Here is a 72,089-nt window from a genome sequence, read left to right as displayed (position 1 = left end):
CTTTTCTTTTCAATGTAGTGGTATTTTTACATCCTAGAAAGTAGACCGCGCTATCATACCATTATAGACGGCATCGATCAACTGACTCAAGATTGATATTGAGACAGAAAAATCCAACGTAAGGCACACATTTCAAAAGACACAAGAAGGGGGATACAGGCGATCTTTGGCAAGCCCTGAAAAACCTAGAAAAGGTTATAAATACTGATGAATGGAAGAAGTACATGGACCTTTGGATGGATTCAAAAGTTGTTACTCGTGTTGCAAAAAATGTACATAACAGAAAAATGATGAAGTACAATACTACTCAGGGCTCGAAATCATTTTCCGCCAATCGTTACGAAAGAGCGAGTAAGAGAAGTTTTGAAAAATTATTTAATTGTCTAACAATTTTAAATTTATTTTGTCAGAAAAATTCATAAACTAAACACTTACCGAGTGTCATTGAAAGCTGAAAAGATTTCCATTGGAATAAGGATAGGAAAGACTTCGTCAACAAGAAGGCTACAAAAGAATAGACACATATATTAATTTATTATTTAACTTCATAATATTATACTTTATTTTTGTTACAGTAAAAGATGCAAGCATATTATATAAGACATACGACCTCTATCAATGAAGAATTGATTGTAAAATAGGAATTCGGTGAATGACATGGCCATGAGAGAGGATGCAGGTGCATATTGAAAGGGATGCCTAGCAGTAATTAGTCTCAGGCCCGTATTACACACAGATCACCCTACCTCAGCAACCCTCGCACTCACAGGACTACAATTAAATGTTTGAGAAAATTGTATTATTCACGCTGACTTATGTGCAAGACTCCAGGGTTTACACCCAAACAAACTCTATTCCCACCTAACCCTAAAGGCAAGTGCTTATGAAAGAATTGATGCTGATGTTGAATGTAAGCCAGCCACATCCATAGGCACTGCTTTGCCCCAACATATAAATGAGTATTGTTTAGGCCAAAGTTTTACATGATGATGTGGCATATGAAAATGACTCAAGATATCATTAGGTATTAAACTCATCCATGCTAGACGGTTTTCATGCATTGGTCGTTCCTGTTTAAGAGCACTAGAAAGAGTTGCTGTTGTCACAAGACGAAGAATATCATTTTCATGTCACTGCTCGAAAGGTGTCTGATCAAAAGTAAGGATCTGGTCGATTTAGTGATACAACTTGCTCTAAGGGAGTTCCTACTCGAAGGATGATGTACTCAACCGTAGTGATCTGAATCTTATGGGATATTTATGTAACCGATATTCAAATGTATCTTTTATATCCTTTTATTGTATATTCAGTTGTAACATGCACACATTATGCATGTAGGGAATATTACATGCTTGTAAGGCCCATGGCGCACTAAGAGACTCTATAAATAAAGATCTCTCAGAGTCATTTGTTTTCATGCGCATTTTGCATACAAAATCCCTATTGAATTCTATTCTCTCTCTGGCTTAGGAAACTCAGTTAAATCTTGTTCTTCTGATCTTGAGTCTAAGACCTTTTTTATTAATAAAAGTGCAAGTGGACGTAGGTCATTACCAATTCTTGGGGTCGAACCACTATAAATTATTTGTGTCGTTTTACTTGAATTCAGCTCATTTATTACTTACTGTCGTTCAATTTGACTCAGCGTCGTTGACCAAAACGCTGGTCATGTTTTCATTGAAGAACTGACTCAAGGAAATTTCAATTCACCAATTTAAAACAATGCCTATTACCACAGGAAGCCAAAGCCAGGAACCCTAGGAGGAAACAAAACCACTAGACCAAGCAGTCTGTTCCGTCCTCTACATTCTGGCCAGCAGGTCCCCCTGACTGGGAAAATGCATCCACGAGGAGCCTGGGTCATGATGAGCCCCACATGGATTTGGGGGAAGATCTCAACCCTGACATTGAGCAACTGAAGGAAGTCAAGGGAAAAATGCATTAGCAGTTTATTGCCATACATGAGAATCAGGCAGCAGCCCAAGAGGTTGTAGTTGAAGCCCTGAACAAACAAAGACAAGACTTTCAGTCTTGGATGGATCAGTGGCAACGAGCCCTTAAAGCTCGAAAAGAAGAAGTTGATCATTGTAATAGTGAAAGAGCAAGGTTACTGAAATCTGTTTTACAGTAAAACCGAGCTATGGGAACTCAACCAGTGAATCTCAACCCTGAGGACACTAGTCGAGTGAACGCTGAGACTCAAGGCCAGCTAGTCGAGCCCCATAACCCACTCAACCCACAACGTCTCGAGATCTAGTAGTTCCTCCTGGGCCGACTCGGACCAATCGCTCCAACAGAGAGTATCGACCTGTACGACCAAACTAGATGCCTTAAGATGAATAGGTTTCACCTAATTGTGGTTGCGAGCAATGCCATAACAGGAAAGTCTCTGGATATAGGAGACATGCTAATGAACAACCCAGGCACTCAGCCTTGCGAGGGAATCCTCGTAACTAGCAAAACCAATTTGCTGGACAACAATTCCAAGGAGAAAATCATCCTTGCCCACAAAATACGTGTGTTGGTCAACCATTCCGAAAACCAGGGAATGGGCAACCATAAAGTCAGAATCGAGGACAACAACCTCGATGAAACCCATTAAGGGATCATAACCATGGTCATCCTCCAAGGAGATATCAAAGTAGAAATGACCAAGGGGTAAACAGTAGTTATCGAACACCCTACCTGGATGGATATGATGATGATGATGAAGGAGACAGTAGACACTACCAACCTCAAGACAATCAATACTATAATGATTGCAACAATGAGGGGTAACATAAAGGAATTTTTTTCCTCCAAGGCCACCTAGGCCCTTGAACATTCCTGCTCACAAAAATGTGCATCCTGAAGGTTTGTTTGTCTTACTAAGGCAGCCCGAGAAACCCAATTGTCCTGCTAGACCACCTCCTGGTGCCCCTCAAGCAGAAAGCCAAAATGATGGAGGGTGACCTAGAGGAAACAACATTTTTAATAGACTAGGAAACTGAGGACATGACTTACGGATTGAATGTTGTAGGACCTGTTGCACCAGTAATCTTGCCAGCAATTCCCGTTGTTGTTCCAGCAGCTGCACCTTTGGTCGCTCCAGCAATTCAGGCACAGTTAGATGCCTTAACTCAGATGGTTCGGGAGTTAACAGCCCCAAAACCCACTGACATTGATTTGGAGATAATGAAAGACTCTCCTTTCTCCGATCGAATTAATACCTTGACAATTCCTCCATAGTTCAAGATGCCAACTTCGAAGATGTGCATTGGAAAGGAAGATCCAATATCCCACGTGAACAACTTTGAGATTCAAACAGATCCCTAGGGAGTTCATGATGATGTGTGATGCAAGATTTTTCATGCTACATTGGCTGACTCTGCTCAACAATGGTTATTCAAATTGGAGCCGGGAACCATTATTTCCTGGGATGGATTTGTGAGACTCATCAACTCACAATTCCTCCCTGCTTGAACTCTATCAGCCGAGCTCAATGACCTTGTTGACTTTAAAAAAAGACCCAACGAGCCTTTTAAAGACTACGTGCAACGATTTATGCAAGAAGTTGCTCTTTCCAAAACAGTTATCTATGATGGAAAGATGATAGCCATCATGACTGGAATAAAAGTTAAATGAAAACTATGGCCTGATCTAAGAAGAAATATTATCTACTCGTCCAACAAGTTTCTCGAACGAGCAGACGAGTTCAAAGGTATTAGCTGTAAAATCCCAAATTTTCTAATCAGGCTTAGTGCCTTCATTAGTGTGTCAGGAGGGCATAAATGAATATTATGTGTATTTATATGATTATATGCATGATTATATGAATTATGTGAGTTATATTATGATATTACCAATGTTGCATGTTTAAGTGTATTAAGCATGCATGTGGGCCCGCTTCTTATTAGAATGGTATTTTTGTAAATTTGACCTGTTGAGGGTGTATTTGTAAATATATGTGTTTTATGATTTAGACCATATTATTATGTGGATATATTTAAATTATTCGGCATGAGATAACCCTAGCGAGCAAATTAGCGGTTTAGTCACAATGATGATTAAATACCAGGCACGGGGTGAGCCTAAGGGTATTTTGGTAATTTAGTACATTGACGGGATTTTTTGCGTAATGGGAAGTTATTTGGTTATCATTTGGGGATATTGGATTTAATTGGGAAACATGGTGTTAATTAAGGATTAGTCAGAAATTGTGGCAAAAGATCATTTTGCGCTTGAGGGAATTAAAGAGCTAAGGTTTGGAAAAGGGGAATTTTGGTCATTTCATGCCCATAGATTAGCTTAGTCAAACCAAACCTTCATAATGAGGAAATCAGATGACACTAGAACACATTCTCTTTCTCTTTCTCTCTCTCTCTCTCTCATTTTCTCCCCCCCCCCCCCCCCCCCCCTTCTTAGTTTGGTTAAGTTATTTGAATTTTGGAGGAGATTACTTGAAATTGGAGGCTTAAAGCTGGGAATTGGAGTAAAGTGCAACTTAGGGTCAAATTGCTCAGCTGAGGTAAGGAATTATACTTTGTTTCGGGTGAATTTTTATTCTGGTTTTAGTGTTCTTGAGTTTTGAATGCAAGGATTGAATTTTGAGTTATGGTGAGGTTTTGGCTTGGTTTTTAATGATAATATGCTGCTTATAATGTGTTGTGTTGAGTTTAGGACTCAATTCCAGGTTTGGTGAGGTTTGGGGAATGATTTTAGGGGTATTGGTTTGGAGGAAATAACTGGAAAATGCTAGAGTTCTGGGTTCACGGGGTTGCGTCACGACGCTGTTCTTGGAGCGCCACAACCCACATGAACTCATAGGCACTGGGTTCTTATGAACTACCTTGGCGCCTGGTAGGCTTTGCCGTGGCACGTGCCCTGTGCCTTTGTGGTTTGGGGCTCTCTACCTAGAGGTGTGTCACAGCCCTTTAGGGGCAGGCCACAACTCTAGTAGGGGAAAGTGGCCAAATGAGGTTTTGAGTTGCGGGGACTCAAACCTAAGGGCTCAGGAAGGATTCTACTACCCAGTTTAGTAGAATTCGAGGTACCAGAGGCTAGGACTCGGTCCGGAAGCCTTTATTTGCCCGTTATTGACGGTTATTCGGTATTATGGCTGTGACTAGGGTTCACCGATTAGCTCAAGAGGAAAGGGTCGTGCTCAAGGGTGTGGTGTGTGTCTTGTTAAGGACCTAAGGTAAGAAAATTGCACCTAGTCTGTGGTCAGGGGTTGAGCCTGGACATTGAACATTGTTATAACTGTGATTGAGATGTTTTATAAAACATGTTTGATTGTATTGAGCATATCTGTGATAAATGATTATTACTTGTCTGTATTATCTTATTGAAAGGCTTGGCTTATGAGTCAAGGGCGACAATAGCGCGTTGAGCACAGGCTGAAAGGCTTGACTTATAAGTCAAGGGCGGCAATAGTGCGTTGAGCGTAGGCCGGTATGGTTAGGCCTATCCAGGAGCGTAACATATGCTTGAACGACCTAATGGTTGCTTGGAAAACAAAGCTCTGGGTGCACTTGTCTAGCCCTATGACTAGTTATTAATAAATAGGGCTACAAGCCCCGATATGACTCTATAGTCACTTAGCTAGGTTGTATGCATGCATGAGTATGGTTATTACTGCTAGGTGTGCTATATAAGATTCTAAAATCTATCATTAACTACTTATAGGCATGTCTATGTTTTCTTGCTAAGCCTTGGCTCACGGGTGCTATGTAGTGCAGGTAAGGGAAAAGGGAAGCTGGACCATCCATGAGTTGGAGAGCTTCAGTGGCGACGTATACATATGCAACCTGCTCGACCGTCACGGTCGGGGACTCAAGGAGGAACTAGGGTTAAACCCTAATTTTTCTGCATAGGCCAGCACATTTTGTATTAATCTTTTGAGTTGTAAATAACATTTAAATGTGTATTTTTGGGATCCCATGTACGAACTTAAACTTTTTATTGAAAGTAAAGATTCCTTTGACCAAATTTTTTAACCATAATCTGTTAATTTTTTAACCATGTCCAAATGACTTGATTATCAAGTCTAGCACTATTTAAAATACACAATGTAATAGTCGTGGCTATCCAAGGTGTTAGCCTTATTGTAATTAGTCATGCTTTCAATATCTACAAGGATAACTTCAAACCTGTTCAGCAGAGAAAGAGGTTGCTCGACAAAGAAAGATCCAAGGCCATAAAAGAAGAAGTCAAGAGACTAAAAGAAGATGGGTTTATATGAGAAGATTTTTATCCTGAATGGATTGTTAACCCAGTTCTCGTACATAAACCAAATGGCAAATGGAGGACCTGTTGAATAAAGCCTGTCCAAAAGACTGTTTTTTTTTTGCCTAGGATCGACCAACTTGTTGATGTTACTGCCAGACACGAAGTACTTAAATTTATGGATGCCTACTCTAGGTATAACCAAATTAGCATGCACCCTTCTGATGAGGAGCATACTAGCTTTAGAACCGACATAGGCTTATACTGTTACAAAGTAATGTCTTTCAGTCTAAAAAATGCTGGTGCGGTGTATCAACGATTAGTCAATATGATGTTCAGGAATCAAATAGAAAATAACATGGAAGTCTATGTCGATGAAATGCTTGTTAAATCTAAAAAGGTTGGGGGGCACGTCCAAGACTTAGCCGAGTGCTTCGGCATTTTAAAACATTGCAACATGAAGCATGTTGACCGCGTTTTGGCCAACGACGTGAGAACGTCAAAAACGATAAAACCTTCAAGGGAAAATAAACGACACAGATGATTTATAGTGGTTCAGCCCCAATGTGATGGTCATAGCCTAATCTACTTAGAGTTATGATTATATATCTACACTCAAGATCTGATGAACCTGAGTCAACTGAGTTTCTTCAATGTAGATTCAAAGAATACAGAAATTCACTCAAATACATGTACTTTCTCTCTTTAGAAAATTCAGATCAAAAGTTCAAAATTCCAAAAGTCCCCTTTATGATGCCATAAGCCTTGTATTTATAGGCTTAGGATCGCACAGATGATATCCCCCATCATCGGGATATTTTATTATTCACATTTTATTTAAATTACAACAATATTCAAAATGTAACAGTACACTAAATTTGTGGGATAAATGAGAGATTCCCGCTCATGCCAAGGCCGATTCTTGTTGAAGTCGTTTATGGGAATCTTGACGTAGTCCTGCTCTATCTATTTCATCCATATCACCTTCAGTCTGGTCGACCACACCTTTACTAGGCAGTCATGCACTTGACTGGGCAGACATGCACTTAGCTGGGCAGACATGCACTTAGCTGGTCGGACATGCACTTAGCTGGTCGGACATGGCCATGACCGATCAGCCCAGTTCATGCCTCGGCAGGCAAAGTCATGCCTCGGCAGACAAGGTCATTCCTGGGCAGACAAGCACTTGAGTGGTCGGATAAGGACAAGCACGTGACTGGTCGGACAAGGTCATGCCTGGTCGGTAATGGCACTTCTCAAACCAGTCTAAATTCTTCAATGGCCTACTGGGCTACTCCTAAGCCAGGTCACCCATCCATTCCTTGCCACTTGTCATTTTTATTGCCACATCATCATTTTCAAATTTTGGGGATAACATTTGCCCCCAAGTTTATTATATGATATCTCACATAATAAAAAATTTTCTCCACAGCTGACGGCACTAAATAAAAAAAATAACTGTTCATCTTCCCGCCATGCAGCAAACCACAACTCCACAGACCACGATCACTGCAAATAACTCCTCACAATCGTGGGGAGAAAAAATATCCCAGGAATCTCAAGGGTCCAAAAATAAGTGGTAACTCCCACTTTTTTCCTTTAAATAGATCCCTACACTTACACATTCCCACACACACAAGAAAATTAAATTTCAAAAACCCTTCCTCTTCTTTTTTCTCCCTTGGCCGAAACCCCTTGGTCTTCTCTTCTTCCTTTGGTGGCCGAAACTCACAAGGGTCTTCAAGAGGAAGCTTCATTCTTCAAGCATTCTCCAAGGGCTCTTCAATATTGGGTAAGTCTTCTCCTCCATGCTCTCATATTGTTCCATGAAAAATACATGTAGTGGCCGAAACTCCATGGGCATTTTTTCTTGAATTTTGTCTATGAATCTTGGAGATATAGTATGTATGATGGCTGTTTTGATGATGTTTGTACTATGGGTAACCCAACATTATCTTCAATTTCATAAGAATTTCAAGAAAAATAGGTCAATTTAACCTAAATCAGGATTATGGGTTTTTGATGGCATTGGTGGTTTCAAGAACATTGATAAACTTTTCAATTTCTCTATTTTGATCTTGTGATTGTGTGTTTTGGGTGAAAAAATATGTTTGTGTTACGGATTTTAGGCTTGTGTTTTCAGCTCAAGGAATATAGTGAGATTTGGGTATGAAAAATGGGGTATGGTAAGGGACATGGCCGTTCGGCCATTGTTTTTTTTTCTTGTAAACATGTGGTCCGATCGGACCATGGGCTGTGGCTCGGACTGGACCATTTGAACCCCTCGGCCTTAGGCTAACTCCTCGGACACGTTGCCTCTTCTCGGACAAGGGTGTCCGACCAGATACATGCTTTGGGGCTCCTCGGATATGCTCGGCTCGGACGCACACGGCTAGGCACGGTCCGCTCGGACCAGGCCTTTGTCACTCCTCGGACGCAGGGCACGCATCTGCTCGGGCATACACTGCTTCTCTTCGGATGCTCGGTACTCGGACACTAGATGTCCGGTCGGACATACTTGGGCGTTGGGCGTTGGCTCCTCGGACGCATCTCCTCGGCCAGGGACGCTGGCTCCTCGGACGCATCCCCTTGGGCGTCTAGGCATCTGATCGGATGCACCAGCCCAACTCCTTAGCACTAGGCACACCTTTCGGACCAAGCATGGCATGCTCCGTGCCATATGCACTTTAAGCATTTTTAGGCATTTTTAAACATTTTTAGGCACTTTCAAACACTAAAATGATTTTTTCCCATGCATGCTATATTTTTACTACTTAGATAAATTTTTTCTAAGTAGAAAAATAAATTTTGTTCTTGTTGGAATTTATCTATATGGTTACTCACCTCCCCATTTTTTTAATTTTTGTAGATGACTCGCTTTGACTATAGGGGAGGTGACAACCACACGGACTCCGATACATCTATCCCGCAGTCAATCGAGACCCCTCAAAGCAGCGATTCCTCATCACAGTCTTCCACCAGTCGCATTTCTGAGGAACGCCTCCGCCACTTCAAGCAGATCCTTCCCCGTTCAACTTTGTACTTTCTCCACTAAGAGCAGTTTCTTCAGGAAGCTGCACAGTCGACCATGAGGGTGAAGAAATCCAATAGACTCCCCCAGGACCAAGATCCAGAAGTTGCCCGCAGAGCGGTGCAATAGGTGGTAGAACGCAGTGAGGCCCACACTGCAACTTCTTGGAGACCACCTCTTCAAGTGTCAAAATCAAGTAATACTCGGAGACGAATCACCCAAGAGTTTGCCACCGAGGTCCAGCAATTGGCCGTCCAAAAACCACGGAAGGCAGGAGAAGAAACACCTTCCTGGTTCACTGCCCAGCCTACAAAACTCAATCCCGGGATGTTCGACAGACACATCCAAGCTTTGGGTTTGAGTGGGGTGAACGTGATATGTCCGCGCCCTCACCAGAGAGCCAACAGGCCCGGAGGACCATTCTGTGCCTGGTCCAGGCACCATATCCACACAGGAGCGACACTTCCGCTACACCCCTATTTCTGGTCTATAGCGGATTATTTCAATGTCTCCCCTTTCTAGATCGCACCGAATGGGATTCAAGCATTGTCTGCGCTGTATATTCTCTATTCTCTACAAGGCTGGGACGAGCCTACTCCTCATGAGGTACATTACTTGTTCGACTTCAGGACTAACCCAAGCCATAAGAACACGGGTTTTTTCCACCTCTTTCACAGGCAAAAGGGGGTTAAATACCTTTGTGGTATCGCACACAAGTCGAACCCCGAGAAATACTACACAGAGTATTTCCTCACATCAGACATCAAAGCCAACAACTTGGCTTTTACACATGCGGGTCCGTTCAAGCAACCCTTGCCTACTCAAGAGATGTTCAAGCGAGCAAAGGTGTTGGCTAACATGTGAACTGAGAATAAGGACGTGAAAATTTTGGTTACCGTGGACAACCTTCAGATGGTGGGACTACTACTGTGTGACCAAAACATTACAGTGGAGAGTACAACTAAGGAGAATAATGCGACCGATCAGTCCAACGCTGGGACTGAGGTGGTGACTGACCAGTTTTCTCCTGGACCATCTCTGCACTCCCGTAGACCAGGTGATCTGGTCATTAGGGAGCCTCAGCCTGAGTATCAGTGCAGTCCTGCTATTCCTACCCAGCTTGGGAAGGGAAAGGCCATCCAGCCTCAGAGGGCCTCAGCTCATCATCTGTCGAAGAGGACGACTTCCTCGATCAGATCCTCAACTCAGGTCTAGTAGTCATAACAATATGTTTGATAGCTTGGTGATTTGAGACTAATAAAACTGTAGTAGTAATATACTTATCTACATTTTATTACATTTTTTTTTTAACGAATCTTGTGTTTTCCTCTTTTGCAGATCGAGAGATGTTCAGGCACTTCATCGCTCCTCCTGCCCCGAAGAGGAAGTCTGGCGAAGGAAATCGTTCTACTCCCCCGAGCAAGGTCCCGAGGACAGTGCCACCAAGCCAAGGGAGACAACCTGAGGGATTAGTTACGATCCCGCAGTTGACCCCTTCCTCGCTTCCTCCATCAACGAGCCTAACTCCCCCTCGTCCGATTGGCCTGAGCGAGGCACTACGTACTGCTAGTACCATTGGGAGGGGGGTAGTTGATCAGACCCTCCACGACGCTTCAACGATTCAAGGCTTTGAATCCTTCCCTCAGCTCAGTGTTGATGTCGTCTTAGAGAGAGGGATCACTCAGTTGGCAAATGTGAGTGCTCTACCACAAGATAGTTTGTTACTTATGTTCATACTTTGTAGTAACCTTTTGTTTTTCATGCAGACGCTCATGACCATCTGTCATGCCCAGCACCGATCAGTCGACTACAAGGAGTTGATCAAGGTCTTAAATGATCAACTAGTGGAGGCTCGAGCTAAGGTGGATGCTTCTCAATCCAAGTTGGAGCGGTCAGAGAAGACTGTGGCTGTGCAAAAGGAGTTTCTTAAAGGGTTGGCTGATGGGAATGATCAACTAACCTAAGCCAACAAGTCACTGACTGATCGGCTAGACAGACTGACTCGTGAGAACGAGGGGTTAGCTCGCGAGAACGAGGGACTAATTCGCGAGAATGAGGAGCTGAAGCAGGAGAAGGAAGCTGTTCTGACTTGCTACGAGGAGACCTGCTGCAACTATTTTTATCAGGTGTGGAAGCTAAACAAGCCTCTCAACCTCGACTTTCTCACCGAGGAGATTAAGGCAAAGAAGCTCGCCAATTATGAGGCCAGGGCTGCCGAGCAAGCTGCTAATCCTACCGGCACTACATCTGCTTCCCCTACGCTATCATTCCGACCGGAAGGAGCAGTTGATGCCGAGGAGGGGGTTGATCAACCTACTAGAGCCGCCCAGTGATCCCTTATCCTACCAGAGAAGCTTCTGCCCGACCAGACAAGTTGTTGTCCTACCAGCCTTCTATCATACCTTATTTTGTTTCTTGTTATATAGTTTTGCTCGTATGATCAAGCGGTTTGGAATTTGCACTTTACTTTTCTTTTTTAGCTAACTTGAAACATTTAAGTCTTTTTACACTTAAAACATTACAAGTTTATTGTGAATAGTAAAGTCTCTGTATGCCCTTTATTTTCACATGAGTACTCAGTTTTCTAACTTAGAAATTCTAAACATTTCTTAAGTCCATACTAAATATTATTTCTCACGCTCTTATTGCTCTAACTTTTTATGAGCATAACGTTTATTATCACACGAATATCTGCTTCTAACTTAATTTTTTTTAAAATTCCAAGTTACTTAAGCTTTGTCAAACAAGTTAGCTTAATGGCCTTTTTGGACTTCAAAAATTTACAAGTCAGCCTAAAAATAGATATCTTTGCTCGTGCTCTTATTGCCTGTGTTGAAGTGCACGCCAGTATACCTTATGTGCACGCCAGTATACTCTATGTGCCCCCCAAGTGATTGAGGGTTGAAAAATCCTTGATCACTTGCTACTTGACCGAATTTCTCCGAGCAGTTACTACTCGTGAAACACATAGAATATACAAACATATTTCAGCAGTTAACCACTACAAAAACATGCAACTATTTAAACGTTGGTCATTCATCTCATGGATACTGACCAGTTGAACACTGTCCGGTATATATGTATATTTATTTTTAGAAGACCTATTTTGTTTAAATTGTAATGACAGTTGAACACTGCCAAGCAAGAATAATCAACACATATGCAAAATTTGTAGCAAGATTCTACCATGCTGCGCGTGATCTCTTTTATTACTCGTAATAAATAAATGACAAAACGTGTCTAATAACGAGTCTCAAACAATACAAACTTAAATAACAAGTTAAGCACTTGATACAAAGCTACTACTCTGTAAACAGTATTTATTGATAATATTTCCTCAAGTGCTCGCCATTCAAGTAGTTCCTGATCAGCTCTCCATTTAACCGAGCAAGCTTGTAGGTGCCGGGTGGCAAGACTTGCTCAATTTGATACGGTCCTTCCCAGTTTGGTCTTAGTACGCCAGCTGCCGAGTCTCTGACGAACACCTTCCTGAGGACCAAATCTCCGACCTGGAACTTTCGATCTCGAACTTTGGAATTGAAGTAGCGCGCCACTTTTTGCTGATGAGCAGCAACTCTCAAGTTTGCCTTCTCTCGTCTCTCCTCGAGGAAATCCAAAGATTCTGCTAGCAGTTGATGATTCTCCTCCTGGTTTTACATGGTCCTTCGATGAGATGGTGGGTCTACTTCAACAGGTAACATGGCTTCATACCCATATGCCAAAGAAAATGGGGTATGGCCAGTTGCTGTCCGGGCAGTAGTCCTGTATGACTAAAGGACTTCTGGAAATTCTTCCGCCCAAGCACCTTTAGCTCGCTCCAGACGCTTTTTCAGAGTGTCCTTCAGAGTTTTGTTTACGGCTTCAACCTGCCCATTGGCTTGTTGATGGGCTACCGAGGAGAAACTTTTTGTGATACCATGCCGAGTGCAAAAATCGATAAATATGTCACTATCAAATTGGGTGCCGTTATCAGACACTATCTTCTTGGGAAGACCATAGCGACATATTATATTGTTAACCACAAAGTCCAACACTTTCTTTGAGGTGATCGTGGCTAGTGGTTCGACCTCAGTCCACTTAGTGAAATAATCCACTGCAACCACTGCAAACTGCACTCCTCCTTTTCCTTTGGGCAATTTCTCGATTAGATCAATGCCCCACACTGCAAAAGGTCATGGGCTCTGCATTTGCTTTAAGACATTCGGAGGTGCCCTGGGCACTTTTGGAAAATCTCTGGCACTTATCACACTTCTTCACATACTCCATAGAATCCTCGTTCATTGTAGGCCAGAAAAATCCTTGCCGCAAAATCGTTTTAGATAGCCTTTACCCCAAACATGATCTCCACAGAACACTTTGTGCACTTCAGCTAATAAATTTTTTGACTGGTCGGGTGTTATGCACCTGAGTAGAGGTAGGGAGTACCCTTTTCTATACAACACTCCATCCATCATGGTGTACCTAGCAGCTTGCCTCATAATCTTCCTTGCTTCATTACGATCATCTGGGAGGGTTCCTTGCTCAAGGTAAGCAATGATGGGAGTCATCCAGGTGTCAGCTATCGTGATCGGCATGGCTTCTTGTTCATCAATGCTTGGCTCCGCCAAGTATTCCACCGGTACTATATTCAGAGTTTCGGCATCTTTTGCACTAGCTAGCTTTGCTAGAGCATCCGCGTTAGATTTCTGCTCTCGTCGTACTAAGTTGATGGTGTACTCCTCGAATTGTGCTAGTAGATCCTTGGTCTTATTTAAGTATGCCACCATGCGTAGGCCCCTTGCCTAATATTCCCCCAAGACTTGGTAGACCACCAATTGGGAATCGCTGTTCACTTCCACCGAACGGGCATGCACATCTCTAGCCAGGCGCAAGCCTGCTAGGAGGGCTTCATACTCCGCCTCATTATTAGATGCATTAAATCCGAACCTTAATGCACAATGAATTCAGTGTTTCTCTGGCGTGACCAATATAATCCCTGCTCCTAAGTGATGCTCATTCGATGACCCATCAACAAAGAGTGATGCTCTTGCTGTTCGGGAACATCAGTGATCCTGGTACATTTAGCAATGAAATCTGCTAAAGCCTGACCCTTAATAGCAGATCTCGATTGGTACTTGATTTCGAATTGGCCCAACTCAACTGCCCATTTAAGTAGCCGACCAGACGACTCTAGCTTCTATAAGACTTGGCGTAGAGGCTGGTCAGTAAGGACTTTAATGGGGTGTGCCTAGAAATACGGCCGCAATTTTCGTGATGCAAGTACCAAGCAATAAGCCAACTTCTCGATCATGGGATACCAGGACTCTACTCCTATCAACCGTTTGTTGACATAGTATACCGGGTGCTGTACTCTATCCTCCTCTCGTACTAGGGCAGCACTAACAGCGTGCTCCGTGACTGCTAGGTATATAAAGAGGTCTTCTCCATCAACAGGCTTCGAAAGAACAGGAGGTTGGGCCAAATGTTCCTTTTTTGCTTGGAAACCTTGCTCACATTCTACCGTCCACTTAAACTTCTTGCTCCCTCTAAGCAGGTTAAAAAATGAGACACACTTATCTGTTGATTTAGAGACAAACCTGCTTAGAGCTGCAATCCGCCCAGTCAAGCTTTGTACATCCTTTATTCTGACCGGAGACTTCATTTCTATGAGAGCCTTTATCTTTTCTGGGTTTGCCTCTATTCCTCGGGAGTTCACAATAAACCCAAGAAATTTTCCAGAACCCACTCCAAATGAGCACTTGAGGGGGTTTAACTTCATGTTGTACTTTCTCAGTATTGCAAAGCACTCCTCCAAGTCTCGCACATGCCCTTCAGCTTCCTTTGATTTCACCAGCATATCATCTACGTACACCTCCATGGTCTTGCCGATTAAGTCATGGAACATACCATTCACCAGACGCTGGTAGGAAGCTCCTGCATTCTTCAGTCCAAAGGGCATGACTCTGTAGCAGTATAGCCCTACATCTGTTTGGAAGCTGGTATGCTCTTCATCAGGAAGATGCATGCTGATCTGGTTGTACCCCGAATATGCATCCATGAAGGACAATGTTTCATGACCAGAGGTTGTATCTACCAACTGGTCTATTCTCGGTAAAGGAAGGCAATCCTTTGGGCATGCTTTGTTCAGGTCAGTAAAATCTACACAAGTCCTCCATTTTCCATTGGGTTTGGGCACCAACACTGGGTTTGATACCCAAGCAGGGTAATATGCTTCCCTTATAAACCCATTCTCCTTCAGCCGTTCTACCTCCTCCTTAAGAGCCTTTGCTCGATCTTTGTCAAGCAATCTCCTCTTCTGCTGCACCGTTGGATAGCTTTCATCCACGTTGAGCACGTGGCTGATCACAGTTGGTGAGATACCCACCATATCCTTGTGAGACCAGGCGAAGACATCTTGATTCCTTCGCAAGAATTCTATCAGCTGTGCTCTCACCTCTACTTTCAACTTTTTCCCAATTTTGACCCCTCTGGTCGGGTCATTCTCATCTATCAGGACCTCCTCTAACTCCTCGAACGGTCCCACATCACTTTCATAATCCCCAAAGCAAGGATCAAAGTCCCTTCCCTCGCTTTGGGCAACGCCCTATTTGGTGACTTCATCACCGGATGGGGTTTTCTGCTCTCCTAAACCAAGAATGCTCTCTTGGCCAAACTCCTCTAACATCTCTTCCTGATCGGTTACCACTGCAAAACTCAGGTTGACATCCATCTTGTCCACCTCCTCTCTCTCAACACATACAATCATGTTGTTCTCCTTGGCCCCCTTCCTTGCTTTAGCTATCGAGGCATTATAGCACTCCCTAGCCTCCCTCTGGTCTCCTTGGACGCAGCCTATGCCCGCACTGGTCGGGAACTTCATGGAAAAGTGCCAGATTGAAACCACTGCATGTAAGTTTGTGAGCAGTGGTCGACCAATAACCACATTGTAGGCGGATGGGCAGTCAACAATAAAAAACATGGTCATTACTGTCTCATGTTTGGGAGCCTCCCCCATCGTAACTGGCAACTTAATAGTTCCAGCTGGTGACAATCCTTCTCCAGTGAACCCATAAATGACTTGAGAGCACGTCTTCAAGTCATTGATAGATAGTTTCATCCTCTTGAAGGATGACTTATAAATAATGTTCACAGAACTCCCTGTATCGACCAGACATCTCTTCACCTTCATATTGGCAATTTGGACTGTCACAACAAGAGGGTCATTGTGAGGATACCTCACGTGTCGAGCATCTTCTTCAGTGAAAGTGAGGGACTCACTTTCGTATCTTGGGTTCTTTGGTGGTCGCTCCTCCACTGTCATAACTTCGGAGGTTGATGCTGCATCCAACTTATGACGAAGGGTGCAAGCATACCTCTCCCTCGCCTTATTGCTATCTCCAACAAGATGTGGACCTCCACATATGGTATCTAGTGTGAAGTCCACAGGTTCAGGTTGCAAAGGTGGGGATCGTTGTCGCTTGAACCCAGGATTGTTGTTACTTCCCTCTCCATGGGTCTTCTCTGCTCGGTACTTCTTCAGCTTCCCCGACCGGAGGAGAAACTCTATCTCATCTTTGAGATGATTGCACTCATTCGTGTCGTGACCATAGTCTCCATGGAAGCGACAAAACTTGTTCATATCTCTTTTACTCATCTCCGTCTTGATAGGTGGGGGTTTCCGGTAAGGGACCTCTTGATGACTGGCCAAATAGATCTCTGCACTGCTCGCCGAAAGAGAGGTGTAGTTGGTGAATCGAGGTTCATACTTCGTTGGCGTGTCGTTCGGTCCCAACTTAGCCTTCTTCTCATTGTGGCGGTCAGACCCGTTATTCCCACATTTTTTACCACCATTTTGATCACTTCCACCATTCTTGGGAGGATCAGTCGATCCACTCGAGTTGTTCAGGCCCTTCTCTCCCTTCTCAATCGCATCATCCAACTTCATGTATTTGTTCGCCCGGTCCAAAAATTGTTGTAATGTTGAAATTGGGTTGCGATGAATGCTGCCCCACAAAGGACTCCGATAGATAATTCCAGAAGAAATTGCCACCATATTTCCCTCATCTCCAACTACAGTAGCTCGGTTAGCTTCTCTCATGAACCTTTGTATGTAGTTCTTGAGCGACTCATATTTTCCTTGCTTAATATCTGCCAAGTGATTGGAATAAATAGGAGGGGTCCGAGCAGCACTAAACTGCCTACAAAACTCCTTTCTAAAACTTTCCCAAGAAGTGATGGAGTTAGGCTTAAACTTCCAATACCACTCCTGGGCAGTGTCGGACAATGTGGTGTGGAAGACTCTGCAGCGATAGTCATCACTCACCCCGAGCAGCTCCATCTGATCTTCAAACTTCCCAACATGCCTTATCGGGTCTGCCTTTTCTGTATAAACTGGCAGTACCAGTGCTTTGTATTTCGCTGGTGGTTGAGCTGCTCTAATTCGAGCACAGAAAGGGCTGCCACTCCTGTGGTCTACTGGATCAATCGCAGATGGTCGTTTTGACAGACTCTGGACTGCTGCTGTCAAAGCATCAAGTTGGGTTTGGATGGATGGGGCCACTGCTAGGGACTCATTTTCGGGACCGCCTGGTCGGGCACTCCTATCCGGCAGACCATCATCGAGTATTTCTACTCGACTGGTAGGTCGGATTGGCTCTTGCCCTTCGACTGGGACGGTCCTTCTTCTATCAGCAATGACGTCCCTTAGATCCTTCTAAGTAGTGTTCTTTCCCAATAGATCGAATACTGTACTCCGAGTCTTCTCGGAAGGTTTGCTGGGTGGAACATGCTCCTTGCCACTGCGCTGGTTGGGATGCAGTGGTGGCCTTCCTGTTTGAGCTGGGAGATCTTTTCCTCCTCGATGGTTGTCATTATTCTTCTCCTTCAACTGGTCAGTGTGATGACTGTCAGCTTCATCACGCCCATGCCCATCTTTGAAGTGGGAAGTTTCTTTACCTCGAGGAGCTTTATTGTGCACCTGCCCAGGAGGTGTTTTCTTGCTACCTGACTTATGACTACCTGACCTAGAAGTCTCTGATCGGTGACTCCTTGAGGGGGTTCTGGAGTTCCCCCTTTGAGTTGAGGCAGTGTGCGACTGGACTCCATCTTCCTCACGACCAGGTGGGTTACTACCACCCCTGCTTGATCCGTGAGAGTGGGGTCTATCAGTGTTCTTTCGATCAACTTCTGTAGTCCTTGCTCCTGGGGTGGCTGCCACTCCAGGTGCAGCTTGGTCATTGGCCCAGGTCAGCTGGGTAGCTGCCTCCAAAGCGAGTGCAGCCTCGCGATGTCGCCTATCGGCCTCCTCCTGCTGTCGCCGGATCTCTTCACTCCTGGCATCCATTTCCCACCTTTGCTGCTCGAATTCGGCATTCTGCCTAGCCATTTCTTCAGCGAACGCCTCCTGTCTGGCATTGAACTGTGCCATCTCCTCCTGGAAGGCGCTCATGGCTTCCTGGAGCTCTTCAACCTCTGGGGTTACATCCTCGAGCATGACTCTAGGCTCAGTCTCACGATCTTGAAGGCTAGGACCTTTTGATCTAGCAGGCTCTTTAGAGGAGCCTGTCTTCTTGGAGGCCGCATTGGAGTTCTTAGGCGCCATAATATCTCAGGGACGGTCTGTCTTTCTCTTCAGACTCTCAATGAAAGCACCAAATTGTTGACCGCATTTTGGCCAACGATGTGAGAATGTCAAAAATGATAAAACCTTCAAGAGAAAATAAAGGACACAGACGATTTATAGTGGTTCAGCCCCAATGTGATGGTCATAGCCTAATCCACTTAGAGTTATGATTATATATATACACTCAAGATCAGATGAACCTGAGTCAACTGAGTTTCTTCAGTGTAGATTCAAAGAATACAGAAATTCACTCAAATACATGTACTTTCTCTCTCTAGAAAATTCAGATCAAAAGTTCAAAATTCCAAAAGCCCCATTTATGATGCCATAAGCCTTGTATTTATAGGCTTAGGATCGCACAGATGATATCCCCCATAATCGGGATATTTTATTATGGACATTTTATTTAAATTACAACAATATTCAAAATGTAACAGTACACTAAATTTGTGGGATAAATGAGAGATTCCCGCGCATGCCAAGACCGATTCTTGTTGAAGCCATTTCTGGGAATCTTGACGTAGTCCTGCTCTATCTAGTTCATCCATATCACCTTCAGTCTGGTTGGCCACACCTTTACTGGGCAGTCATGCACTTGACTAGGCAGACATGCACTTAGCTGGGCAGACATGCACTTAGCTGGTCGGACATGGCCATGACCGATCAGCCAAGTTCATGCCTTGGCAGGCAAAGTCATGCTTGGGCAGACAAGGTCATTCCTGGGCAGACAAGCACGTGACTGGTCGGACATGGTCATGCCTGGGCAGACAAGCACGTGACTGGTCGGACAAGGTCATGCCTGGTCGGTCATGACACTTCTCAAACCAGTCTAAATTCTTCAATGGCCTACCGGGCTACTCCTAAGCCAGGTCACCCATCCATTCCTTGCCACATGTCATTTTTATTACCACATCATCATTTTCAAATTTTGCGGATAACATTTGCCCCCCAAGTTTATTATATGATATCTCACATAATAAGCTTTTTTCTCCACAGCTGACGACACTATATAAAAAAAATAACTGTTCATCTTCCCGCCATGTAGCAAACCACAACTCCACAGACCACGATCACTGCAAATAACTGCTCACAATTGTGGGGAGAAAAAATATCCCAGGAATCTCAAGGGTCTAAAAATAAGTGGTAACTCCCACTTTTTTCCTTTATATAGATCCCTACACTTACACATTCCCACACACACAAGAAAATTAAATTTCAAAAACCCTTCCTCTTCTTTTTTCTCCCTTGGCTGAAACCCCTTGGTCTTCTGTTCTTCCTTTGGTGGCCGAAACTCACAAGGGTCTTCAAGAGGAAGCTTCATTCTTCAAGCAATCTCCAAGGGCTCTTCAATATTGGGTAAGTCTTCTCCTCCATGCTCTCATATTGTTTTTATTTTTTTTTTCAAAAAATCCATGAAAAATACATGTAGTGGCCGAAACTCCATGGGCATTTTTTCTTGAATTTTGTCTATGAATCTTGGAGATATAGTATGTATGATGGCTGTTTTGATGATGTTTGTACTATGGGTAACCCAACATTATCTTCAATTTCATAAGAATTTCAAGAAAAATAGGTCAATTTAACCTAAATAATGATTATGGGTTTTTGGGTTTTTGATGGCATTGGTGGTTTCAAGAACATTGATAAACTTTTCAATTTCTCTATTTTGATCTTGTGATTGTGTGTTTTGGGTGAAAAAAATGTTTGTGTTAGGGATTTTAGGCTTGTGTTTTCAGCTCAAGGAATATAGTGAGAATTGGGTATGAAAAATGGGGTATGGTAAGGGACATGGCCGTTCGGCCATTGTTTTTTTTTCTTGTAAACATGTGGTCCGATCGGACCATGGGCTGTGGCTCACACTGGACCATTTGAACCCCTCGGCCTTAGGCTAACTCCTCGGACACGTTGCCTCTTCTCGGATAAGGGTGTCCGACCAGATACATGCTTTGGGGCTCCTCGGATATGCTCGGCTTGGACGCACACGGCTAGGCACGGTCCGCTCGGACCAGGCCTTTGTCACTCCTCGGACGCAGGGCACGCATCTGCTCGGGCATACACTGCTTCTCTTCGGACGCTCGGTACTCGGACACTAGATGTCCGGTCGGACATACTTGGGCGTTGGGCGTTGGCTCCTCAGACGCATCTCCTCGGCCAGGGACGCTGGCTCCTCGGACGCATCCCCTTGGGCGTCTAGGCATCTGATCGGATGCACCAGCCCAACTCCTTAGCACTAGGCACACCTTTCGGACCAAGCATGGCATGCTCCGTGCCATATGCACTTTAAGCATTTTTAGGCATTTTAAAACATTTTTAGGCACTTTTAAACATTTTTAGGCACTTTCAAGCACTAAAATGATTTTTTCCCATGCATGCTATATTTTTACTACTTAGATAAATTTTTTCTAAGTAGAAAAATAAATTTTGTTCTTGTTGAAATTTATCTGTATGGTTACTCACCTCCCCATTTTTTTAATTTTTGTAGATGAATCGCTTTGACTATAGGGGAGGTGACAACCACACGGACTCCGATACATCTATCCCGCAGTCAATCGAGACCCCTCAAAGCAGCGATTCCTCATCACAGTCTTCCACCAGTCGCATTTCTGAGGATCTCCTCCGCCGCTTCAAGCAGATCCTTCCCCGTTCTGCTTTGTACTTACTCCACGAAGGGCAGTTTCTTCAAGAAGCTGCACAATCGACCATGAGGGTGAAGAAATCCAATAGACTCCCCCAGGACCAAGATCCACAAGTTGCTCGCAGAGCGGTGCAAAAGGTGGTAGAACGCAGTGAGGCCCACACTGCAACTTCTTCGAGACCACCTCTTCAGGTGTCAAAATCAAGTAATACTTGGAGACGAATCACCCAAGAGTTTGCCACCGAGGTCCAGCACTTGGCCGTCTAAAAACCACAGAAGGCAGGAGAAGAAACACCTTCCTGGTTCACTGCCAAGCCTACAAAACTCAATCCTGGGATGTTCGACAGACACATCCAAATTTTGGATTTGAGTGGGGTGAACGTGATATGTCCGCGCCCTCACCAGAGAGCCAACAGGCCTGGCGAACCATACTGTGCCTGGTCCAGGCACCATATCCACGCAGGAGCGACACTTCCGCTACACCCTTATTTTTGTTCTGTAGCGGATTATTTCAACGTCTCCCCTTTCCAGATCGCACCGAATGGGATTCAAGCGTTGTCTGCGTTGTATATTCTCTACTCTCTGCAAGGCTGGGACGAGCCTACTCCTCATGAGGTACATTACTTGTTCGACTTCAGGACTAACCCAAGCCATAAAAACACGGGTTTTTTCCACCTCTTTCACAGGCAAAAGGGGGTTAAATACCTTTGTGTTATCGCATACAAGTCGAACCCCAGGAAATACTACACAGAGTATTTCCTCACATCAGACATCAAAGCCAACAACTTGGCTTTTACACATGCGGGTCCGTTCAAGTAACCCTTGCCTACTCTAGAGATGTTCAAGTGAGCAAAGGTGTTGGCTAACATGTGTACTGAGGATTAGGACGTGAAAATTTTGGTTACCATGGACAACCTTCAGATGGTGGGCCTACTTCCATGTGACCAAAACATTACAGTGGAGAGTACCACTTAGGAGAATAATGCGACCGATCAGTCCAACGCCGGGACTGAGGTGGTGACTGACCAGTTTTCTCCTGGGCCATCTCTGTACTCCCGTAGACCAGGCGATCTGGTCATTAGGGAGCCTCAGCCTGAGTATCAGCGCAGTCCTGCTATTCCCGCCCAGCCTGGGAAGGGAAAGGCCATCTAGTTTACGAGGGGCCTCAGCTCATCATCTGACGACGAGGACGACTTCCTCGATCAGATCCTCAACTCAGGTCTAGTAGTCATAATAATATGTTTGATAACTTGGTGATTTGAGACTAATAAAACGGTAGCAGTAATATACTTATCTACATTTTATTACAAATATTTTTTTTAACGAATCTTGTGTATTCCTCTTTTGCAGATCCAGAGATGTTCAGGCACTGCATCGCTCCTCCTGCCCCGAAGAGGAAGTGTGGCGAAGGAAGTTGCTCCACTCCCCCGAGCAAGCTCTCGAGGACAGTGCCACCGAGCCAAGGGAGACAACTTGAGGGGTTAGTTACGATCCCGCAGTTGACCCCTTCCTCGCTTCCTCCATCAGCGAGCCTAACTACCCCTCGTCCGACCGGCCTGAGCGAGGCACTACGTACTGCTAGTACCATTGGGAGGGGGGCAGTTGATCAGACCCTCCACGACGCTTCAACGATTCAAGGCTTTGAGTCCTTCCCTCGGCTCAGTGTTGATGTCGTCTTAGAGAGAGGGATCGCTCAGTTGGCGAATGTAAGTGCTCTACCACAAGATAGTTTGTTACTTATGTTCATACTTTGTAGTAACCTTTTGTTTTTCATGCAGATGCTCATGACCATCTGTCATGCCCAGCACCGATCACTCGACTATAAGGAGTTGATCAAGGTCTTAAATGATCAACTAGTGGAGGCTCGAGCTAAGGTGGATGCTTCTCAATCCAAGTTGGAGCGGTCAGAGAAGACTGTGGCTGAGTAAAAGGAGTCTCTTATGGGGTTGGCTGATAGGAATGATCATGGACGATTAATAGCCTCTCCATGCTCTTAATTACCCGCCAGATTTAATGAGATCTTTGCCTCAGGACTTTCGGTAGTTGCAACTTCAGCAACCTCCAAAGCAACATACTTGGAAATTTCTTTCAACCGATGCTCAGTAGAAAGATAGTCAAAATTGGCCTCCTTATTGTTCTTTCAGAACATGTAGAAGCAGTTGAAGGAGACACCTCTACATTTAGCCTTGGTCGATGCAAAATCCTCTTCAAGACTTCGCATTTGCTATTCATTATCCTTCAACTATTAATCATGTTCGACAATGAGGAGGGTCTCCTTAGTCTCCTTTTCCTGCAGGATTTGGATGACTTTGCTTTTAAGATCAATCTTAATGTTTTTACCATCCTGCTCCTTCTCTATTGTCTCAACATCCTCCTTGTTCTTTTTTAAAATATTTTGGTGCTCATCCATCGAAGCCTTTGCCTTCTTAAGGTCATCAGCGAGTGCTTTTGATCGAGGGTGAGTGTGAATTAGAGTCATCACACCCTGCAAAATTTAATGATTAGGTATGAGCAAAAGCTATTGATTGAACATACAAATAAAAAAAATACTTCCCGATGACACCTCTGAGATAGCCCGACCAAAGGTCTGATCCCAGAGGTTTCCTCGAGGGTCGCAAATGCCTCATCACTTAGGCGATGCTGAGATAGCTTGGTTGTTCGAGTGCAGATTGCTTTGACGTAGGCTTTGAGGGGTTGATTGTTGTTGGAAAAGTATTGGGATCAACCATCGAGGCTACTGGAAAATTCCTCGTGAGAGGAGGATTTTGGTTTGTCGGAGGAGGAGTCTAGCTTGTAGAAGGAGGAACGGTTGGGGCAAGAGGATCTTGCCTGGGCTGCTATGCTTCAAGTTGGTCTTTGCTCGGGTCAACATCAATAACTTTTCGTTTTGTTGATGTTTTTTTGGTCGAGGCACGATGGGAGGTTGAGCTATAAAGGTCAAACGCCACATATCTGCAAACAATAAGCAAACATGTTAGAGAAATACAAAAAGGAACTACAATGCGAGCAAGACAGTTAGAAAGTAAGTTTTGTACCCAAATCTATAGTATTGCTCGAGAAGCAGCTTAAAAAAAGAAGAGTTATTCGACCAGGAAAGACCTTCCTGGAAAGAATTAAAAATCTCTAGCTCTTCTCCTTTTTGAGTAGGTCGGAAAAGGAAGAGAGTGACTTAAAAAGTCTACACCTACACTTAGCTACTGGTTAAGTAATACTATATTTTAAGTTATTATTTGGGAAGTTGTCATCGTCGTCATTGGTGGAAGAGAAAGACAGGCCTAGAGGATCCTCGACCAGTACTTGCTTGCCCTTCCCTATAACTTCAGGGGCTACTGAGGCCTGTGCATGAGGAGAATCGCTTTGCTCCCTAATATTTATTCCCTCTATTTTTCTCCTCGTAGGAGTTGGGGTCGACTTAGGCTGCTTGTTTTTCCTTTTTTCTTCACCAGCTTCCTACTCGGTGGCTTTCCCACCAGTGGCACTCTCTGTGAGGTTGAAATAAGCCAACCAGCCTTGTCCGCCCTGGTTTTCCCACGGGCTGTTAGCGAGCTGAGATACGTCCTAATCATGTCTGCCACATGGACATCCCCAAGACCGGAGCTGCCATAGAAAGATCCTACCTCCTCAGCTCGAGATAACCTAAGGGTTCGCCAAGATTAGACTGAGTGTGGACTTTGAAGGCCACAGGTCGAGGAAGGCATTCAGCTCCTGGTACGGGCTAGAGGTGGAGGCTGTGACCCCTTATAAAGTCAACCACGCAAGGTAAACGTGCATATATCAGACATCACGTGTCTGATATATCCCTGACTTCTCGGACACGCAGCATGAACGTGCGTATTCAGACACCCACGACTGGGTTGGGCCGTGCGGCCCATTATCTCCCTTACTTATTGATTAGACCACACTTATGTGTCAGGTTTTAGGAATTAATCATGAATGTCACAGAGTTGACATGATAGATAAGAAGGTCACGGGATGACCTTCTTACCAACTCCCAGGTGCCTTCACCTATAAATATGGAGACCCTGGGAGTTACAAAGGGTTGGATCCTATTGTTTAAGAAATACCCTGTAAAGAATACCAAGCATATATCAATAATATTGACTGGTGGAGTAGAAGGATTTTAACCTTTGAACCACCTAAAAACGTAATTGTGTCACCAGCCCATTTCTAAAAGATCATTCATCTATTTCGGTTCAACATAAGCACTAATCCCTTCCTCTTATTTTCTTAATTTCCTGTTGGGGAAGAACCGCGTCAACAGTTTGGTGCTTTCATTGAGAGAAAGTTAGATTGGTGCCGTCGCAAACATCCAACTATGGTGACCACTCGATCCAGAAACGGTAACGAGACGGAACAACATGATGGGCAGGAGGCTCATAATACCGCCATCCCCGGCAAACAAATTCTAGAGGTCCAACAACGGTCGGGCATGCAGCCGGTGGGCCAAGATGACACTGGAAGTTCGGCGCCCCGGCCACCTAATCCAAACCCATGTTATTATACTGCGGTGGAGATGGAGAATGCTCAGCTGAGGAGCCGGCTAGCAACAGCTAATCAGCAGATCAAGGATGTGTTGGCCCGACTACCCCCTTTTACAACCGACGCTAACGTCGGAAAGAGGCAAGGCGAGGCTCATAAGTCCCGCCGGGGTAATCGGTCCAGGCGTAGCCGATCGTACAGACCTCCGACAGCCAACTATATTCCCTCATCGCATCATTGAGTGGCAAACTTCGAAGAAATGCCTAGAGCCGAACAACAGTAGTACAACCGTTTGGTCCGAACTTCAACTCCCAGCTCCCAACCAGCCTCGAGCGCGCCCAGGAGAGCTCGAGGAAATTCCAGAAAGAGATCCGAGGAGGGCTCGCAGCATAAGCCCATCCCCACCAGCCGTCCTGCGCCACGTCCAGATCGCCAGGCGCGGGACCCTCAGGTTGGCAGGGCCGAAAGGCCCCCACCTAACTTGATCCGCCCTGATGGAACCAGGATTGCATCCCCGGTCAGGCATCCTCCCTCTCCAATAAGATATCAATCTCCTCCTCGGCCCATCCGAGATATTCCAGCCTACGGAAGTAGCAGGAGAAACCCGCCATCTGCAGGGCCTTCCTGACGTAGCAGGGCCCCGAGAGAAGGCACGGATCCTCACCACCAAAGGCGAAATCCGAGCTTCTCTAACGTGAGGTACTGGACCGGCAGTCGCCGGAGCAACCTTTCTGGCGGAGACCTGCGCCAGCGTTTAAGCTCGGCACAAAGTCCTCAAACCACCCAGGGGGGCGACCTGCGAGATCGCCTTAACTCTCACAGAGGAGAGCCAGTAGGAGGCGGCAGCCATGCACGCTCGGGGGGAGACCTGTCCGAAGTACGTAACGGCGGGAATGCCCCAAATAACCTATCTCAAGATAGGAGGGGCAATAACCCACCAAATATGTACAATGGATCTGGAGCTGTTGAACAGCCCCGGAATAACCAAAGAAATCAGGACAAAACCCTCAAGCGCCTGGCTCAGATGGAGGAGCTGATGAGGAAGCTCATGTCGGAGAAAGAGAAAGATGAATACGATTCGGGGGACGAGATGGAACTCTTCGCCCCCAACATAGCAGCAACGACTTACCCACCCGGTTTCCGTATGCTGCACTTGTCCAAGTTCAATGGAGACGGAGATCCGTCGGATCATCTAGGAATGTTCAACACCCTGATGATGGCTCACAACATCGGCCCCGAGCTTAGGTGTCTGATATTTCCCTCCACACTGACTGGACCAGCCAGGCAATGGTTCAAGCAAAGTAAAAGACAATCAATCAGTTCCTGGAAGGCTTTTTCTGCTGACTTCAAAAGGGCATTCCGAGCCTCCCAGGCCACCCACGTCAAGGCCGATTCTCTGGCTAACGTGAGGCAGCAGATCGACGAAACTCTGAAGGCTTACCTGAGCAGGTTCGCGAACATCGCTGCTCAGGCCAGAGACGCGGATGACAGCTCCAAGCTCATGGCCCTGAGAACTGGAATCCTCGTCGAAGGGGAACTCTGGAAAGATATACAAAGAAAGGGAGTTAACTCAGTGAACGAATTCCTTAACAGGGCCCAGGAATGGATCAACTTGGAGGAGGCCGAAGCCTCAGCTGCAGGGACCAGCCAGGTCCCTGAGCAGCCCGCTGGAGTGGGGATGGAGGTCGCAACAGCGACCCAAAACGTCACACAGAACAACCAGGTCGGGGGAGGCAAAAGAAAGGGGAACGACGAGGGTAGCCAGCACGGCCCAAAGAAGAATAAGCCCGTAGACAAGTTTAAGCCCGTCTACGCGACTTATACAGAGCTCACCCACTCTAGGGAGACCATCTTCCTAGCTAATTCTACTCGTCTCCCCTGGAAGAGGCCGGAGCCGTTGAAGCACCAAAAGGGGAAGAGAGACACTTCCAAGTTTTACCGTTTTCACAACGATATTGGCCACAATACCGATGATTGTAGGCATTTGAAGGATGAGATCAAGATTCTCATCCGAGCCGGCCCCTTGGCCCAGTACGCGTGGAACAAGGTTCTAGCAAGTTGACCTGCTCCGAAAGTCCCGGCCAGTCAGCCCGGGTCTCGGATAGATCAGGACGTCCCTCCTCCCGTGATAGGAGGAGAGATATCCATGATATCTGGAGGTTCGCATATGGCCGGCACGAGCAGGGGTGCCCAGAAGAGGTACATAAACAAACTCAAAGCACATAATGGAGTAGAGTTCACCCCAGAGCAGCGTCTGCCAAAGCAGCAGCGATTGGAGAAGCAACCGATCATTTTTACGGAAGAAGATGCAACTCATGTCCAGTTCCCTCACAACGACCCTCTGGTCGTAGCAGTTCAGCTCGCTAACCAGAAGGTTAGGAGGGTGCTGATCGACAATGGGAGCTCGGTAAACCTTCTATTCCGGTCCACGCTGGAGAAGATGGGTTTGACTGTCGTGAAGCTGAAGGCGACCTCCATGATGTTGTATGGTTTTTCGGGAGAAGGATCAGCGACCATAGGGACTATCGAGCTGGTGATCACCCTAGGAGAAGGACCTCGGACAGTCTCCAAACTCCTCGAGTTCTTGGTCATCGACTGCTCCACTGTGTACAACGCAATTTTGGGACGACCCACGCTCATAGCTTTTGAGGCCGTCACTTCCATTCACCACCTCGTGATGAAATTCCCTTCCTCCACGGGAATATGCACTGTCCATGGCGATCAGCTGGCTGCCAGGGAATGCTACAGCATTTCCATGGAGGGAAAATCGAAACCCGGGCAGCTAGTAATGGCCATCCAAGGTGGTAAAGTAGAATCTCAAGAAACCGTAGCTGATCCTGAGATTGAAAAACCTCAAAGCACCGAAGGGGAAAATATCGTCTTAAGTGAGGATATTGACCCCCGAATAGGCGAGGACAGATCCGAGCTCTAGGCTATTGAGGAGCTCGAGGAAATAAACATCGATCAACAGAATCCTTCACGGATGGTCAAGCTCGGGAAAAACCTCTGTAGCAAGAGGAAGGCGGAGCTGACTAAATTTCTGCAGGACAACTTGGATGTGTTTGCGTGGTCACACGAGGACATGGTGGGAATCAGCCCGAGTGTCATCATGCACACCCTTCATCTGGATAAAAACGTTCCTGCAAAGGCCCAGAAACAGAGGCGCCTTGGAACAACCCGGCTGAGGCCTTAGAGGAAGAAGTAGACCGGCTCAAGAAATGCGGTTTTATTCGTTAAGCCAAGTTTTCGATTTGGGTCGCCAATCCCGTGCTGGTCCCGAAGCCCAACGGGAAATGGCGGACCTACATCAACTTTTCCGACCTGAATAAAGCCTGCCCCAAGGACTGTTTTCCATTGCCAAGGATTGACCAACTGGTGGATGCCACGGCGGGGCAGGAGCTCATGTCCTTTCTGGACGCTTACTCAGGCTAAAATCAGATCGCCATGAATCCGGCGGACCAGGAGCACACCAGCTTCATGACCCCGACTAACGTTTATTGTTACAAGGTCATGCCATTCGGGCTGAAGAACGCCGATGCTACGTACCAAAGGTTAGTAAATAGAATGTTCGCAAACCAGATCGGGAAGAACATGGAAGTGTACGTTGATGACATGCTAATCAAGTCAAAGACTGCCGATAACCATGTTTTCGACCTGGAAGAATGCTTCAAGATACTACGGGAGTATGGCATGAGACTTAATCCACAGAAGTGCACTTTTGGAGTCGCATCGGGAAAATTCCTGGGTTTCATCGTCAATACCCGAGGAATCGAGGCAAACCCTGACAAGATCAGATCATTGCTCGAGCTTCCCTCACCCAGGTCGCGCAAAGATGTCCAAGGCCTGACAGGAAGGGTGGCGGCCCTCAATCGGTTTATTTCAAAATCCACCGATAAGTGCTTGCCATTCTACAACCTGCTCCGAGGAAATAAGAAGTTCGAATGGACAGAAGATTGCGAAAGCGCTTTCCTCGACCTGAAGGCATATCTGGCCGAGCCACCCGTATTATCCAAACCAAAAGTAGGAGAGCCTCTTTTTCTCTACCTAGCTGTCACAGAGGATGCAGCTAGTGCCGTATTGGTTCGAGAAGAGGACTGGGTTCAGAGACCATTCTACTACATCAGCAAGAGACTTCTCAGAGCTGAGTCCCGGTACCCGTTGATGGAGAAATTGGCGTTCTGCCTTATCATGGCCTCTCGAAAGCTCTGGCCGTACTTCTAGTCCCACTCAATACACGTCATAACCGATCAGCCTTTTAGGCAGGTTTTGCAAAAACCTGAAGGATTGGGACGTTTGTTAAAGTGGGCTATCGAACTCAGTCAGTTCGAGATTTTATACACCCCCCGAACTGCTATAAAAAGCTAGGCCCTGGCCGATTTTGTAGTAGAGTGCACAGGGTTCTGGGAGGATCCTGCAGAAGACTCACCCCAGGTCACCTCGGCCCTGGCGTCGTGGAGGATCTTCGTGGATGGTTCATCCAATGAGAACGGCTTCGGGGCTGGAATCATTTTAATATCCCCCGAGGGACATAGATTCCATTCGGCGCTAAGATTCGGATTCAAGGCCTCCAACAACGAGGCCGAATACGAAGCTTTGCTGGCCGAGCTAGGAATAGCCCAGGAGCTGAAGGCAATCTCTGTCCAGTGCTTCAGTGACACCCAGCTCGTGGTAAACTAGGTTCTGGGCGAATAGCAGGCACGAGGACCCAAGATGGCTGCCTACCTGGCAAAGGCAAAATTTGAGTTGTCCGCGTTTGACCGAGGCTCAATCGAGCAGATACCTCGGGAGCAGAACGCTAACGCAGACGCTCTTGCCAAGCTCGCCACTTCCAGAGAGACGGAAGCTCTGGGGTTATTTCCGGTAGAGTTCTTGGATAAACCAAGTATAGAAGAAGCCCTGAAGGTCTTGAGGCAAGGATATTACTGGCCCACTCTATCCAAGGATTCGATCTCGTATGTCAAGAAGTGCAACAAGTGCCAGCGATTCGCCACCATTACCCGAGCTCCCCCGGTCGAGCTGAAGATGATCTCGTCCCCATGGCCGTTTGCAGTTTGGGGAATCGACTTAGTTGGCGCCCTCCCCATGGGAAAAGGCGGGGTCTACTACGCCATGGTAGCCATCGACTACTTTACGAAGTGGGCTGAGGCAGAACCTTTGGCAACGATAACTTCCAAAAAATTCCTCGACTTCTTGGTTAAGAGCATTATCTGCCGATTCAAGCTGCCCAAAAAAATTGTCTCCGATAATGGGACTCAGTTCGACAGCGACCTATTCACCGAATTTTGCGAAAGGTACGGAATTGTGAAAATTTTCTCCTCCGTGGCCTATCCTCAGGCGAATGGCCAGGTCGAGGCCGTCAACAAGACGTTAAAGGTGAGTCTCAAGAAGAGACTAGACGAAGCAAAGGGGGTCTGGCCAGAACAGCTCCCCCAGGTTCTGTGGGCATACCGGACCTCGCATCGGACTCCTACGGGTCATACTCCTTTCTCACTAACCTTTGGGAGTGAGGTAGTCCTCCCTGTGGAGATTAAGGTACTTTCACATAGGGTCCAGGCATATGACCAAGATCGCAACCATGAGCTACTCTGCACTTCCCTCGACTTGGTTGATGAAAGACGAGAAGATTCGCAACTCCAGCTCGCACATTACTAGCGAAAAATCACTCGTTATTTCAACTCAAAGGTCAAAAAACGCGCCTTTAGCGTTGGCGACCTGGTCCTCAGGAGAGTTTTCTTAGCCGGAAAGGATCCCAAAGATGGAGTATTAGGACCGAACTGGGAAGGGCCTTATCAAGTCATCGAGGTCATTAAAGATGGAACTTATAAACTAGCTCGACTTGATGGAGGGGTAGTCCCAAGAACTTGGAACGCCATCCATTTGAAGAGACATTATCAATGATTCCCTTGTAAGGCCTAAAAGGCCATTTTTTATGTATTACGTAATGAGAATTAACTTTTTCGTTCATGATTGTACATCTTTACAAGTGTAATCTAAAGTAACCACGAAAGACCCTTTCCCAGTTACTTGGGGGGCATATGGCACCTGGATATAACCAGGTCGCCTAAAAAGGCTTAGAAGTTAATTCAAATCGATTGATCGTTGTTCTTCTTACAGAGCACGAGATATTGATAAAAATTAACGCGAACTAAGCTGTACCCTGGATATAACCAGGTCATAAAAATTAGAAGTTAATTTAAATCGATTGATCGTTTCTTTTCTTAAAGAGCACGAGATATTTATAAAAGTTAACACGAACTAAGTTCTCAAATTAAGTTCCTGGAAATAACCAGGTCATAAAACTTAGAAGTTAACTTAAATCGATTGATCGTTGTTTTTCTTAAAGAGCACGAGATATTGATAAAAGTTAACACGAACTAAGTTTTCAAATTAAGTTTATGGAAATAACCAGGTCATAAAACTTAGAAGTTAATTTAAATTGATTGATCGTTGCTTTTCTTAAAGAGCACGAGATATTGATAGAAGTTAACACGAAGTAAGTTTTCAAATTAAGTCCCTGGATATAACCAGGTCATAAAACTTAGAAGCTAACTTAAATCGATTGATCGTTATTTTTCTTAAAGAGCACGAGATATTGATAAAAGTTAGCACGAACTAAGTTTTCAAATTAAGTTCCTAGAAATAACCAGGTCATATAACTTAGAAGTTAATTTAAATCGATTGATCGTTATTTTTCTTAAAAAGCACGGGATATTGACAAAAATTAACACGAACTAAGTTTTTCAAAATAGTAACTAAAATGCGTAAAGATAAGGAAATAAATCAATTAAAAATAAAATTGATAGTTAGATTGTCTCGAGGTGGAAACACCTCATGCAAAAGTTACAAAAAAAAAAAAAAAAGAGTCAATGATATTAAAGGAAGGGGTGCAAAAGAGGAAGGCCCTAAGCTCTGCCAGGCTGCCCCGTGGAGGTCGCCGTCTCACCCTCCTGCTCAGCCGCGCCGGAGACTTCCCCGGTCTCGGAAGGTGCTTATTTTTCGAGGTGAGCATTAAACCCCTCCAGCAAGGGTTCCCAGACGTCCGCTCCCAAGAAGGAGAAGTCACCGTCCGAGTTGTAGACCCAGCTGTGATAGAGCATGTCCTGCATGGCGGTGCTGGAGGTTGCCTTCTCAGCTTCTAGGGCGGCCTTGGCCTCCTCGGCCTCAGCCTTCGCGCAGCAGCAAGGGCGGTTTTGGTTGCCTCGACCTCCTGAAGCTTGGGATGGGCTTCTTCCAGCTCAACCCGCGCGGCCGCCAGAGCATCCTTAACCTCCTGCAAGGAAGTCTGGTGGGTGGCCGCAACCGCCTGGTGCTCGCCCCTCATGTCCTCGAGCTGGGCCTTGGTCCTGGCTATGCTCCTGTGAAGGGCCAAGGCACTCTGCAAAAACGGAGAAGCAACTGCCTTAAGAAAAAGAGAAGGGCCATGCCCAATAAAGATTCGAGCACGCCCACCGAGCTCATCATTTCGATGGCCCGTAGCTCCGTCTCTTTGAAACGGTAGAAGTGGCTGACGGCGTAGTTCGCCGTCTCGTACACCGTCCCCCTGAAGACATCTGGGATCTTCTCCAGATCCTGGGGGTCCACCGGGATGCGTACCTCAGAAGGCACAATCGCCGAAGTCCCGGCCTCCACCCCTGTGCTCCGGACGAAGTCCGGAGCTCGTGGAGGGGGTGGGGGCATGCTCCCTCCTGCAGCAAGAGGTACGGTTTTCTCGACCTGGGCGGCTGGGGGCTGCTCTTTCTCCTTTGCAGGAGACTTGGTTGGGGTCCCGGCGGCTTTCTTTGCCATCTGGAGCTTCTTCATCTTGGGCCCAGAGGCCCCAGCTAGGGAGTTCCCCCCGGTGAACACAGCCCACAAATTTTTTCCCCGGGACTGAGGCATCTCCTCTGGCAAAACAAATATATGGTTAGTACACAAGTTAGCAGTCATGCAAAAACAAAAATAAGAACAAAGGGAAAAAAATGCGAAATTCAAGTATATATATAGGTACTAAAGGGAATCCTACCCCCCGAGCTAGAAGAAGAGTCTACGGTTACGACCATCGGCCCCGAAGCTTCTTCGGAGGAATCTAAGACAATCACTTCTCGAGCTGGCGCGGGTTCCGGATCAATGGCTGGCTCAGGACTAGATTCTTCTACGTATTGCCTAAGACCTGGAGCTACGGTACCCTCCCAGAGTGATGGCCATGACCGAAGGTTAGTCCCATACTCCTCGAATTGGACCGACCTAAAAGCTAGGGTGTTGTCTACAACTATGGTCCCCCTAGGGCGACTACTTTCGTAGTCCAGCATGAGATGGTCGACGCAGTGAAGCAGGGTTTCATCTAAGTCTGGGTCACTTCGATGGCGTTGGATGATCCGTCTGGGATTGAACCTAGCTAGCCGGGGGTCTGCAGTGGCCCTATCTAAGTTCCTAAACGTATAAGGGTTACCTTGGTCGGAGGGACCTGCAGCTGCTCCGGACCGGATCCTCTCTGCGTCCGTTCTTTGGGTGACCACCAACGCCCACTTCCTCGTCCTCACGAGGGGCACCTCGTCATCCTCGTCCCCCTCATCTTCATCCCCCGTGATCTCCTCCACGATGATAGGCCTCATATCGCGAGCTGGGGGAGGCACTCGGGGCCTCCTTAGGTTCAAAGTCTGGCCTGGGGTGATCAGCTTGCAGGCCAGCATCGTCTCGTCTGTCACGAGCTGACGATAGTCCTTTTCACTGGCGGGCAAGCCCGCCAGTGTCTCGTACTAGCTCCTGAGGATCACAGACTTCTCTGTCCTCGCGAAGATAGCTGCAGAATTAATGTAAGTCAGAAATGAATACAGGAGGAGCTAAATGGTACTTAACTTACGAGCTAAGGTTGAAAGGCGCTTACGAGGTCGATTGAAGTAGTGCAGCTCGCAGTTTCGAAACCCTGTCGACATAAAGAATTGATCTTTAAAGTCGTTGGGGTGGCTGGGCAGCTCGATGACCGCGGCCGTGTTGGGGAACCGGGTTAAGTAATAAAACCCATCACCTCGCCCCCGCTGCTCCGGGATGGCCTTGAGGCAGAAGAAATACAGAATGTCCGCAGGAGTGGGGACCTCCCACTCCTGTTTCAAGAACAGGTGTCTTAACCCCGCCAACTAACGGTAAGAGTTGGGGGGGAGCTGGAATGGGGCCAGCCTCACGTAATTGAGGAAATCGACGAAGTACTGATCCAACGGGAGGAAGGCCCCCTCCTTGAAATGTTCATCGCTCTAGGCCAAGAACACCTCATCAAGCGACCCACAGCTCCGCTCGCCTTCTAAGGGAGGTTGGGCAACCACGGTTCCTCTCCCCAGCTCGATGTTGTGGGAGAGGAATATTTTGTTTACCCTCGCCTGGTCAGTGATCTTTGAGACGATCCTCTCCGCCTCAAAGAATGCATCGGGGGCCACCTCGAGCTCCTGTTCCACTGCTGGCCCGAAGTTGGGGATCGGGGTTTCAGCCATCACCTCCTTTCCTTTGTCTTGTCGGGAGGCTTCTTGGGAACATTCTTCTTGGGTCCCATCTGGTCGCCTAGCGAACAAAAAGAAGAAATTTTAGAAAAAGGCGACCTAAAATGGAGGAGAATCTGAATATGTTTCTTTGACACGAGCTGAGGTAAGCCCAGCCCGTGGAGAGTGAGACCACGTGGTTCTATGAACACGCGCCTACTCTCCTAACAAATCCCCGATTACTCGGAATTCGTGTGTCAGGAGGGTCAGGATAGAATTTTTCCTTGGAGGGAAAGTTCCAGTAGGCAAGAGAGGCAAAACCGCCTGTGAAGCGTGTCCCCTATGCTACCTGGTTTTGCACCCAAAATACTGGATATTTTGAACAACCCTACCAAAAATTACCCAGAAAATTTCCCCAGAAAATGCACCCTATAAACTGTGTTCTTAAAAGGCTTCCTACCACAAACGATACCCTAACCTAAAAGGATTTTACCCTTCATGCCATCAAAAAACCAGCAAAACCCTGCATGTGGCTACAGTAAATATTTACCTAAGCTACAGTGAAAAATAATTTCAAAACATGCACGGTCAGGAGACTTACTGAGTGTTCTGGTTGAGAAGAGGATGAAGGGATCGCCTGGGTTGGGGCTTCGTCGGAATAGTTGATTCCAAAGCTTCGAAGGAGTCCTTGCGCCTGAACTTCTTGAGTGCTGGGAAGGGCAGCCGGAAAAGAAGAGCGTTTTCTCTTTTGAAAATGAAGGAAGGAGAAGAAGAAAATTTCTGGAAAATTTCAAATAAACGGGTGGCCCATGTGTAAGGTTGCCACCCCTTTTATATACGTGAAGGGCCATGTGAGGAGGACCGTTGGATTGCCCTGATGTGGGATCCAAGGCCCTCCACTTGGAAGACGAAACGACAGCTGAGTATAGGCCAGGCCATTAAATGCGGTTCTCGGAAGACGTTCCGTCACCAACCACGATGTTCAATGTATTCGGTGCCTACGTAGAATGTGGAATATGAAGAGTTCATGGGGAAGCCTAAAAGCCCCTACTGTGGCCCTATCCGACTTCGTGTACCACGAGCAAGGGCTTGGGGGGCAAGTGTACGCCCTGGTTTTCCCACGGGCTGTTAGCGAGCTGAGATACGTCCTAATCATGTCTGCCATGTGGACATCCCCAAGACCGGAGCTGCCATAGAAAGATCCTACCTCCTCAACTCGAGATAACCTAAGGGTTCGCCAAGATTAGACTGAGTGTGGAATTTAAAGGCTACAGGTCGAGGAAGGCATTCAACTCGTGGCACAGGCTAGAGGTGGAGGTTATGACCCCTTATAAAGTCAACTACGCAAGGTAAACGTGCATATATCAGACATCGCGTGTCTGATATATCCATCACTTCTTGGACACGCAGCATGAACGTGCGTATTCAGACACCCACGACTGGGTTGGGTCGTGCGGCCCATTATCCCCTTACCTATTGATTAGACCACACTTATGTGTCAGGTTTTAGGAATTAATCATGAATGTCACAGAGTTGACATGATAGGTAAGAAGGTCACGGGATGACCTTCTTACCAACTCCCAGGTGCTTCTCCTATAAATATGGAGACCTGGGGAGTTACAAAGGGTTGGATCCTATTGTGTAAGAAATACCCTGTAAAGAATACCAAGCATATAGCAATAATACTGACTGGTGGAGTAGAAGGATTTTAACCTTTGAACCACCTAAAAACGTAATTGTGTCACCAGCCCATTTCTAAAAGATCATTCATCTATTTCGATTCAACATAGGCACTAATCCCTTCCTCTTATTTTCTTAATTTCCTGTTGGCGAAGAACCGCGTCAACAAGCCTAATGTTAGAAAAATTCACCAATAGTCAGCAACTCTTCTCATCGTGCGTGAGGCTGGCCAGTAAGTCTGCTCGATCGAGCATGGCCTGAGTAGGAGGAGGTCGTTCCCAAAGACCTAAACAACAAAATAAGAATAGCTAAGTCTCAACCTTAAAAAGAAAAAAAGAAGGATAAAATATGAGGAAGGGCTCATTACCTCCTCGTTGGAAAGAGATTTCCAACGACTAGGTCGGTCATCAGAAAACATTCCTTGTCGTACGCACCCACATTACTTTTGAATGTGGGTTCGATCAGGAACATCCTGTTCATGTCCCTGTGGAAGAAATAAAAAAAAAAACCAGTTCCCTTCTAACCTGGATTGGATTTAAGCTTGAACATGTAATAGACCTCATGGGGGGTTGGAGGCTCCCATTTGCGGTGGGAACAAGATATACAATGTCGAAAGCATTAAGTACCCATTGGGAGTAATTTGGATTTGGGCAATGCCAAAGTACTCTTTTATTTTCATGAAGTACTCATGGAGTGGCAAGGTGGCACCAGCCAATATGTGAAAATGCAACCAGGCAATGAAGGCTCCACCAGGCAGGTTGGTGCACTGGTAGTCTTGCGAGGTAACCATGTTGATCCCATGAATACCATATTTTTTTGGGTAGTCTTCCAAAGCACTTATTGAAAGGGTGCTCGCAGGTGACATTTTTATTCTACCGAGGCTTTAGCTTTGCTCGGAGTTGAATTGTGTTGGTAACGTCCACAACTAGTTCAGCCCTCATAGGCTACTCGTTTTAACCTGGCTGATGATTGTTATTCCTGCTGGTCGCCTGCCTGGCGACTTACAAGTGTTGGGATGTCTTCTAGCAGGTGGTTGCTTTACTCTAGCCATATCTGGAGAACAAAAAGCAACTATTACAGCTTGTTCAACCATGGAAGACTTGCTCGTTTCTCCCCCACTGGTCAGGATTCTACTGGGTGAGTGTCAATAATATTGGGATGAACATTGTATATCGAATCCCTTGGAAGGAATTTCCTTATTCCTTGGTTCATTTCGTCAACCTTACGACGTTACTATTGGTCGAGGTTAAAATAAAAATGACAATGATGATTTTCAACCCCTGGTCAAAAGGATGGTTCAGGATTATCTTGGTTGGAATTTTTCGCTGGTCGATTCTGATCAAAGTCATTGACCAGCGTTTGGAGTAAATCAGGGTCTATGGAATAATCACTTCCCTAGTGATCGTGTGCATACATTTGATAAAAGGTTAAAGGGGAAGTGAATTATTCGACCTGCATATGATTGGTTTAAAGTTATATGCTGCTTGAATAAACACAATGCTTTATTCGATTATGATTTAAGTTGAATCCAAAAGGCAATTGAAAAGTTTTTTCACAAACTCTTTCACTTACCTTTTGGGGGGAAAATTTCCACCATTTTTCGAAATTCTAAAATTCAAATTTTCGCAGTATCAAGTATGAATTATGGTAACCCCAAAGCCTAAAGTGTATTTTTCTACTTCCCAAACATTAATTTTCCTGAGGAAACCAACAATTTTTCAAGAAAAACTCTTTGTTCCTAGGGTTTACTCGAGAACACTAAGACCCGATCGGAATTTTTCAAAACATCACAGATTGCACGATTATTATTACAAGTGAGTGATCGAACAACTTACTTGAGTTTTGATTTTGAAGGAGAAAATGCTGCAGAATGAGTCACAGATTCCAAGAATCAAGGAGGGAAGCTTCGGGTTTGAGAGGCTTCTTGAAGAAAAGGAAAATATTAGAGAAGATGAGTGGAGTGAGGGAAGGAGGAAAGGTGTTGACCCACGATTTAGCCAACTGACACGGAGTCAAAATATGAATGATATAGACGAATATGTATAGATAATAACGTAATGACAAAAGTAAAGAAAACACAGTAATTTATAGTGGTTCGGCCCCAGAATCTGGTAATGACCTACGTCCACTTAGAATGATATTGATATGGGATCGAAAGTGTGATCAGAGAACTTGGGTTCAATGAGTTTCAACACTCCTCATCAACAATACAAGTTTTCACAGATAATTTCTATAATCTCTCTGATTTCCAGGCTCCCAAAAGTCCCTTCCCATGAGCCATCTCTTGCTTTTTATAGGCTCATGGAGGGTTGCCCAATATTGCTACAGATATTATCCCCTGAATCATGGGATATTCAGAAGATTGCATGAAATAAATTCGGGATACATAAGATCTTTCCATAAATGTTGTTTTGCCAGCGGAACCACCGACCAGTCTGGTCGTGGTAAAGACAGGTCTGTCCTGCTTCTGGTGTGTCTCCTGGTCGATACTCTAGCAGACGCTCCAGGTGTCAGCCACATGTCAAGAGATTATTCGCCACGTCACAAATGCTAATTCATTGGATAACAAAAGGCAGGATCATTTATAGCCTTGCCCACATGCGAGTAGCTAGCATTATTAAGGTAAGAGGTTATCATTATTTTCAAAATGATGTGACATCAGGAGCATGGGAAATTGAAAAGACCATAATTATTGCCTAAAAAGTGGTTTCAGTCTGACTTGGAACCATAAAATTGTCGTTCGCTTTATAAAAAGTTTCACCATTACTTCAAAATAATGGTACTGCCTTTTTTTATGTGTCAAGATTTTTAAAGGTACCAGCCTGATCGAAGTATGCAAGTTTATCTAGTACTGGTCTCACTAAGATAAACTTGGGGGGCAAATATTTAACCCAAAGTTGGACATGATGATGTGGCATATGAAAATGACATGTGACAACATTAGGTAATAAACTCATCCATGTTGGACGATTTTCACTTGTTGGTTGTTCCCGTTCAAGAGCAGTAGAAGGAGTTGCTGTTGTCCCAAGATGAAGAGTATCATTTGCAGGTCTCTGCTCGAAAGGTGTATGATCGACAGGAAGGATCTGGTCGATGACGTATTAGTGATACAACTTGCTCAAAGGGAGTTCTTACTTGAAGGATGTTGTAATCAACCATACTGATCCGAATCTTGTGAGATATTTATGTAACCGATATTCAAATGTATATTTTATATCATTTTCTTGTATATTTGGTTGTAAGAAGCCCACATTATGCGTGTAAGGCATATTTCATGCTTGTACGGCCCATGACCCACTAAGAGATTCTATAAATAGAGATCTCTCATAGTCATTTATTTTTCATGCGCACTTTACATACAAAATCCCTATTGAATTGTATTCTCTCTCTGGCTTAGGAAACTTAGTTGAGTATTTTTCTTCTGATCTTGAGTCTAAGACCTTTTCGATTAATAAAAGTGCTAGTGGACATATGTCGTTACCAATTCTTGGGGTTGAACCACTATAAATTCTTTGTATCATTTTACTTGAATCCAGCTCATTTACTACTTACTGTCGTTCAATTTGGCTCAGCGTTGTTGACCAAAACACTAGTCAACAAGTATGATGCTACTGATGATGACGCCACCCGCCTAAGATAGAATGTATAGTTTTTAGTTGTATTTGGTATTGTTAAAACAATATTATACTAAATTTTAGTAGTTTTATTTCCAAGTATTATAAATTAATTTTGTAAATTTTTGATAGTTTAATTTTAATTTAACAAATATTATTTATCAAGTAATTTTACTTTATTTTGTAACTTTTAAATCTTTTATGTCGCCTCAAAAAATGGAAAAGAAAATATATTAAATTTTTGAATTTTTTAAAAACCAATTGTAGTGACACTGTTTTACCAATTACAGCGACATATTTGAAATTGTCGTCACATATAAGTCCTTGTCGCCACTAATAGTTTCTTAAATCGCCGCAATTGTTTTATTATGGCGATGATGTCCTCGCAATATTGTTCTTTTTTTGCAGCGATAACTTTTATCATCGCAAAAAAAAAAAAATAGTGATGAGGCAACTATGGCACTATAGTTGCGATTGTCATCACAATAGGCTAATTTTCTTGTAGTGTTTATGTATTTGTTGAATGTATTTGAATAATAAATTGTTATATACTTGAATTTTTAATTAACAAAAGGAATGGCCAATTCTTAAACATCTAAATATATTTTAAATATTTTAAGTAGATAAAATTTATTTTAATTTTTTTACTAAATATTATTAATTTTAAAATATTTATTATCACATAATATTTATTTTATTATGTACTTACTATGTGACTTGTTAAAAATGACGACGAGAATTGAAATACGTTTATTACTTGACATCCAAAAAAAATTATGTATTTTAAAATATTATGTAATTACTAGGCTAGGTAATTATTACCCTAGTAATTACACAATTGCTTACAAACACACTCTAATAAGACTATGCCCTAAATATACTACACAAATACTAAAATTATACCATGAAAATAAAACAAATATATAACTGATATACCACAAATTCATTAAATGGATAGCATCAATCAACAACTACACTCATTCTTCTCATCTTCAACTCTATCTCTATCTTATATCAATACCCTAATCTAATGCTCCATTGTCTCCAAACAATTAAACTCACTAATCTCCTAGACCAACTTGCTCCACCTCAAGGTTTATTGTGTCATCTCTTTCGACTAAGGCATTGGCAATCACCATAGTGAAAGTGATGTCGACTCTACTCCCTCAACCTCATTTCCTTTCTCAAATCCATAGCTCGTCTCCCCAAGCCTTCTCCGTTTCTCGAATCAATAACAAAACTTCTTCTCAGATCCTCGACTACTTTGATTTGGTCTACAACCTTGAACTCATACTTCCTTCCAAATAGTCTCTAACAACGACACAAAAGAAGAAAAGTCTGAAGAAAAAAAAAAAGACATACTGTGAAATTGTTATATTTATCTGATACACCGTACTACTTGCAATTTCCTCTACTAAAAGCTAATGATAAATATCCATTTGGATAGTAAAAAAGTTTTAGGGGTCATATATAGCAAAGATCTTGTTTTAAATTTATTTTGTAAAATATATTTTTATGAGTAAAAACTATTCCTAAAACATTATACCCATAAAATAACAATTCAATATCCTGATGGATGGTTTTTGTCTCCAGCTTTCTTCTATGACTCAAGGATAGGCTTCAACGACTTAGGGTGGGTTGGTTGTCTGGGGGCGTTGGGTCGGATTCATGGGTTCAGGGATTAAGATCAGATCCCGGGGGTTTTGTGGTTGAATCATTTTGTGTTGTTGATGTTTGTTTTATATTCTTTGCAATTTTGATGTTTTCTTCTATTGTTAGTTGATTATGTTTTCTTAATAATGATGGTTTTCATCATCAGCCTCTCCACTAATTTGTTGATGGAGCTTGTGGATTTATTGGGTGGAGTAGCGGGGTTTGTAGTTTTTATGGCAAGGGGGAATGACTTTGATTACTATTGGGTCGTCAGTTTTCTATCAAATGGCTCAAGTTGCTTATGCGACGGTGTCAAAGATTCTCTCATCGCATTCTAGATCTAGGGGGAACCTCAATCTCTATGGACCCCATGTTATGTGGTACCCCAATCTCTAGCATTGGGGCTCCTAAGCATGGTTGGTCGTTGTTATTTTCTGCTTTCTTTTGGAAGATCATTGGCTGATAGCCATTGGTAGGCTTGATATGTCATTTTCCCTTATAGAAATGAAACCTAGTTTACTTCGCACTCATTGGAAGCTTGATTGCTTGTGCCTCATTAGATCCATAGTTGAAGTTTTTGTGATGGTTTTCGTTCTATAGATTATTGTAAACGACTTGGTAAGCCACGTTGGTTGATTTTGCTCCATGAGCGTTATCTTTTTTGTAATGAACTATGTCTAATTTACTGATTATTAATGAATATTTCCTTTATCTTAAAAAAATCTACTCAATACTTACATTATATATATATATTAATGAATACTTACATTCTATATTAAAATGTTAATTTAATGCATACCATATATTAATTAATTGGTTTTTTTAAATATTGTTATGAGTAAATCTAATAAAAAAAAAACTGGGACTTTTTTTTCCAAATCTTTTTACCATAACGTTATGTAGCTTTAATAATCTCGTTTATGTATAGTAGGTCATATATGCAATTTTATTTGTAATTATTTTTTAAATTTATAATATTTGGTTTTATGAAACTATCTTTTTATTTATATTACTTTATACCTGTAACCCCTTGGATAGCCAAGATTGTTACACTATATATTTTAAATAGTGTCGGATTCGCTAATATGGTCATTTGGACATAAACGTGTAACTAGAAGTAATTAACGGGCTAGAGTTTAAAATTTTGGTCAAATGAATATTTACTTTCATTAAAAAGTTTAAGTTCGTAAAATGGGATCCCAAAATAAACATTTAAAAGTTATTTATAACTCAAAAGGTGAATACTAAACAAGTCGGCCTAAGAGAAAATACTAGGGTTTGACCCTAGTTCCTCTTTGAATCCCTGGCGATGGCGGTCGAGTAGGCTGCATATGTACATGCCACCACCAAAGATCTCCAACTTATGGTTGGTCCAGCTTCTCATTTCCCTTACCTACACCACATAGAACCCATGAGCCAAGGCTCAGCAAGAAAATACAGACATGCTCATAAGCAGTTAATAACAGATTTCAGAATCTTATTTGGCATGCCTAGTAGTAATAACTGGACTCATGCATGCATTCAATCTAGCTAAGTGACTATAGAGTCACATCGGGGCCCATAGCCCGATTTACTGATAACTAGCCATAGGGCTAGTCAAGTGTACCCAGCTCTTCGTTTTCCAAGCGACCATAAGGTCGTTTAAGCGTATGTCACGCTTCAAGTTAAGCCTAACCATGTCAGCTTGCGCTCAGTGCGCTATTGCTGCCCTTAACTCATAAGTCATGTTTTTCAATCAGATAATACAGACAAGCATAAATCATGTATCATAGATATGCTCAATACAATCAGACATGTTTAATAAGACATCTCAATCATAGTTATAACCCTATTCAATGTCTGGGCTCTTTAGCCTATTGGTAAACCCTAGTCACAACCATAATAACGAATAACTATTAATAACGAGTGAATAAAGGCCTCCGGACCTAGTCCTAGCCTCCAGAACCTCGAATTCTATTAAACCGGGTAGTAGAATCCTTCCTGAGCCCTTAGGTCACTACAAGAATTTTGAGTAAATATTACAGTAAGATATTACACATTTTTTAAAGTGTTATTATTGATTTAGCTATAAAATATACGGAGAGAACTTTTGGCGCCATGTGAATTAGTAATGGCACCTTTACTTTTCATTTTTTTTTATTTTACTCAACACTCTCATTCTCTCTAATCTGAGAGCCCTAAGCCACCACCCTCTCCTCCTCTCACTCCTATCCATTATTCTTCTTTTTCTTCGTTTCCTGATTCCCCTCAACCTCTTTTCTTTGGTTCTCTCTCTCTCTCTCTTTGCTACCCCGGGGCCTCTCTTTTCTACTCACGCCCTCCTGCTTTGAAACCATCCCCACTTCACACTCTCTTGGAAGAATAGGTGACGGCGCTTGGCGGAGGCAGAGGCAAAGGCGAGGTCACGGGTACGACGCTGCGTGGGTCTTCTTCTCCTCAGCACACAACGAAGGCGAGATCTGGTATGTTTCCTCTCAACTTATTTTTGTTGCTGTTGGTTGGTTCATGGTAGTAGAAGGCTTAGTATGGGGTATTTTAATTACTGTGTGTTTAATAATCTTATAGGTTTTCTTCATAGTACATGTTTTGTCTTTCATTTTAGTTATTATATGTGGATTTTTTAATATGAGTATGAGTTTATTAAAGTTTGAATCTAGGTGTTGTTCTTCTTTTCTAGTCACTCATTCCCTTGTCATCTTTCTGGCCTCCCTCCCTCATTCCTCAACCTCACCATTCATCTCTCAATATTGCTCCATCAATTTTGACTTCTGCAATTTTTTGTCTCATGTATATATATACCTATAATTTTGTGATTATTTGTGAGAATTTTTGTTTAAATTAGGGATTGAATATATTGTACTATGTTCGAAGCAAGAAAGAAAGTGATAATTAGCGTTGAGCTTTGTGAATCATTATCTACAGTTAGCATTTTTATTCGTTTATTGGAGCATAAAATGAAGGTATGGGTTCTCAAATCGATAGTATATTTTTGTCTAATTTTTCCTACTTATTTTTCTTTAATGCATTGGTTAGATCATGATTGGTGTCTCTTTCCAAAAATTGGATTTAATGGAATGCATGGAGCGAATAAGTTCGGGGATGGTAAGTTAAATTATATTACATTGTATGTTATTATGTTTTTGAAGCTATTATTTTATCTATGTAATGGTTGAATAGCTCATTTTAAATGGCAATGTACAACAGAAAGTTTAGAGTAAAGAAGGGAATAAATGAAAGTATTTTATGTTTTAGATTCATACCGTGACTTTAACTCAATTTCTCTTACGGAGTTTTACAATAAAAAGTGGCACAAGTTGAATAAATGAAATTGTGTTCTATGTTTTAATTGGTAAATGTTTGGTGTAATTCAGGTTCATGGGTTTCCTTTTTTACCTTAAAAATTTGAAGTTATGCATGTCTTTGTTTATATTTTTTGGGATTGTTTAGTTATTTGGTGTTTGATGTAATGAATTCATTATTGGCTGTTGCTTGAAACGAGGCTTATCTTTTGTTTTTGTGGAGGGGTTGGACTAGTTTTGTGCATGTCGTTCCTAATTTGAATCCAAAATTACATGAAAACTTTGGGGCCAGGGAAATGGTATATATGTCTCAATCTCATAGTGATATGTGAGTCTCACCCACGTAGTGATATATGCAAAACTTCATTTGATTTGGAAGAGGAAAGTTGAGCAGTATTAAGTTATTAAAGGGTACCATCTTTAAAAAAAAAGTTGTAGCTGCTGAAAAATGATTCAATTTTGATGGTGCTACAGCTTTTTACTTTCTATTTTATGTAGTTCATGGTATTTCCCCAAATATTTAACATAATGCATCAGTTGTGCATCAATTATTCAGTTATGAATCAAGTTAATTGATAATTATATTTATGTTAGAAATGCGGGATTCTAATTATGGTTTGAATTTTACTTGTACGTTCAGGCTCACTACTTTTGGCCTTTGGATAACATGGCTCTGGAGAATTTTGAGAAGATGTGGCATGACAACACAAACAATGTAGGAGGCCAGATTGTCTCTGTTACTATTCCAGTAATGTTTGGAAGGTGCATTAACTCATAATACATTTTTTCTCTGCAATTTCTTGCCCTTCTTTCCCTGCCCCACCACACCAACTCAGAACAATACAATTGCAATTAGATGTGTTAGGCATGTCCCATATCCACAGGGACATACATTTTCTTATCAAAACTAAAGTAACCCTTGCCTGAATGTTTTCTATCAGAGTTCACATTTTAAATCAAAGTTCAAGAAGCTTAATAATCTCAACAAGATTACTTGGAATGGAGAATGTTACAATGTACCTACATTTGGACTACGTTTTTATTTCTTGACGGTGGAAGAGCTGTGCAGGTAATATTCTCCTTTGTGTCTTCTACCTCAACCACTTGAATCATATGGTTGAGGCCTAGTTGTAATCAACAGCTATTCTAGAGCTTGGATGTAAAATCATAATATCCAAATCTGCATTTTAGGTGCAGCCATCTTTTGAACCCTGTGATTGTAGTGGTTGGCAAGTTTCTTGACAAAACAGCCCTCAAGATAACCCATAAATCTAAATACCACCATTCCAATGATTATATCCACATTATTATGCACTCTAAATATTAGTTGACCATTTGTTTAATTTGAGTGCAAGCTTTCTCCCTGGGCCTGTATATAAGTTGAAATTGTATTATGAATTTAGTTGGGAAATTTTTTTAGAAGTTCCATGTTTGAGAAACATACAGATTTCTCTTTATAAGTCCTCTTAGAAGTATCATAATAGAATTACTTTAATTTGTAGAGCATTTGTCACAATCTATTTGCATGTATCCACAGGGCGCTTTTGGAAAAAATGCTCTAGTTGGATTTGGTTTGACAACTTACACGATGCTTGGATTAGGAGTGGTAATATCTCTTTGAACCTTACCATAATGATTTTGCTTTGGGTATTTGTCTCTATTAGTCTTTGAACAATACTCTACTTATTACAATTTAGCAGCTTAGTCCCTAAAATTTTAATATTTTAGTAATTAAGTCCTTTTTACTAACAAAATTGAATTTTTTACTCAATAAATTAGCAAGAATTATGCAGATTAAGAATTTATCTTTGACTTCTATCGTTGTGCTTAGTTTATGCTTTGCACTGTTTGTGGTGTTTCATATATAATCTCAACAAAATAATACCTTCACTCTATTGTGACATTTTAATTTATTTGATTAGTTTATGGAAACTAGGTCTGCATGATTTTGAGAAACCTTTAATTGTCCTTTAGTGAAATCTACAATAAAAATCGCAAATTCATTACTCTTGTCATTTGGAACATTATATTTGATCTAATTCTAGTTAATGTGTCTATGCTATTGGGTTTTCTTTATAAATTAGTTGTTGTATTGTATATGTATATATATTTGTTGATGCTCAAAATCTCATCAAGGAAAAACACGCAGTTTACAAGGTGTGGATGCTAAGATGTCATAGCCTTGCACGGCCCCGCTCAGATGCTTAGGCACGAGGCGACATGGCCTCGCTTGGCCTCGCGAGTTGCCTAGGCCACACCTCCCAAGTGGCCTCGCGAGAAGGTCTCGGCCACACCACCAAAGTGGCCTCGCGAGATGCCTAGGCCACGCCACCCAAAGGGCCTCGCGAGATGCCTAGGCCACACCTCCCAAGTGGCCTCGCGAGATGCCTAGGCCACACCTCCCAAGTGGCCTCGCGAGATGCCTAGGCCACGCCACCCAAAGGGCCTCGCGAGTTTCCTAGGCCACACCTCCCAAGTGGCCTCGCGAGAAGGTCTCGGCCACACCACCGAAGTGGCCTCGCGAGATGCCGAGGCCACGCCACCCAAAGGGCCTCGCGAGATGCCTAGGCCACACCTCCCAAGTGGCCTCGCGAGAAGGTCTCGGCCACACCACCAAAGTGGCCTCGCGAGATGCCTAGGCCACGCCACCCAAAGGGCCTCGCGAGGTGCCTAGGCCACACCTCCCAAGTGGCCTCGCGAGATGCGTCCATAGTTTCGCCCATGGCCTCGCCCATGGCCTCGCCCATGGCCTCGAGAAGTGCAACCAGCAAGACTTCGGCTCTTAGTGCCAAAAGAACCTATGTTTAGCTTGTTCTTCGTTATGTTAGCTTAAGTAAGAATCAAAGAGACTACCCTAGGTAGCCTCCTAGTTATATGTAACCTTTTTCTTTTTTACTTACAAAGTTATATGTAAACCGCGTGCTATAAATGAAACCGTTTGCTACTTCCCGTGTTTACTTTCTTCGCTGCACAAGCATCAGCCAAAGTGCCTGCCGAAATAAATTTCACCAAGCGCTTGGGGGGCAGGATAGGAGGAAATAACATGCAGCTAGCAAGGGGAACCTAAAAAGGGCCCTCTAACGGAGGATCTTAGAAAGGATCCCTCGCCCTCCTAAAAAGGAGACTTCTAAAAAAAGAGGCTCCTAAAAAGGACCCTTTAATAAGGGATCTTAAAAAGGGCCCTCAATTAGGAGTAACCTAAAAACGACCCCCTATCAGGAGGATCCTAAAAAGGGCCCTCCATCAAGAGGAAGTGGCCCGTGGAGACGAAGCAAGCAACAAGCAGGAGAATCCAAAGAAGGACCCCTTGCACCAGGATCCTAAAAAGGATCCTATGCACCAGGAGGATCCTAAAAAGGGCCCTCCATCAGGAGGACCCGAGAGGGACCATGGCCATAAAAAGGACCGTTTAATGGGAGGTCCTAGAAGGACCCCTTATATTGAGGCCCTAGGCGAAGTCCCTAAACACAGGAAACAGTAAAAAGACCTTGCAAGGCGTCCCTTGGGTTTACAAGTATTAGCTACCCTTGTGAACATCAAGGAGGCCAAAAGGCCTTTCAAAAAAAAAAAAATTATATATATATAGTGACAACACTAATAAGTCTAGAGCGGCCACCAAGCCGTCTAGCCAAAAAGGGTCCTAAAAGAGACCCTTGCAGAAATAGTACTATGCATAATGACGAGAGGGACGCTTCTCGCAAAGAAATAATAAGCGCGTGCAAGAAAAACATAAAAGGATAACTAAGACCCAAGGGGTCAAAATATCCTTATGAAAACAACCAAGAGGCACCAAAAGAGGTCCCAGTGAACCCTTTCACATGGGCTCCAAAGGACCTCTAGCCTGATAGATAAAAGAGGGGAACCAACTAAACCCCTTCACACAGGCTTAAAAGGGCCTCAAATGCAATAGAACAAGAAATAAACAAGCAGCATATGTATTTATACATTAAAAGAAAAAAGGGAGTTCTTGAGACAATACAAGAGTTACCAAAAGAGAAGTAATACTAATAATGAAGTAAGGTGCAAATATTAAGCCATGCATGAAGGCCTATGTATAAGAACCAAGATGAATAGTCTACAAGAGCACCTAAAGGTCCTCTCCTAGACTAGGGGGGCAAGTGTTGATGCTCAAAATCTCATCAAGGAAAAACACGCAGTTTACAAGGTGTGGATGCTAAGATGTCATAGCCTTGCACGGCCCCGCTCAGATGCTTAGGCGCGAGGCGACATGGCCTCGCTTGGCCTCGCGAGTTGCCTAGGCCACACCTCCCAAGTGGCCTCGCGAGAAGGTCTCGGCCACACCACCAAAGTGGCCTCGCGAGATGCCTAGGCCACGCCACCCAAAGGGCCTCGCGAGATGCCTAGGCCACACCTCCCAAGTGGCCTCGCGAGATGCCTAGGCCACACCTCCCAAGTGGCCTCGCGAGAAGGTCTCGGCCACACCACCGAAGTGGCCTCGCGAGATGCCGAGGCCACACCACCCAAAGGGCCTCGCGAGATGCCTAGGCCACACCTCCCAAGTGGCCTCGCGAGAAGGTCTCAGCCACACCACCAAAGTGGCCTCGCGAGATGCCTAGGCCACGCCACCCAAAGGGCCTCGCGAGATGCCTAGGCCACACCTCCCAAGTGGCCTCGCGAGATGCATCCATAGTTTCGCCCATGGCCTCGCCCCTGGCCTCTCCCATGGCTTCGCCCATGGCCTCGCCCATGGCCTCGCCCATGGCCTCGCCCATGGCCTCGCCCATGGCCTCGCCCATGGCCTCGCCCATGGCCTCGCCCATGGCCTCGCCCATGGCCTCGTCCATGGCCTCGGAGGCGAGAATACTCACAAGGGGCACGGTACATGCATGAGTATGGAATGTGCCTACAAACCTAAAGAAGTCAGAGTACGGATATAGTACCCCTACCAGACAAGTAGTGGGAACGCCAAGAGTGGGTATGCAAGGATAGGATTTATGGTCCGTACGTGTACGGCCATAGGTCAGAGCCGACACCACTACCCCCTGCGCCACTACGCCTGCCACCACGCGTTAGACATGGGTACCGACAAGTAGTGGAGACATCCTTCTGACACCTACTTCTGTACGGGATGTACGACCACAACCTCTGAAGCCACTCCTCTGACACAGTACGTATGTACCACTTGGTCCCCTGGACCACTATGTATCTAAGGCCATTAGAGCCTACTATAAAATGGACCCTAAGACCACCTGAAAAGGGGTTGGAAATTTTACTGTAGCAGAACCTGAAGTGTGAATGAAAGATTGATTTCTCCATTATTGTGCCATCATTGTTCTCGAGTTTTTGTTCAAGTTTTTACTGTTTTCTAATCAGCAGTCTTGATTTGATAATTGTTTCCAACTTAACTTCGTTGACGAGTTCTCACCGTCAACAATATTTATATGTTTGGTTGGTGTATCATTTGCATTTTCATTTCATAATCATAAAGTGTTTGAGCTAACTTTTCTAATGAGTATTTTACCAAGCATAAATCTTCAATCCTTCATGCCTATGTGCTGTAGTTTGTGTAATTACATGGCCATCTTATAAAGTCTTAATGAGGTTATTAACTTTCTTTCTTTTTGTACTCTTTTAGTTTACTATTTAGTCTAAGTTTAAGCATTAATTATTTAAACTCTTGTGTAGCTAAGCAAATCAACCTCACAACAAAGACAAGTGCACAATGGAATGGATGATGAATTGGAGGGTGGAGCAAGCTTCATGGTTTACTTTTTGTGTATCTTGTTATGTTTCTGTTTTTTACTTTTGAAGCAAAAGATGTGCAAGACTATAGAATTTTATTATGTATGCTTTCAAACTCAAGTTAGAACTAAGAGCTTTTGAAGTGGACAGTGTCATGGTTTGAAGTAGTTCGTCTTCTAATGTAAAAATACTCATGGTTTATCATATATATTGAATATTTTAGATTTTTGGATCTATTATTACACTTGTGATCAATTGTGATTTTTTTAATCAAAATACAATAATAAAAACTTTTTACAACAATTAAAAATGCATACTACAAAATAACAAAATGTTATTACTGAGAGAATTTACAATAATTATGGTTGTTTTATATAATATATTATAATTGGGACAAAAAATTATGATTTATATAATAGAATGAACTGAAAACGTTATAAAATGATCAAATATAACAATTTTCATAACAGTTGGAAAGTGTTATGCATAAAGTAAAAGATTAAACTTCAAATTTATAATCAAATACTCTAACTAAATGTTATTATTTGAATATTATAGCAACTAAAAATGTGTTATTGAATAGTTTAAGATAACCTCAAACATAACATTTGAATACTGTTATAGAAAAGACAGGACTTTTAATAACAGGGGCTATGTTAGCGTTTTCAGAAGTGTTATCAATACTCCCGATTAGCAGTTTTTAAGTGTTATGAATACTATTTTTTCTGGTAGTGGGTTTGAGTCCCCGTAACTCAAAACCTTATTTGGCCATTTTCCCCAATTAGAGCCACAGCCTGCCCTGAAGGGCCACGGAGCGCCTCTAGGCAGAGAGCCCTAAACCACAACGCACATGATACGCACCGCAACACAGCCTACCAGGAACAACGCCTCTGAGTTCATGAGGGCCGCGACGCTCCAAGGAAAACACTGTCGCGCAACCTTGCGATCCCATAATTTTAGCGTTTTCTCCAAACCCAATCCACCAAAAACTCACCCCAAAGTCATACCCAAGCCAAAATTGAGTCTTAGACTCTCCACAACACATTATAGGCAGCATATAAACCCCAAAAACCAAGCTAAAACCTCACCATAACTCAAAATCCAATGCTTGTGTTTAAAACTCAAGAACACTAAAACCAAGCCAGAAATTTACTAAAGACAGAGTAAAACTCTCACCTCAACTAAGTAATTACGATCCAAAGCTGCACCTTAATTCAATTCAAGGACTTCCTTCCCCAAAATTAAAAAAAAAAATTAACCACAACCAAGAGAGAGAGAAATCGGAGAGTTGTTTAGTGTTTAATCTGATTTTTTTCCAGAGTCTTCTAATTGACTTAGCCATCCATGGGCATGAAATGACCAAAACACCCCTTGCCTATACATTTTCTCTTTAATGCCCTCATGGGCAAAATGGTCATTCGCCACCATTCCCCACCAACCATAAATCAACTCCATATTTCCTAATTAATTCCAATATCCCAAAATAATTCCCAATACCCAATAAATCCCAGTAATGTGCTAAGTTAACAAAATACCCCCAAGCTCACCCCGAGCCGGGTATTTAACGTCGTTGTGACATTTTTCTAATTTGCTCACTAGGATCGTCTAGTGTCAAATAACTCAAATATATCCACATAATAATGTGGTCTAAATCACAAAACACATATATTTACAAATATACCTTCAACGGATCAAAATTACGAAAATACCCTTCTAATAAAAAACGAGCCCACATGCATACTTAATACAACTAAACATGCTACAACTATCATACAATAATATAACTCACATAATTCATATAATCATAAAATGTACATAATATCTGTCTATGCTCTTCCAGCACACTAAGCCTTATTAGCAAATTTGGGGTGTTACAATTATCCCTTCCTTACAGGAATTTCGTCCTCGAATTTTTTTACCCTAACAGCTCGGGAAACTGATCCTGCATATCTGACTCTAATTACCAGGTTGCTTCCTCGACCTTCCTGTTCCTCCATGATTCCTTAACCAAATGTATAGTTTTATTCCTTAGGACCTTGTCCTTTCTATCTAATATCTGGACTAGCTGTTCCTCGTAGGATAAATCTATCTACAGCTCTAGATCTTCATAACTCAATACATGAGTCTCATTTGATACATACTTCTGAAGCATCGAAATATAGAACACATTATGCACTCCCGACAATGTCGGAGGTAAGGCCAACCTATGGGCCACCTAACCAATCCTCTCAAGAATCTCTAAAGGTCCTACAAATCTAGGGCTTAACTTGCCCTTCTATTAAATGGTGAAACTCTAAGGAAGGCATATTTTCCCACTTGAAACTCCGCGCTCCTACGCTTCGGATCTGAATAAATTTTCTGTTTACCTTGCGATGCGAGCATCTGAGCTCTAATCCTTTTGATAGCCTCATTGGTCCTCTAATCTGCTTTAGGACCCCAAGTATTTCCTTTCACCCATCTTGTCCCAGTGAATGGGCAATCTACACTTCCTACCATAAAACATCTCATAAGGAGCCACTCCAATGGTTGACTGATAGCTATTATTATAGGAAAATTCTATCAAAGGAAAATACTTACTCCAGGACCCTTCAAAGTCTAAAACCCATGCCCGATGCATGTCTTCCAGTATCTGAATCATCCTCTCAGACTGACCATCTGTCTGAGGATTGTAATTTTTACTGAATTTAAACGGTGTACCCATAACTTTATAAAAACTTCCCCAGAACTTGGAAGTAAACATGGGGTCCTGATCTGACACAATAGACTTCAGAGCCCCATGAAGACGCACTATCTCTCTCACATAGAGATCTGCATACTGGTCAACTGTATAAGCTGCCCTCATTGGTAAAAAGTGAGCTAATTTGGTATACCGATCCAAAATAACCCATACTGAATCATGTTGACCTACCGTCTTAGGCAACCCAACCAAAAAATCCATGGTGATGTCCTCCCATTTCCACTCCGGGATACCCAAAGGTTGTAATAGCCCCGCTTGTCTTCGATGTTCAGCCTTGACCTGTTGACACATCAGGCACTTAGCCACATATTCAGTCACATCTTTCTTTATTCCAAGCCACCATTATAAAGTCTTTAAATCCTAATACATCTTCATGGTGTCTTGATGCATAGAATAAGGGGTAGTATGAGATTCATCAAGAAACTCCCGTGTGATAGTAGCATCCATCGGAGCACAAATCCAACCCTTATTTCTCAGTAAACCCATCTTTGAAACTAGTATAGTCTTGAGCCACTCCAACTAAGACATCCTTTCTAATCTTCATCAACTGAGGATCATTCAGTTGACTTTCTCTTAACCCCACTAGAAGAGTAGACTATAAGGTGATATTGGCTTACTGACCCACCACCAACTCTATCCCTGCTTTGGTCATATCTTTTGCCAATTTCCTGGATATCTACTTTGAACAGAATAACTATCCCAGACCTTTTTGACTTAAGGCATTTCCCAAAGCGTTGGCATTTCCTGGATGATACAGAATCTCACCTCATGTTCAGATATTTCTGTGTGAAGAAATACTTCAGGCTCTTGTGGTTAGTGTATATCTCACACTTTTCACCATAAAGGTAATGCCTCCATACCTTTAGAGAAAAACCCATTGATTCTAATTCCAGATCATGAGTGGGGTATCTCTATTCATATTATTTCAACTGACATGATACATAAGCAATCGCAATTCCTACCTGCATAAGAACACAACCCAAACCCTATCTCGAGGCATCGTAGTAAACCAAAAAAAATTCTTGATCTGTTGGAAGACTCAAAACTGGAGAAGTAATCAAACGTTGTTTAAGTTTCTGAAAACTATTCTCACACTTATCTCACCATACAAACTTCTGGTTCTTGCGTGTCAACTCTGCCAATGGTGAAGCAATTTTGGAGAACCCTTCCACAAAACGCCTGTAATAATCTGCCAATCCCAGAAAACCTCTGATCTTAGAAACACTCTTTGGCCTTGGCCAATCTCTGACTGCCTCAATCTTAGTTGGGTCCACCTTAATTCAATCTCTACTGAAAATGTGACCAAGGAAATTCACATGTGGTAACTATAACTCACACTTCTTGAACTTTGCATACAGTTTGTGCTCTTTTAGCCTCTCTAAAACCAACCTGAGATGTTGCTCATGTTCTGCCTCTGACTGAGAATAAACCAGTATATCATCAATAAAGATGATCACACACTGATCCAGATAATCCTTGAACACCTTGTTCATCAAATCCATAAAAGATGCTGGGGCATTAGTTAAACCAAACGACATGACCAGGAACTCATAATGCTCATATCTGGTGCGAAAATCTATCTTCAGTATATCTTCCTCCTTGATCCTCAGCTGGTGATAACCAGATCAAAGATCAATCTTTGAAAATATAGTCTTGCCTTGTAACTGATCAAACAAGACAACTATCCTTGGCAATGGATAATTGTTCTTGATGGTTAACTTGTTCAGTTCCCTGTAATCAATGCACATCCTCAAAGAACCATCCTTCTTCTTCACAAATAAGAGTGGCACACCCCACTGAGAGAAACTGGGCCTAATAAATCCCAAGTCTAACAACTCTTGAAAATGTACCTTCAGTTCTTTCAACTCTGTTCGGGCCATTTTGTACGGTGCCCTAAACACTGGTTTTGTCCCTAGTGCCAGTTTAATAACAAACTTTATGTCTCTGTGTGGCGGAAACCCTAGAAAATCTTCTGGAAACACGTCTAGAAACTCACAGATTAATCTAGTCCCTTATGGTCCCACTGGCATGACCTGAGTGGTTTCCACCACAATGCCTACAAATCCTATGCAACCACCTCGCAATAGGTCTCTAGCTCTCAATGTTGATATCATAGGTACATGGTGTCCAAGCGCAGTGCCAACAAAGACAAAGGGATCCTCACCCTCAGGTTCAAAGGTCACCATCTTCTTCTTGCAGTATATAGTTGCCCCATATTTAGCTAACCAATCCATACCCAAAATCATATCGAAATCATCCATAACCAATTCAATCAAGTCCACTGACAACTCCCTACTATCAACCACTACTGGCAGTGATCTGTTCCATCTCCTAAGGACTAATAACTCACACTGGGCAATAAAGTCCCAAACCCCACAGTATAATAGTCACATGGTCTACACAGTCTATCAATTATTCTACTAGAAACACCTCAATAGTGTAAGAGGTTCTGTCACTAGAAAGCTGACCTGTCACTATTGAGGGACTAGCCTCGGCCTCTGCCAACGTCAATACGAACACTCGAGCTAGAGTCTAGCTGTCCGCTTTCTTTGGTTCCTCTTTCTTTGCTCTTGGGAAATCTATCTTCAATTGTCCAACTATCCCGCATACAAAGCAGGCCTTTGCCTGACACTCTCTCAGATGGTATCTTCTACATCTGGTGTACTCTGGGTAAGTTTTCCAAATCTCATTGCTGCCCTGGCGGCCGATTTGTATACCCCTTGGCCTCCTATCGGGGCTTGAAACTAACAAAGTTTCTGCAGACTTCCTTTTTTGGTCACCAAATCTACAGCAAACTTGGCCAGCTTGTCAAATTTCAGTGCATCCTCTATCATTGAAATATTCCCCTAAAGCAGCCTATTAAACTCCTCTGCCTTTGCAACCCTAACTGCATCATTGTAATATTTTTCATTATACAAAGTTTTGAACTCTTCCCAATCCATGGTATTCATGTTCTTGGTCTGGGATATTACTTCCGATCAAATTGGGGCATCCTCCCCAAACATATATAGGGCACATGCCACTCTCTCATGACCAACTACCCTCATGATGTCTAGGATAGTGGAAATCATACTCATCCACTATTCGCCCATAACCGGATCTGCAGTACCCTAAAAAACTGGAGGGTGCTGCTTTCTGAATCTTTCATAAAGCGGTTCCCATCTGTTCTCAGCCTCTGGCGGCTGTACTACTATCAGTACCAATGCAAGTGGCACCACTGGTGGAACATTCTCTGCTGGAACTTATTGGTGTCTCAATAAGCAGATCTCTTCTTCCTGCCTCTGTACTCGAGCTTGCATATCAGCAAGCATTTGCTACCAGTTCTCTGCAGTTGGCGGAGGGGCATGGCCTTGATTATCTTCCTGGGCTTGTATTTCTTGGCCGGCTAATTGATCTGACCGTCTTGTAAGCATACTTCCAAGTTTATCTGCAGTCAACAACTTGGCCTATCATGTAGTGATAACATCACTTCATGTCGCCCCACGGTCCAAAGCTGATCAAACAAGCATTCACATGCAATCACAATGTTAATAAGCATTTCAATAGCTTCACACTCAATAGTCATGCTAATAAGCATGTCGATTCATATTCATGCTCAAACATAGTGCTAATAAGCACTTCCTGACATTTATAAACGAATAACGATACTAATAAATGAATTCTGGCATTCAGAAGCACATAGCAAAGCTAATAAGAATTTTCTAGCATACATATGCATTTAACAGCGCTGATGAGCATTTCCTTAGCATTCACAAGCAGTGATAGAGCTAATAAGCACATATTTAACAGACACACAACAGTCAAGGGCAAGGCCCTATCAGAATATCTCATACTCCCTAATAAGGTAGGCAGATAAGGCATTTATATCTCATTTAAGTAGTTAAACACATAACCGCATAAACAGTTACCAAACCCTGAGTCGACCTTGTCTTTAGCGACGAGTGTACATGCCCAACCAGTCTTCAAGAACCCTTTGGCAGCTCTGATACCAAGTTGTAACGCCCTAGATACCCAAAATGGGTACGCTTTAAAATATTTATAACTCGCAAGTGCACGAATCGTATATGGAGTATATTGTTCGTGCAAGCACAAAGTCGAACCCAAATGAATTGACTAAAATAAAAAAGAAACTAATTTAAACAAAAATTAAATCAATTCTAACCTATCTCCAAAGATTAATATGGTTTTGTTAAAATAAAGAAATGAAATACTAAAAATAAAATAAATTAAAAAGAATTGTTTTTAATAGTTATTTATAAAATTATTAAGATTTTGGAATCCACAACATATAATTAATAATATTTATAAATATATTGACTTCCCAATTTTTAGTGATAGTTGAAACCAATCAAACTATCTTTTACAAAAAAATGTATTTTCTTTAAGCTCTCTTTAATTCAAAAACATAGAGTTTCCTTCACTTCAATAATATAACTTCAAAGCAATAATTGTGGATCAATTTAATGAAACAACAAAAAATCAAATAATGTTATATCTTAAGTCAAATATAATACTTATGTTCTAAGAATTAGATGTGAACAATTTAATGAACCACACTTAATCAAAGAATATTATATTTTAACAAAATTAAGAACCAAGTAAAATACATACTAACAATCTAAAATACATTATAGATGAAAGAAATATTTAAAAGAAGAGAAATCATAAATTTTTCATTGCTCATTTTTTTGGGAGATCAACATAAAATAAATACTAATTAGTTATATCTTGTTTCATCCTCCACCTTAATAATGTTAAGGGGATTAGAAACCCATAATTATATATAAAAAAAAAAACTTTACAACATACATAGGAAAATTTGGAGGAGAACCCCCAAATTTTTCATCTAAAAGTACATAAAAAGCTACTCTAAAAAGATAAAAAGATGGAGAGAAAAGAGAGATATGGAAGAAGTGGTGTAAGAGAACGTGTTCCTCAAATGGTGAAATGAGGCTCCTATTTATAGGTGGGGATGGGGACTAGAAAATAAAAGTAAATTACATTGGGGTTACCAACAAGGACTAAACCAAAATAAAACATGAAATAATTGGAAATTTTAATGTCATTGTTGTAGTTTTCTTGGGATTGTGCACGTTGCAGTTGTGGATTTAGTGCAATGGAGTGGCTCTAGGTGGCTGTTGGGATTCAGTCTTGTGCCTAAATTTGAAATTGGTTGCTACTGGGTTCTTTTTGACGATATGGCTGCTTGGAGGCGTTGGGCCCGTCGAAAGGGGAAGCTGGTGTGGACTACGCATGGGAGCAAAGGTAGGCGGGCCAAGAGTGTGGGCTGGGCCGAGATAAAGAGGCGGGCCTAGGTGGAGCTGCAGTTGGTTGGCGGGCTTGGAGGCAAGGGGGCCTAGGTGGAGAGTTGGTTTCAATTCTTCAAAAATGTCGTATTTCTCATTCCTTCTCAAATTTATTTTCTTTTCTTTTCTTGCAATTCCAAGCACAAAAATGCATAATATTTTCTAAATAATCATAAACTAAATTGAAATTAAATATTTTCAATAATAAATTATACAACATTAATTTCATGAAAATATTAATTAAAACTTAATTTACATTGACATTTAAATTCAATAAAATGATATTTTTGACCTCTAATTAAACAACAACAATTCAAATAATTAAACTACAATATTCGACAACAAAATAGCTATAAAAACACACAAAATTATATAAAAATAAAACAAACCTAATAAATTGAAAATGACTCAAAAACTTAACAAATTAATTAAAAACTCAAAAACTAAGCAACCGTTAACTTACAAAATATGGCAAAATAACTCTATTTTGTAGAGTTATCACACCCCCAAACTATGTTTTGCTAGTCCTCAAGCAAAAGAAAATTAAAAAAAAAAAACACATTTTTTTTTAATTGATGATATCAAATGGTTTTCTCAAAAATTGCATAATGAAAATAGTTCAAAGAAAAACCACAAATAAAAGTTAAGCTTATGTAATTAATTAAAAAGTTAAAATAGTTTTCAAAATAGATATTCAACATGCAAACACAAACCTATCATTAAATCATCATGTGAAATTTAGACAAGCTCATGCAAACAAAAATAAATTAAATCTTAAGAAACATATTTTTTTTATATAAATTCCATAAGTTTGCTTTTCTTATCTCTCTCCACTAATGTAGAACAAAACATTATCAAGAATCAATAGTACTTTATTAAGCTTGTAATGTGGTTAGGCAAAATAGTGAGATAAAAGTTAAAGAATTTGGCTTAACTCACTAGTTGCTATCTTGATTCTTTCATAACCATTTTTTCAACAATTTTTTTCTACATTCCAAGTACAACGGCATGCTTCAAAATACTTCTTTTTACCACTTGTATTTTTTTTTCTCAAGTCACAATGTTTTTTTTTTCTTTTCTCAAGTCACAAAGTATGTATATCGTTTTTTTTTTTTCAATTCGACTTTTTGAATTTTTTTTAACATATACAGTAATGATAATTTACTCACGATGTAAGTAATGAATTTTGTAGAAACATGCAACTTCAAATGTGGGTGAAACAAGAATGCCTTATGTTTGGCTCAAATGGGTGAACAATGGAGTATCATGTACAATGGTAATTAATAGAAAGGTTCAAATGTTCCAAACATGACCTAAATCACTTCCTAAATAATGTATTTTCTATGATTTCGTCTCAAGATATAATCAAGCAAATTCTAAAATTTTCATATTTTTTTTTTAGATTTAAAGAATTTAATATTTATATAAACTATATCCAAGTATCACAAAAAATCAAATAAAATAGAATAAGTGTCATATTATGAAAAATCTATATTTAAACAAAATTAACTCAAAAATTAAAAACAAAGGTTAAGAATTATTTATATTTTTCTATGAACTAAGAACAATTTCAATCATAATTCTTATCATCGGAGAATGAAAATCACCAAAAATAATTTTTTATTTTTAACAAAACAAAGTAATTTTTTTTTAACATTTTGTTTTTAACAAATGAAAGATAGACACACATAAAAAGAAAAACACACACACACACGCACTACCCCAAACTTAAACAAAACATTGTCATCAATGAGCAATAAAATTGAGAAAGTTAAGAAATACTCCCTTGAATGTATGCTTCCTTGATTTGGCTCCTTTGTGTTTTTTGGCAAGAAGTTTCCTTCAAGCTTTTTTGGAATTGAAAAACATGAAACAAAACACACAACAAAAGTGAAATGCAAAATGAAACATGAAATGGAACATGAAAATATGGGTTGCCTCCAACAAAGCACTTTAGTTATAGTCTTTAGCTCAACTATTTCTTTTTCTTTTTATCCTACACCCAATTGATGGTATAGAATTTCATTTGTAGGGTGAGCTATAATGTTGATGAAAATGCCATAAATGAGAATTGAAAGCATCACACCTACAAAAAAATTAGAGACATGCAATTTCGGTAAAATTTCAATGAAGTATAAAAATTGCACATCTCCTTTAGACTCATTTTCAATTTGAGTATATATGCAAATTTGTTCAATTATGGGATCTTCAGATACAATTATATCTTTTTTATTTTCCTCATGAGCCTCGAAAATAATTTCATCCAACTCTTTTGTTTCATTTGGTGGTAGAATGCTTATCACAAGTTCTTCAACAACTTCATTCATTTTTTCACGTTCAATTTGACCTTTTGGATTGGGAGTCGGTTGACTAGGAAGAACTTGTTTTTCGGACTCTATCGTAACAATTGAAATTTGCCTTATTAGTGTCTCAATTTTCGAGATTGACTAAGACTGAAATTGTAAGACTTGTTGGGTTGACTGGATGAACTGTTGTAGGGTATCCTCTAAAGATTGACTCATTTCTTGTTGAATAGAATATGATAGATCGAGTTGTCCATGACCTTGATTGGGCATGTAGAATTCATGCCCTTGATTCATTGGAGACCGGGTTTGACTCCATTAAAATTTGGATTATAGGTGGTGGCAAATGGGATATCAAAGGATTCCCCATAAGCATGCATATCATTGGTTTCACCATAATTAAAATTTGATTGTGCATAATAGTTGTACTCAAAATTCTAACTATAATTAAAATAATCCATATGGTAAAAACTCAACGAAAACCTCAAGAAATCTTTCTTGATATGGAAGATCAATCAAGATCGCAACCATAGAGCATACTAGGAGTTTCAAGAGACTATTTTTTCGATTTTCTTTTAATATTTTCTCCTTTTTTTTATTAAAAAATGAACAAACTACTAAGAAGAGTACTAAAGACAACAATTAAGGTAAAAAGAAAAAGAAAATAAAATTAAGAGAATCATAAACAATAGTAGGATATTCAAACAAAAGTTAGGAGGCATAAGTGCCATTAACTAATAAAAAAATAAAAATAAAAAGTTAGGAGGCACAAATGTCTTCAACTGTGAAAAATACTTATAACACAAGAGTTAGGAGGCACAAGTGCCATCAACTAAATAATTCAACAAAAGAGAAAGATAGGGAAGAGAATAGGAGGCACAAGTGTCGTCGACTATAAAAAATAATAATAAAAGGATGGTTAGGAGGCACAAGTGTCTTCAACTAAAAAATATGTAACATAATAATAATAATAATTATACATACATAATTTTTTTTGGATATATACATTTATTTTTTGTTTATTTTATATAACAAGTAGAAGAATTTTACTCACCTTGATAAAAATTTTGTTTCTCTTCTTGCAATTCCCTAGCAACAGCGCCAAAAACTTTATGGACCCAAAATTGTTACGTTTTAAGTATTTATAACTCGCAAGCGCACAAATCGTATATGGAGTATAGTATTCATGTAAGCACGAGGTCAAACACAAAAGAATTGACTAAAATAAAAAAGAAACTAATTTAAACCAAAATGAAATAAATTCTAACCTAGTTCCAAAGATTGATATGGTTTTGTTAAAATAAAGAAATGAAATACTAAAAATAAAATAAATTAAAAAGAATTGTTTTTAATAATTATTTATAAAATTATTAAGATTTTGGAATCCACAAAATAAAATTAATAATATTTATAAATATGTTGACTTCCCAATTATTAGTGATAGTTGAAACCAATCAAACTATCTTTTACAAAAAAAAATATATTTTCTTTAAGCTCTCTTTAATTCAAAAATATAGATTTTCCTTCACTTCAATAGTATAACTTCAAAGCATTAATTGTGGATAAATTTAATGAAACAACAAAAAAAATCAAATAATTTTATATCATAAGTCAAATATAATACTTATGTTCTAAGAATTAGATGTGAACAATTTAATGAACCACACTTAATCAAAGAATATTATATTTTAACAAAATTAAGAACCAAGTAAAATACATACTAACAATCTAAAATACATTATAGATGAAAGAAATATTTAAAAGAAGAGAAATCATAAATTATTCATTGCTCATTTTTTTGGGAGATCAACATAAAATAAATACTAATTAGTTATATCTTGTTTCATCCTCCACCTTAATAATGTTAAGGGGATTAGAAACCCATAACTATCAAAAAAACATTACAACATATATAGGAAAATTTGGAGGAGAACCTGTTGGGAACTGTGCCCTGAAAGCATATGTAGTAGACATTGGTTTAAGAAATAAATAAATAAATTGAATTAGTTATGTATATATTTTATGGACTATATTATCCTGTGATAATATTAAGTAAATATCAGAAAAATTCCTAAGTTCATATATGTGATCTCAACCACGTATTGGTATGGGAGGATTGTGTTTAAGATAAATGAACTTGAATAGTTCGCAGTAAAATAAAGTTATGGAATCTTTATATTAATTACTTACGGTCCACTAGTACTATGAATACATGTGATCTAGATCCGGATTACTAGTGTAGTAGGACACTTTAGTGGAGGTACTTTATATATTAGAGAATATATAGAACTGGACCAGATATGTTTATTAATACTTAGTTAAATACCATTTTGGAAGTATTAATTAAATATATCAACTGATGATCATATACAAATAGATCTTAATCCTGAAGATACTATGAACTCCTGTTTAAGTTATATGAGTTCTTTGATTCACTCGTTAGGGTCTGCCAGAATATATAGAACTGGAACAGATATGTTTATTAATACTTAGTTAAATACCATTTCGAAGTATTAATTAAATATATTAACTGATTATCATATACAAATAGATCTTAATCCTGAAGTTACTATGAACTCTTGTTTATGTTATATGAGTTCTTTGATTCACTCGTTAGGGTCTGTCAGAATGATCAGGCTAGAAATTTTTTTTTGGGAACTCATTAACGTAAATGGTTGGGGACATAGTGATATGAAATCTATACCTTCTCGTAAGAGATTGAATAATGGTTCTCTTAAGGGTTGACTTTTGGGACTGAAAGGTTATTGAGCTCAAATTCATAATTTAGTTATAAATTAACTTTCACTAGTAAAGTCAATGGTACTTAAGGAAACAAGATATAATTAAAAGAGTAACACAGTAGTTTTATTCCCGATTAATTATAAATCATTATTAGAGTGTTAATTTGTATGTAATGGTTATATCAATGGATGTTTTATTGTTATAAAGTACTTAGTAAATGAAATGCCTATAATTACAAGAGTGCAGTCTCATATTTATAGTGGAGTAATCATGAGACTAATAAATTAAGTCCCCACAACGGCTCTAGCAACACTATTCAAGGAAAGAGTTTATATAAATGGCAAAATGGTAAAAATACATATTTAAGAAGAAATTTGTTTTTCGAGCCAAATAAGTAATTATGTGATGATAGTGATTAATTAATTAATTACAAATTAGTTGTGTTATCCAAAAAACAGGCACGGATGACGTGGCAAGTGATTTCTAACACGTGGCTGACACCTAGCAGAGTTCTGTTCGACTATCGACCAGTGAGATGTTGCATGCATAACAGTTGAGTTTTCCTACGACCAGCCTGGTCGTAGACTCCGCATATTTCAAGACAATTTTATAAAGTTCTTAGTCAATCCCGAGATTATCTCTCATGATTTCCTGAGTATCTGATTATTTAGGAAAGAATATCTGTAACAAATTACTGTAATCTTCCCTGAGAAAATTAGCTCAAGGAAGGGACTTTTGGCCTTTTGAACTTTGGTTTTCTAATTATTTGAGATTAGAGCTATCACATTCGATATATTGTATTGTTCTTCAGAGGTTTGTGAAACTCATTGAACCCTAGTTCTTTGATCACTCCTTTGAATCTTATATCAATAACAGCTCAAGTGCACGTAGGTTATTACCAGATTCTGGGGCCAAACCACTATAAATTCCTGTGTGTTTTATTGTTTTGGTCATTATTCTCATCTCAACATTTCTGTCCACATCAAGCAATTTTGACTCCGTGTCAGTTGACCAAAATCAGGGTCAACATTCTGGTGCTTTCATTGAGAGCTTAATATGAAATCGTTGATATAGTAATGGCGAAAACAACCAAGAAAACTGGATAGGCGGCTAGCGCTGCACCATCTCAGCCGCCTCCTTCTCCTCCAAACATGACTGAAGATGAGCCACATTTGGAATTCGATGAGGAAGAACTGGATTCTGAGACGCTGAAGAATACCCTAGGGGAATTGCAGGATGAACTGGACAATCTGATGGCCAGCTAGGAAAGTGCTGCCGAGATTATGGCACGGCAGCAACAAGAAATTGAGCGACATCGCTTGGAACTGAGAGAAAGGTAGGCGGAGATGGACCGCCGTCAGAGGGAGGCCATGGCAGCCCTCAAAGCAGCCCTATAGCTGGCTAGGAGTCAGGCTGCCTCTGCATCGCAGCCTGATCCTTCAAATGGGCCACCCCAAAGGGGCCCTAATCCTAGCCCGCCGATCCAGCCCTCAAGCACCCAAAGGCCCGAGCATCAACCGATGCCTCAGTACGATGTCCCGCTGAGGGATCCTGAGGTGCAGCCTCCATCCCAGGCTGGTCGCGGAAATCCCCCGCAACCAAGGCAGAATAGGGCCGGGCAGCCGCCTCGCAGTCCTAGACACCATAGGGGCACAAAGCCAAACCCTCCGAGCAGAGGACAACGTCCTTCTGGCAACAAAAGGAACTCAGAGACAGGCTCTGCGGTCCGGGGCCCCCCACAGCATGATAATGCACGGGGACCTACCGACCAACGCAAGCCACCCTCTAACGCTCGGGAGGTTCCAGCCCGGGAAAGCAACCGAGGGAACAGTCGATCCCATCGTAGCCAATCAAGGTTCAGAGATGGCCACGATTATAACGAGGTTGACTACGGCAGAGGAAATGTCGGTCGGAGGAATGAAGAAAGAGGTGGGGGCAGAATCCCACCACCTAGGGATGACCAACTCGAAAGACGTGACGCTGGGGGGCAGCCCAGACATAATAATGTCTTTAACCAGGTCGAAGCTAGCGAGAAGCGGAGAAGGGATGAAGATTTAAGAGATGTACTCAACGATCACAGGGAAAGGCATGATGAGTACATTCCCCCAGCAACAGCAGAGGCCCCGGCAATTCCTAGCGCCGTGCAAGCCCAGATAGATGCCCTCAACCAGACAGTGCAACAGCTGGTCGGGGGAAGAACGTCTTATATCGATCATGATAGGAGAAAGGGCACTCCTTTCGTTCAAAGGATAGCTATGGCAGAAACTCCTAGCAAGTTTAAGATGCCTACGCTTCTAAACTTTGACAGGTATGGTGACCCAGTATCTCATGTCAACAAGTTCGAGATACAAATGGACATTCAGAAAGTGTCCGAAGACGCTCGGTCCAGGATCTTTCCTGTAACACTTTCTGATGCCACACAGGAGTGGTTTTTCAAATTCCCTCCTGCAACTATAGTTTCCTGGGAGATGTTCATGAAGGAATTCTACGGAAAATTCTATGTGGGTCGTGTGCACCCAACTAAGGCAAATCAGCTGGTCGAAATACGCCAGCAAGACAGAGAACCACTGAAGGATTACGTCCAGTGTTTTATGCGAGTAGCTGCTGGTGCCAAAACAGTGGTAAACGAAGGCAAGATGATGGCCATAACTGCATAGGTTAAGCGTCGCACGCTTCTCTGGAACAGCCTCAGAAAGCATGGAGTCAAGACTACCCAGGAATTTTTAGATCGAGCTGATCGATACATCAAGCTTGAAGACGCCATAGCCAGTGAAGGAAAGCCCCCAGGCAAGGACTATGGGACTGCCGAGCCCGCCAAAGCTGCCAATGGGTCAAAGCCCAACGGCAATGGCAATGGCAAGAATGGGGGGGAAACGGCCACATAATGAGCCTTCCACTTCTAACAATAAATGAGACAAGGGTAATCGTTATGAACCTCGGTTCACTAACTACACTGCCCTTATTGAGTCTCGGGGAGATGTATATCAGGCCACGAGTTCCAGTGTGCCTTATAAGAAACCTGCTCCCATTCGAAAAGATATTTCAAAGAGAGACACTACCAAGTTCTGTCATTACCATAACGACTACGGACATGATACCAATGAATGCGACCAGCTGAAGGATGAAATCGAATTCCTTATTAGACAAGGACACTTGAGAAGATATGTACGGGCCTCAGGTAATTCCCAATGAGAGGCTCCAGGTGGCAACGAGAATGCGCCCACACACCATTGCTCGCCACCTTTGCAGCCTGACCCCATAGCTAGAACTTTACTCACCATCTGTGGAGGCCCGCACCTCGGGGGAAGCAGTGGAAAGGCGAGGGAACGATATGCTCGGACCCTATGTCACGACAGGACATCGAGATGATGACTGTGGAGGACAGGGCATCGAAGAAGGCTCAGTCAGAGGATGGTGAGATAACCTTCTCTGATGGCCAGCATGTCCAGTTCCCACATTCTGATCCACTGGTCGTGGACGTTCAAATCGCCAATATGATGGTGAAAAGAGTACTAGTTGATACAGGAAGTTCAGTGAACATCCTGTACAAATCTTCGCTGGAACGCATGAAATTCTCCGTCAAGGACTTGGAGCCCTGCAACCAGACATTTTACGGCTTCTCAGGCGAGGGACTCGGCCCAGCAGGGTCAATCAGACTTCCAGTGACAGCAGGTACAGCGCCTGCTACCAGGACATTACTCGCTACTTTTATAGTAGTCAATTGTCCTTCAGTGTCCAATGCTGTCATTGGAAGGCCCATATTGGTTGATCTTCGGGCCGTCACCTCAGTATTGCACTTGGCCATGAAATTCCCGACAGACGCGGGGGTAAGACGCATGTTGGGAAATCAGAGAGAAGCCAAGGAGTGCTACAACGCATCAGTCACAAAGGCGAAGAAGGGAACGTCAAAGAACACTCCCCCAGATAGGTCGCAAATGGCAATTGATACACAAGCCCAATCCGGTGATGGAGTCACCAAAAAGGGTGTTGCCCAAAGTGAGGATAGGGATTTAGATCTTCGCTTTGGGGATTTTGAGGAAAATGTTGGACCCGTGGGGGACCTGGAAGAGGTCCAACTTGACGAAAAAGACCCAACCAGAGTTATAAAGGTTGGGAAAAACTTAGAAGCAACTACGAAGCACGCACTGGTGGAATTTTTGCGAAAGAACCAGGAAGTCTTTTCCTGGTCACACAAAGACATGGCTGGGATAGATCCTGCAGTTATCAGCCATGTCCTGAACGTAGACAAAAGTTTTCCACCCATGCAACAAAAAAGAAGGCTGCTCGATAAGGATAGATCGAAAACCTTAAAGGAAGAAGTTGAAAGATTAAAGGAGACTGGGTTCATCAGGGTGGCATTTTATCCATCATGGGTCTCTAATCCAGTATTGGTTCCCAAGCCTAACAACAAATGGCGAACCTGTGTGGATTTCACAGGCCTTAATAAAGCTTGCCCAAAGGCTTGCTTCCCACTCCCAAGGATCGACCAGCTGGTCGATGCCACTGCAGGGCACGAGATCCTCTCCTTCATGGACGCATACTCAGGGTACAATCAGATTAGTATGCATCCCCCTGACGAGGATCACACCAGCTTTCGGACCGATACGAGGTTATATTGTTATAAAGTAATGCCCTTCGGATTGAAAAACGCTGGTGCGACTTACCAGCGATTGGTTAACCACATGTTTAAAGAGTTGATTGGAGTAAACATGGAGGTGTACGTGGACGACATGCTGGTAAAGTCGAAAAAAGCAGAAGGACATGTGATGGATTTACAAGTGTGTTTCAACGTTCTGAACAAATATCAGATGATGTTAAATCCTCTCAAATGTTCCTTCGGAGTAGAATCAGGGAAATTCTTGGGGTATATTGTTAATTCAAGAGGAGTCGAGGCAAACCCCGACAAGATAAAAGCCCTGATCGACATGAAATCGCCAGAAAAGATCAAGGATGTGCAAAGTTTAACAGGAAGAATTGCCGCACTAAGTAGATTAATTTCCAAGTCAACGGAAAAATGCGTCCCATTCTTCAATCTTCTTAAAGGCAACAAGAAGTTCGAATGGACCGGAGACTGCGAGCAGGCTTTCCAGGCCTTAAAGGTCCATATGGCACAGCCTCCTATTTTATCAAAACCTATCGAAGGAGAAACTTTGTTCATCTACCTGGCGATCACCGAAGTTGCTGCTAGTGCGGTACTGGTACGAGAAGAAGAAGGCGTACAAAAGGCGGTTTACTATGTAAGAAAGAGGCTAATCGGAGCAGAGTTGAGGTATCCTCCCATCGAAAGATTAGCCTATTGCTTAATCTTGGCCTCGAGAAAGTTACGTCCTTACTTCCAAGCCCATCCCATTACAGTCTTAACTGACCAGCCCCTTCGGCAAGTCCTGCAAAAACCAGAGGCGGCTGGGAGTTTATTAAAATGGGCAGCCGAACTCCGGCAGTTCGATATTACATATTCACCGCGAGCAACAGTAAAAGGACAAGTCTTGGCTGATCTTATTATCGAGTTCACTGAGCTCCCAGACAACGAACAGTGCAAAGAGTCTAATGTGCCTGAGCCCCAGGATGAAGCTTCTTCGTGGAAGTTATTCATGGATGGATCATCCAACGAATCTCACGCAGGAGCAGGTGTGATATTGATAACGCCAGAAGGGCATCGATTTCACTGTGCTATTAGGTTGGACTTCACTGCATCAAATAATGAAGCCGGATATGAAGCACTCCTCGCTGTGTTAAGATTGGCAAAAGACATGAGTATAAAGGTGTTGGATATTTACAGTGATTCACAGCTGGTAGTGAATCAAGTCTTAGGGTAATATCAAGCACGAGGCCTCAAAATGGTGGCCTACTTGAACAAAACTAGAGATCTATTGGCTCAGTTTGAGAAGTATACCCTCCAGCAAATACCTCAGGATCATAATTCGAACGCAGATTCCTTAGCCAAACTCGCAAGCGCGAACGACACTGACACTTTGAATATTGTGTCAGTAGAAAGATTGTACGAGCCGAGCATACGAGCAGATGAAACTAATATGGAAATCCGGATGGAGGATACATGGATGGCACCATACTTGGAGTATCTCGCAGATGGTGTACTACCAGCAGATAGAAATAAAGCCAGAACCCTCCAAAGGCAGGCTGCTAGGTACATACTGGTTGACGGTGTTCTTTACCGAAGAGGATATTCCATGCCACTACTCAGATGTATTACACCGGAAAAGGCTAAAGAGCTGATGAAGGAGGTACATGAAGGCTTCTGCGGGGATCACGCTGGGGGGCAAAGTTCGGCAAAAAAGATTCTGAGGCAGGGCTATTTCTGGCCGACTATGAACGAAGACTCAATGGAGTTTGTGCGAAGATGCGATAAGTGTCAAAGATTTTCCAAGATCCCACGCGTAGCTCCCAATGAGTTAAAGAAGATGCAGAGTCCTTGGCCTTTTGCAGTATGGGGGATAGATTTGATTGGATCGCTGCCAATGGGAAAGGGCGGAGTGAAATACGCAGTCGTAGCAGTCGATTACTTCACCAAATGGGCCAAAGCTGAGCCGCTCACTACCATAACGACCAAGAAAGTTCTTGACTTTTTCATCAAGAACATCGTTTGCCGATATGGTTTTCCTCAAAAAATTGTCTCAAACAACGACACCCAGTTTGACAATGACTTATTCACAGACTTCTGCGAAAGACATGGAATCGTCAAAAGCTTTTCTTCAGTTGCACATCCACAAGCAAATGGGCAAGTTGAAGCAGTGAACAAAACACTTAAGGACACCCTGAAGAAAAGACTTGAAGACGCAAAAGGAGCATGGCCAGAACAGCTGCCTGAAGTACTCTGGTCGTATAGAACATCTCACTGAACAACGATAGGTCATACCCCGTTTTCCTTAGCATACGGGTATGAGGCAATGTTGCCCGTCGAGTTAGATCCGCCCTCCCATCGACGAATTACATACGACCAGGGCCAGAATAGCCAACTAATGATGGAGTCCTTAGACTCACTTGAAGAGAAACGGGAAAGAGCCCAGCTCCGGGTAGCTGCGTATCAGCAAAAGGTCGCCCGGTATTTTAACTCAAACGTGAAAGAAAGAAAATTCAACGTCGGAGACCTAGTACTACGACGAGTTTTCTTAAACACTCGCGACCCAACTGCTGGAGTGCTCGGACCAAACTGGGAAGGACCTTACCAGATTGAGGAAATCCTTCATCCAGGCACCTACAAGCTTGCACACTTAAATGGAGATCTCATTCCACGCTATTGGAATAGAGAATACCTGCGCAAGTATTATCAATAAACAGTCCTTTTTAAAGGACTGGCTTGTATTAATTTTTACTTTTTACAAGTTTCGAAAAAGGGTTAGCCACGTTGTATGGCTAATTGCTTATAAGTGTAAGATCTTTTTAAGATCACTCGTAAAGACATGTTTAGTCCATTTAATATGAGAATTATAAGGGACTGTGCGCAGCCAGTCATTCTTGCCAACCTTTGTAAATTTATTTTTACAAGTATTTGTTCTTTACGTGTGTTGTTTTGTTGTATTATAAGTGTTACGTTTCTTACCGAGCAGTAATGTTCGCACAGGTCATGGTCAAGGCAGGTGACCAAGGACCTAAAGCTCCTCGATCACTTGGGGGACATATAAGGTACATCGATAG

Source organism: Humulus lupulus, chromosome X, assembly GCF_963169125.1.
Source record: "Humulus lupulus chromosome X, drHumLupu1.1, whole genome shotgun sequence".
In the NCBI taxonomy this organism is placed as follows: domain Eukaryota; kingdom Viridiplantae; phylum Streptophyta; class Magnoliopsida; order Rosales; family Cannabaceae; genus Humulus; species Humulus lupulus.
Note: the sequence above shows the minus strand (reverse complement) of the source record.